Source organism: Aulonocara sp. 'chitande type north' Nkhata Bay, linkage group LG9 (assembly GCF_057382095.1).
Source record: "Aulonocara sp. 'chitande type north' Nkhata Bay isolate Kocher_YH1m ecotype deep benthic linkage group LG9, A_spYH_male_GT1.1, whole genome shotgun sequence".
Lineage (NCBI taxonomy): Eukaryota > Metazoa > Chordata > Actinopteri > Cichliformes > Cichlidae > Aulonocara > Aulonocara sp. 'chitande type north' Nkhata Bay.
This window is the reverse complement of record NC_141352.1, coordinates 21825774-21896747: the sequence shown is the minus strand read 5'-3', so window position 1 is coordinate 21896747 and position 70974 is coordinate 21825774. Positions and strand designations below refer to the sequence as shown.

General features: G+C 41.2%; 5 protein-coding genes across 5 annotated transcripts in view; 1 reads left to right on the top strand and 4 right to left on the bottom strand.

Annotated features, from left to right (window-relative positions):
• Positions 1-2022, bottom strand: part of sox17 (SRY-box transcription factor 17) — a 2059-nt gene extending 37 nt beyond the window's left edge. The window contains exons 1-2 of the mRNA XM_086305166.1: positions 1517-2022; positions 1-1192 (exon numbers count right to left, since the gene is read on the bottom strand). The exon at positions 1-1192 is cut by the window's left edge and continues 37 nt beyond it. Of these exons, the coding sequence (XP_086161292.1) occupies positions 297-1192; positions 1517-1814 (1194 nt within the window). The 5' untranslated portion in view covers positions 1815-2022 and the 3' untranslated portion in view covers positions 1-296. The remainder of the gene's footprint in view (positions 1193-1516) is intronic.
• Positions 2023-27599: 25577 nt separating this feature from the next.
• sox32 (SRY-box transcription factor 32) lies at positions 27600-29032 on the bottom strand. Its single transcript, XM_086305165.1, has 2 exons — positions 28720-29032; positions 27600-28572 (listed from the first exon to the last, which is right to left on the bottom strand). The coding sequence occupies exons 1-2, from the start codon at positions 29018-29020 to the stop codon at positions 27935-27937; spliced, it is 939 nt and encodes a 312-aa protein (XP_086161291.1). The 5' UTR covers positions 29021-29032; the 3' UTR covers positions 27600-27934.
• A 5810-nt stretch (positions 29033-34842) lies between these two features.
• mrpl15 (mitochondrial ribosomal protein L15) lies at positions 34843-37665 on the bottom strand. The gene is made up of 5 exons (XM_086306518.1): positions 37488-37665; positions 37187-37344; positions 36177-36342; positions 35414-35537; positions 34843-35295 (listed from the first exon to the last, which is right to left on the bottom strand). Exons 1-5 carry the CDS (start codon positions 37590-37592, stop codon positions 34958-34960), a joined length of 891 nt encoding a protein of 296 aa, XP_086162644.1. The 5' UTR covers positions 37593-37665; the 3' UTR covers positions 34843-34957.
• Positions 37666-38831: 1166 nt separating this feature from the next.
• On the top strand, positions 38832-42968 carry LOC147322128 (acyl-protein thioesterase 1-like). Its single transcript, XM_086306519.1, has 9 exons — positions 38832-39189; positions 39308-39339; positions 39444-39509; positions 39688-39735; positions 39827-39897; positions 39976-40049; positions 41799-41900; positions 42258-42434; positions 42523-42968. The coding sequence occupies exons 1-9, from the start codon at positions 39121-39123 to the stop codon at positions 42580-42582; spliced, it is 699 nt and encodes a 232-aa protein (XP_086162645.1). The 5' UTR covers positions 38832-39120; the 3' UTR covers positions 42583-42968.
• A 922-nt stretch (positions 42969-43890) lies between these two features.
• Positions 43891-53688, bottom strand: LOC147322127 (regulator of G protein signaling 20-like). The gene is made up of 5 exons (XM_086306520.1): positions 53517-53688; positions 52364-52524; positions 47229-47312; positions 46910-47144; positions 43891-44806 (listed from the first exon to the last, which is right to left on the bottom strand). Exons 2-5 carry the CDS (start codon positions 52519-52521, stop codon positions 44612-44614), a joined length of 672 nt encoding a protein of 223 aa, XP_086162646.1. The 5' UTR covers positions 52522-52524; positions 53517-53688; the 3' UTR covers positions 43891-44611.
• Between the last annotated feature and the right edge of the window lie 17286 nt (positions 53689-70974).

Below are 70974 nucleotides of genomic sequence, written 5' to 3'. Positions count from 1 at the left end.
TATAAAAAAAACATTCAGTATATACATAAACTTTAAAATAGTGACTGTACAATATTTATCATCACAAAATGACTTCATATCCCTGCGAGAGAGGAAGAGAAAAGTTCAAGCCAGTGTTCCTACTAAAATCCTCAATGGCTTTATTAACTGTTCTTGTACAGTACAAAGCTGGGTTTAAATCTCCTAAACCTCCTGCTTCAGTAAAAAAAAAAAAACATTTTTTGTTCAGATTTAGCTACAGAGATTTGAGGTCAGAGCATGTGTCCTTGTTGCAGGGTAACAGGCCGGGCAGGAGGTTAGGAGTTGTTGTAGCTACAGTAATACACAGCTGTGCTGGCGTCTGACAGCACCGATGATATGAGGCTTTCAGGTCCTTGCATGCCTGCCTCGTGTGACCCGTACGGCAAGCCTGTCATGTCCGCACGCGCTGAAGAGGAACTCAAATACTGCTCGAACTCGCTGCGGTCTACCTCACCGATCAGGTCAGAGTGGTGCATCTGCTCCACGCTGTCTGCTGAGTGAGGGTGAGCGTCAGGAGGTGGGGAGAGCTGTCCTGCTCCACCGGGGTGCCGTTTGGTGTGACTGGGATTGCAGTGGTGAGGGTAATACATGGCTAAAGGGTTGGGGCACCCCATGTACGAAGGGGGGAGCTGAGGGGGCTGCTCTTGAGCCGAGGCTGGGTGTCGGTGCACGATGGCGTTGCTGTGGTGGTTGGAGAGGGGGTCCTGGGGCTGAAATTCTGCAGCTTGTGACTGGTAAGAGTATGCAGGCATCATGTGACAATCCTCTTGTGATTGGGGGGGAAAGAACATGGACTCTGACTCCACAGCGTCCAGGGGAGAGGTGTCAGGTGTGGGCAGGCTGTAGGTTTCATAAGAGGGGCCTCCAAGAGCCTGAGCATCACGGTAGTGACTGAGCGGCTGTGGAGGAACCTGGAAGCCGTGCTCATGGTAGCCAATGCCAAGGCTATCCACACCCACCCTGTTCTCCCCGGGCATCAATGAGGCCGTGTGATCTGACACACCATGGACCAGAAAGCCAGAGTCCAGCCTCTTAATCCTCTTCACCTGCTTCCGCCGCCGGGGCCGGTACTTGTAGTTGGGGTGGTCCTGCATGTGCTGGACCCGCAGCCGCTCTGCCTCTTCCACAAAAGGCTGCTTTTCTGTTATAGGAAGCGATTTCCATGATTTTCCTGCAGGTCAAGAAGAGAGTACACATCAGTGATATGTCAGCAGATATCGTGTGCAGTCTGGTGATGCACACAAAAATAGCCTGTTGCCATTTTAGGGGACTGGGACAGGTTTTTGAGGTTACACCTACAGCCAACTCGGACAAGAGTAACTTTTAAAAACGTCACGTCATCTGCTGGGAAAGGACTATTTACATTTATCTGAGAATAAAATTGACATAACAGTAAAAATGCAATCACGTAAAGACTGAAAATCAGTGGAAAATAAAAGCGTGACTGCACAGATGTGACAAATACAGTTGTTTAGAAAAGTATGAACGCCCTTACCCAGCATTTTGCTCAGCTCTGCGTTGTGCAGGTCCGGGTTTTGCTGCGCCAGTCTCTTGCGCTCATCCTTTGCCCAGACCATAAACGCATTCATGGGCCGTCGGATCCGAGGTTCGCTTTTCCCGCGATTCTGGCTGCCGGAGCTGGACGCGCACGGCTCGTTTTTCACTTTTGTGTCCCCAAGAGGACTGAGAGGGTCGGCCCACTGGCAGTGTCCCATTCCAGGCATCATGACTGACAGCGTACACCTTCCCTGGGTCTGATCGTCGCTGGCGTAACCCGCATCGGGACTACTCATCTCTGTCCAGCTGGGAGGATTGGAGAGAGCCACCGGACAGCTCGCAGAGGCGACAACACACGACAAGTAATAAATTCTTAATAATAAATTTTTGTTTTTTTTAACAAATCAAAGAAAAATCAAATGCGCCTTGCTTTCAGAGTGGAATGAAAAATAATTAGTCACATCCATTAGCGTCTCTTAGAAGCCGCATGGACCGAAAGATACCGACTACTCAGCAGTGAGCGTGAATGTCGGTGCGCTATAAACGCAGAAGCAGCCAATCGCCGTGTGGAGGGAGTGCCCACTACTACAAAGGTGTAAAAAAGTTCAGAGCACGCCCACGACCCTTGTTTGGTGTGGTGACATCCTTCAAAGGGGGAGGAGGGGGGAAGCAGCGGTATTTCAAATAGGTGCAGAAAGTCATGTGCAGCTAGATGTTGAATTCTGCAATGAATTTAAACACGTATCCTGCCATTAGTGCAACATTGTCAGACTTTGCATTTGGATTTATGCGTTTGGATTAAAAAGACTTGAAACTAAACAAAAAAACTTTTAAATCCACAATAAACGGAGAGGCAGAGCCACGCGCGCCGGTCGCGTTGTTATTCTCACCTCGCTCTTGCGTCAGACACCAATACCTCATCACCAATCTGTGTATTGGCTCCCAAACTGCGTTAGAGGCTCTTGCAATCTAATGGACTTAATGGCTCCGTCATTAGCAACTTTTACGCGCGGCTGTCTCGATGCAAACTTTCTTTGAGAGCAGCATAATAAGACGCGCTGGACAAAAGACGCCCATTGAAGATTCGAGTCTTCTGAGAGTGAAATGAACAGGGGGGGTGAAATAAACATTAAAACCACAAAGTGTTGTGATACTGGAGCGCTGCAGCTTCTCTCTCAGCACCCCGATGTTCAAAAAGTCAAGTTTCTCCTGCTGTAGACACACCGAGGGTCTGGGCTTCGATGTCAGCAAACAGCTGATTGATTAAACTGAGGTCTCAAAACTCTCTTAATCACATCCCTTCGATCCATCCACTTGAGAACGTGCTTGCTTGGCAGCCTTATTAAAGGGCTTTTTAATTTCATTCCCAGCGATTATACTGCACCCTTTTCAACATCGCAAGGAACTTTTAATCTGCAATATCTCAAATATCACGTCTAATAATTACTTTCATCTCATTAGGTGCTCATTCCTGTCATTTTGCTCTCTATTATACTTTGTATGAGTTTTAAAATTAAAGATAAACCTGATTTTACTATGCAAAGAATATTTTTGCTTTCTATATTTGCCCTTTCCTTGTGACTTGAAGTCTCATACTGAGCTGGAGGTTAAACCTTTGGCAAGCTTCTCTTCGGATATGGAGATGACATCAGCCAGTAGTCAAATATAAACTTTATAAACTCGCATGACACACACACACACACACACACACACACACACACACACACACACACACACACACACACACACACACACACACACACACACAGACAGACAAACGCTATTGAATTGTGCAAAAATGTTTTTTTGTTGTTTTTTGGTGCAACCGACTCAGACCTGGGTAATGGTGCAGAGGCAAAGGTTAAAGCAACCTGTTGCACCTGAAATATCCAGACATGGTGTGTTTATCTCTCAGAGAATGAAGCCCATGTTTGTGGTCAGAAATCCAAACATCACCCCCAGGCCACGGGATTTCTTATCAGAGCCAGCAGACCCCAAACTGTCAGCTCCGTCTTTTCTCAGACCATTCCCATCTTGTTGTGGTCTACGGCCTCTCTGACATGTCAAAAGGGGCTGACAGAAATATGACAGATGCTTATGCAACCTTTTCATGCCCCGAGCAGACACCAGTAGTACTCCAGAGCATGCTGGGTGACCCTCTAGGGGTTAGTAGGAGGGTGTTTTGGATGGAGGTCCAGCTGGGAGCTGCATGGGACAGGATCTGGACTATAATACTGTCATCGTCTATTTTACCGCTGATGACCTGATAGGGTTTTCCCCCTCCGTTCCTAAGAGAAAAGAGAAAGAGGGACGCTGTGTGTGTGGTGGTTGCCTGTGTGTCTCTGTGAATGCGTGTGTTGATATGGGCGTGGGGTATGAGTGTGCCCTGATGGCCTCTCTCTCTGTGTGGGAGTGAAAAACCCTGGCTTTTGATGGGAGAAGTCATAAAGTCTGGAGTCGTAGCCACATTTCCTCTACAAGGTGAGGTTCAGAGTCAACCCAGAGGAGGGGAGGTGGTGTTGTCGGTGTTGGGATGGTGGGGGGGGAATGTGGAGGTGACACGCCTCATACCCCCCCTCCTCCTTCCATTCCTCCCCCAGTCCCTCCACCAAGTCCCCCACCCCGTGCCTGGGGAGTCTGGGGCTGGGTGGGGGCCAGGGCTCTCGACGCCAGCCTCTGGACTCTGCGCTCAGGGAGAGGTCACTTGGCTTGCTTACACAATGGCATTATCTCAGTTCCAGCCTCGGCTACTGCAGCGGTGAGCACTTCCTGTCCCTCTGCAAGCACTTCCTGTCCTTGGCGTAGCAGCACAAACTGTCCGCCTTCCAAGTGAGTTCTGAAACGCAGTTGAGCTGCTGGTCGCCAGTCTTGCTGTATAAATGTCTGTGGGTGGCTTTCTTGGGAATTGCACAATGTGTTTGCTGGCTCCTTTGTGCTGAGTGGCGAGGCAGGAGTGTTAGTTTAAATCACAGGAACGGAAGGTATATATATGTTAGCACTCCACGCTGATCCCCTGAGCCGCTGGAGCTGCACAGGCCACAAAGTTTAAACAATGCTCTGGTAATTAGCAGCAAGTGTTCTAGATATTCTGCCCTATCCTTATAAAGAATATGGCCATAAATGGGTGAGTGGACTGGAAAACTACATCAACTGATTGACAATGGTTTTGAAACCTGCTTAACACACATATTGCACAAAATGTGCCAAACATTGACTACTTTAAGCTCTTCAAATGTGAAAAATGTCTGCCTACAAGAAAGTTTATAAAGAAAGAAAAAACAGCTTTGTCCGGGTTCTGCCTATTCCACTAGTGGGATGAATACAATTAAATCATTCATTTATGATGCCTAAGAACATAGACATATATATATGGCTTGTCATCCATTGTTGCATATGTAAACTTAAACTTGCATTAACTTAAAAAAAAACAAAAAAACATTTTTAGCAAATAAAGGCAAAAAGCTGTAAAAAAAAAAGAAGGACATATTGCCTCCGTATAAAACCACATTACCACTTAATTAACTTAACTTAACTTAACTAATTATATAGATAGATAGTTACATAGAGGGCAGTTTTACCAGGCAATTCAGATCATTATGCAAACTCTTTTGAATCAGATGTTTTACTTTAAGACATATGCTAGTCTCACACGTCACACATCTCCAGAGTGTACCATATATTAAGTCTGACCTCAAAATACAGATGATCTTCTCCGCCTTACCTGTATACCCCTGTGTGGAGCTGCTTCTTAGGGTCTGTTTCAGAGTCACCACAGCTGTATGTTTAGCATATGTATTAGCAGCATGCTATGATACTTAAATTAACAGGGAGAAGCAAGCAAAGAGGAGACGGGATTATTGGTTACCTATTTTGTACTTAGAAAGAGTGGGAAACTCGAGCTGGTTTGTAAAGCTGGGATGCTGTCTTGTTGCTCGGGGACTGGAGATATTCGCAACTCATAGCTTACGCCTAAAAGTTTATAAGAATATAATATAACTAAAAAAAATCCCTGAAATGGGAGTTTTAAATCCATTCATCCATGCGCAGAGTGTTGGATGAATGTATGAAGGAGGAATCATTACCTTTTTTAAAGTTACCTGGCCACCTGTCCAGGGTGTACACTGCCTCTTGCCCTGTGGTACCTGGGATAGGGTCCAGCCCACTGCAACACTTATGAGTGGAAGACAACAGATGGATGAATGGAAGTTATCATAATGAATGTGCTTTCTTAAAACAACAACAACGAAACAAACAACTGACATGCTGCTTGTGAAGTTTGTATTTTATCACAGACTGTATAGAAAAGATGGCAGTAGCTTCTGGGACTGATTCCCTGTTCACACGTACACAGCTATTTTGGTAGTCATAGCGTTTTATATACATTTTGGCCTAACTGCATAAAACAGTGTAGACTTTTTTTTTTATGTTGTTAGGTATGTATCACCACCTGTTGCGTTAGCATGCTCTGGGCAGTTAACATGATGTTTTGTGTTTTCATTTAGACAAAGATATTTTATAAATATCATAAGGTATTTTATAAAATACCCTTATGCATGTGGACTTGGATTGAGCTTAATGGCTAAGTTGGGTGAGACAAAAGAAAGAAAAAAATTGGGCACCAGTAAACACTGTCCTGATGTGCTAATGGTTTCAACCACTAGTTTCAAGTCTTATTAATCACCACATGATGTTGAGGTTGTAAATTATGGTTAGGGTTAGAATCCCATCTAAAATAGATGATAATGGAGGGTGTGTTTAATGTGAGTACTACCATACAGTGTCACAAACGAGAAAGATGGTCATGGCCAAAATATTCAAGAAATCACAGAAATTATTTCACTAACCAGCTGGTAGTGTAGGTGGATATGGCCATCTTTTATATACAGTCTATGCCTCTAATCTGTTTATATTCTTTATTTTAATTTTTTAGATTTTCTTTGGTTTCAGGAATTATGCATTACTTTATTGGGATGTAATAAAGTGTGAGTTTAGGGGAAAAGCAGTCTTTTACACTCAGGAGTTTAGTCTCCACCAGCAAAACAACAAATTATTTTCATTATTGTGGACCGGCTTTAAAAATGTTGTTCTAATTTAAATTTCTGTCCAGTGATTAAACAATGTAATAGATCATGTAACAGGAAATAAATAATACTGAAATTAGAGTTGGTTTCGATCGTGTATCACACTAAATGTTTAGTGTCTGGTTATTGAAGCTTTGTTAAAGATAGAAAATAAATTGGAAGCCATTCAGCGTTGGACCTCTTCACTAGTGTACAGACACCTGTTGTTATCAGCTGCGTGATAGCGACTGTTTAGATTGTCTGATTAGGCTATGACTTCCTCCAACACCTGCTCGGGGGTGCAGGAGGTGTTTCAGGATGGGGGGGGGAGAGCTCTTTAGCTAAAGAGGGAGTGTGGGGGTTAAGGAAGCAAGCACGTAACAGGTGTGTGAGGGAGAAAGGTGGAGACAAAAGTCAGAGATTGAATCTGTAAATAGAAATCACACTTTTTCCTGAAGCTGGAACATTTCAACTTTAGTCCTTCCTCTTGTCACCTGTCAAACTACAGAAGCCTGCTGAGGACCAGACACGGGACTGTGTCAATAAAAAGCGCAGTTCCACTTATTCAAAGCTCGTGCTGTGCTGCTGGTTGCTCTGTAGTAGCCTGAAAATCACCCCGCATGTGAGATAGTAGATATGAGAGATCATCCACAGGCTATGGTGGTTAAATTATGCGCACATGAAGGATGTGAGAGTCTGTGTTGGTTCATGTTTTTTCCAGAATCCGCTAAGCAAGACTGTTGGTTACAGAAATTGGGGACTTGAAATTATGGCAAATGACGCAAAAAAAGAGAGAGAGAGAGAGAAAACGATCACGTTGTCTTAAATGTTGCGTCTCTGTCACATGCACACACAGATGTTTTGTGTGTTATTGGTGGTATAGTCTTCCCCCTCCCTCTGGGGATTGCTGGGAAAGTTTCCTTGCCCGTGAGCACACACTCTAACCACACTGAAAGGGTAGCGCAGGGATGTTGTCTGCCCCAGACAAGAGGGGGGACACAGAGGAAGCCGTCTACGCTCTCGTCTCATTGTTCTGGAGGCGTTAATCTGTCAGGGATCTGCTGGGAATCAGGTGGGAATCTACTCAGCCCCTTTTTGTGTTTATTGGCCAGTTCATTCCACGTTTAGAAAAGGGGACATTTTGATATCTTCGCCACCCTGCCTCCACCCACCTCCTGCCTCATGAAGATGCTCTAATGATAAAACTATTTCTTGTTTGTCTCTGCTGCTCAGTTTGGAGATGAGCACATCCGCCTTATCTTCTCGTCTCGCCCTCTTTCTCTGTATGTTTTACAAAACTGAAGTCTGCGTCCAAGACAAATCTTAAATATGCTTTTAGTCATGCTAACACGAGGATGTTTGGAAACTGTTCGCCACAAGTTGAGGTGACCTCTGGGTTTGCGCACTGCCAGGGGTCAGCCAACAATAAAGCGGAAGCAACAAGTAAAATAATCAAAGTCTCTTTCCTGAGAACATCCATAGAGCTGAAGTTTCACTCAGGCCACTTAGAGGATGCAGCAATGCAACGCTGTAATATCAAGGATATTTTATGAGTCTTTGGAGGAGGGGCTGCAAACGTGGGAAGACTAGTAAATGAATGCATCATCCTGGCAAAAGTGGTAAAATTCACCTTTCTACATGGTACCTTTACACGCAAAGAAAAGGGAAAAATACTGTAACTCTTACCACACGCAGACCCGTGCATCACTTTAACTCACTGGATATCCTTTAGCATCAAGGTTGATGAACTTTATATCAATGGGTTTCATGTTGGCTGTCATCAAATTTGACAAGCAAGGGACTGAGGGACACTGCACAGTCATAATGGAGTGACTTGTCAATCACGTAGTGGACGGTTTATCTTCTAAATCTTCAGTTTAACTGTAATTTGACAAAATAAACATCATGCGTTGTTTCAAAAGACTTGAGACCATAAATGCACCAGGAAAATGTTTACCAAAGACACAAGTAAAAGAAGCCAAAGACTCAGTTTCCTGTTGGCTTCTAAAAAATATTTCTGTAACCAGAGGAGTTATCCTTTGCTTCTGAACTAGCTTCTCTGTTCAAACATAGAAGCTAAGCTAAACTACAGTCCATTTTCTTACAATTTATCAACAACATTTCCTTAATTATTGCTCTTTTAACCAAGACACACCCTTACATATATTGTTAATTGTATTGTTAGTTTCATATTTGGTCTCCTTACCTGATCTTCTCCCCAGGAATAAAAACATCTTGTTGAACTGCATCTAGAAATACTTGCAGTTCATTTATAGTGTTTTAATCGTGGTTCATCCATCCATCGCTTGAAACAAATACATGTTGGAAAGAGAACTCCTTAAACATAGCACAAACCGTTGACATTGTGAGAGAAAACCCTCTTGTTTTCTGTGAGTTTCTGAAAATGTGGACGAAAGGCCAAAAAACACAGAGTTTTCAGAAATACCTGCGCCATGTACTTGTGGACAGAGCCTTAACTGCAGACAAGAACGTGTCAGTGATGACCTCATCCACACTACTAACACCAAAAAGTCAGGATGCTAAGATGAATCTCCATGCCGACATCTTAGGAAGCCACAGCGATTCATTGCTGTAATGCACAGCATGACGATCTAACTGGTTTCCAACATGTGAACAGTACAAATATAAAAGCTGTAACTGATGTTACAGCTCTTGAAGAAACACTTTTATCTGAAGATCGACACATCATTAACCCGGCGAGCTGATTATTATAAAGTTCTCCTGTATTTTCTATTAAAACCAGACACTTAAGCATGCCCTAGCGAGCAGTTTATTGTACTTACATACATTTAACTTCAAGGCACCCTTTGCTCTCCGGGTGACGTTTCCTTATTTTTAAAGTACTGCATTCCCACTTTGTTATCCCAGAAAAATCTATTAATAAAATGTCATGATTGATGGATGAATTACAATTAGCAAGAGGGGAAAGGGAAAACCCAGGTTTCCTCACTGAGACGAAAAAGCTGGGTCAGCCACACGGGAGAGCGGACGCTTTCATCTCTTCACTTTTACTGGCCCAGCCCAAATCCTCCCCACCAGCGGTGCAGCTCATTGTCCCGACCGAGTCTAATTGAAACCAGTGTTTATCATTTTTATGACTTTATCCAAGAAGACAGGGGGTACGGCGGGCTTCCTGTTCTCCAGGTTTTCATGACAGACCAGTCGCATTATTAGGGTCAAGCTCAGCTCCCATCTTGCCACTGCATTGTTTCCACTGGTGCTATGACCATTCCCAAACTGATAAGATTCGTCTATTTTGGGTCCGTCTTTTCTTTTTGTCCTTGGCACATGACCGTGTACCTGAAATAACCTTTATTTTTCATCTACTTATTACAAACTTGAACCACACGATAAAAAGAAGTTTAGCTGTATAATAAAGAATTTTTCCGGATTAATTGAATCTAGAAATGCTCCGAAACAATAACTAGTCCACTCCTGTGCCAACAATACCCAAACACCCAAAGAGCTGTTTGTCATTTTCAACACTTACATAAACCCCACACTGACTGTAGTCTTTGTGTGGCAAAATAAGGAACTGCTTTGTAACTATTGGTGAAAAAACAAATGATAGATTATGTTCAGGCCACATTATTGTTTTCCTGACAGCCACCGGCCACATAAATACTACTCCCTGCAACTTGACCTGCATTTGACCCCACCGCCAGTAGAAGTCCCTCAATTCATCTAATCTGTTTTGCAGAGACGTGACGATGCAGTTTGAAGACGCTGCTCTTTCATTCTCCGATAAATCTAAATCAGAATATCATCGAAACTCTGAAATCAGCGTCTTTATAATGAAAGCTGATTAGTTAATTACTGATCGGACTCTCTAGACTCTCCAGATTTTGGAAATGAGGGAAGAAAGGAGACAGTGAGGCCTTTGTACATGACAATCAGAGCGTGAATTGATTCCTCAGTCGCTCAAACACTCCCGATCCTTTCATGTGTGGCCTTTGCCTTGTTGAGGCGCTAAAGCGTCACCGCGGAACAACAATGCTGATACCCCCGAGGTGCTAACAGGACGCCATGTTGGTCCAGCGTGGCCAAAGTCAATCAATAATAGCATGTGTGATCAGTGGCATCGCAGCCAGTAGGAATCTGGATCAATAGAGGTACGCAGGGAACTTCAGAAACAGAAGATAAGAGAAAATCCTGAGCTGTGGTGGAAACAAAATCATAAGACTTTTTTTTTAATGGGGGACTTTTCATAGTGTGTCTCTTGCTGTGAAATAATAATGACATTTCTGGAGATTACAGAACAAATACTCCAAAAGTCATGCCTGGAACTTCCTCACAGACTTTGCAACTTCTCCTTTAATGGACCGCGGTTGAGAGCTCCTTGAAACTGCTTTCCCACATCAGCTTTGATCTTTAAATGTCCGTTACTGATGTAAGCATGCTGTCGCTGAACGGTCAATGATGCAGATTTTATGCACAGAAATGAGCTCCCAATCAGCTTTACTTCAGACATACCAGAAGCTACAATAATGTGCAGACCTTGTTGTGTTTTATTGTGCAAAAGCGACAGAAATGGCAGAGGAATGCGCCTCGTGTTGTTTTTGCACAGCTGTGGTTTTATGGAGGAAATGCACTGTGTGTGTGAGTGCTTCCTCCCTGCGTTGTTCCCTTTACACTAACGCTGTATAGAAACAAGTGTCACTGAGAGGAAGAGTCTGCCCACCTTTTAATCGGATTCACACATATTTTCTGTGAAATTGTTTCTTCGGGTTGAAAGCGTACCCACCCACCCTCTCTTCTCAAGCTCAATCCTCCTGTCAAATTAATGCCCTGTCTTCCTAATTAACAATCACGAGGCAGATGAATGGGTGTCAGTGGAATAAAAATCAGCCTCAGGTGTGAAAACTTTGCCTTCACCTTTTTAAAAATGTTCCTTATCGAGAGGGCTGATATTAACATGTTCCAGGAACGCATCTTCACAGTGAAACCTGTCTGTTTTACCCACGCACATCACTGTGAAAACTACGTCATGAGATCACTTTACCAGCTCATTATCTCACATATCTGGCCTATCTTAAACTTCAAGGAGCTCCGGTGTTTGACTAAACCTCTCAGAGTCTGAAATCACCTGATCAAGATTATCTCCTCTGTTCATTTACACACAATGGTCTGGATCATCAATATCTGCTCACTGAGGTTAAAAGGCACCAAAGAGGAGCTGCAGCCCCAGTTTGCCCTCTGACCCATTTGAGGTTAAGTTAAGCTTTAGCCACACACTAAATAAACACTGTTTTCAGAAATTACAAGATCTTATCTTTTAAATAAAAGATAACACCCTTTCTTAACTTTTTAATTTGGTTATGCCTAATTATGTAAAAGGGTGAAAGTTAACCTGAACCTAAAGTTATGTTTTAATGGCTAAACCTGACAACCTGGAGTTTAAAATGACTATCAAAATCTGACTTTAACCTCACCCCAAGTGAACTGTTCTACTCTCGACCAATGATTTCAAAGGACTAGCCGTCTTTGTGCCAAACACTTAACTCGAATGTCATCTTTAAGCAAAATTCACTCAAAATTAGACCCAAATATGAGCCACTGGATTATCCTAACTCTAACCACTTGATTTAAATGCTTAAACCCAAATCAAACTGGATTTACAGCCAAACCAGAGGATTAGGAGTTATTCTCAAGTAAAAAAAAAACCAACCCAAAAAACAGTTGATGCTAAAACTGTTTTCTACATTTTAATCTTAGACTTTGAACCTATGAGTCAGACGTTCTTAATCTCTTATTTAAACATTTGAGGGAAACACAGGAGTGGACATTGGCCTTGACTATCCAGTTCACTCATCCAGTTGGGCGAGCCTTTGAAAACTTCACTTTCTATCCTAAATTGGTGAATGTTAAAAGGTTAGACTTGTGCAGAGAGTATGAAACCACTGGCAGCATCTGGTGGCAGAAAACAGCTACCCTAGCTTGGTCCAAAGGTAACACAACCCACCTGTTAGGACCTCTAAAGATCAGTAACTTAACATGATAGTGTGCACAATGCGAGGTTTTGCGGTGGGTTACGTAGCCTACTGAAGAGCAACCTGTGAACACTTCACATTGATTTGTAACATGCACAGCCAGCAGCCAGTCAACTTAAAACCACAGCTTGCTGTGGTTTGGTGTGGGCGAAGGAAACATCATATAAACACACTATGCATTTTATTACCTTTATACAGCATCGGGCTAGCTGGTTCCACTTGTTTATAGTTGCATAGCTAAGCTAACCGGTTGCATGCACCAGCGTCATATTTACCGCCCCGATGTGCGTCATCTGTAAGCCAAGACTCGCCATAAGGTTAACAGTGATGCTATGTGGTAGATGCTGTTACATAAAAACAAAGCTAAAGCACATTTTAGCATTGCATGTCAGCCGATTAGCCTCCCTGTGAATACTTCGATTAGATAACCTGGGAAAAAGTTGCATCAGGAAACTCGGGGAAAGTCCCTCCTGATATCATCACTGACTGCATTCGAACAAAAGCCTGCTACCTGCGCTGACATGCTGCAGCGCGTGGAACAATGGAGACCCAAGAGGACTCTATTTGCAGTTGAAAAATTGCATCCACATATTCTGATCAGTACTCATGAAGTGGACTTTGAACTTTGCAGTTATTGTTGCATTCTGTGCAGCAGCAGGTTCAGCTCTTTTGGCCTGATACCATCCAAAACATGTGTTATCGTCGCAGGCTGTGCAGCATGAAGGCTTATCAGATGGCCTTGTGGCCTTACAAAAACAAGGACTCTATCATGCCTTAGCAGGCCCCTATCTGGCAGCACTGTCACAGAATAATAACAAATGCAGCAATTCACATAAGATTACTCAAGATGCTCCTATAAACTGGGATAGGCTGCTTGAATCTGAGATTTAATGCAGGAAATATACCAAACCTAGTCTGATACATAGGTTAGTTAGTGCAATCTTTTACTTTGATGAATGCTACGAATTAATGTTGTTTTTCAAACAAATTTAAATATGCGTCATCTCAAATATGTTTTTTCGTATTTTTCCCTCCAAAAGTGGACTCCATGGCCTTGGAAGATCTTCTGTCCCTGACTTCCACGTCCCAGATTTTGTCTCAAAGTAAATCAAAGCGGAGAATTTCCTCAGCTCAGAGGAAAACCCCTTGGAGGAGAATGAGTTGATAATGTCCCTGCGTGCCCACGGCTTCCTCTCAGATAAATAAATACATAAATAAAAACACGCCTGGCCACTTCAGATTTATTGTTCCTCTGTAGGCTGTGAAGTAGGGACTATATTGTTTATAGTAATTAAGTCCATTAACAGATTTGGCCCAGGTGGGTGAAAGGGGCCTCTATGACATCCTATCACCCCCTTGTAAGCAGCTAGTCCCCACCAGGGCTGGATCACTTCCATTTAAGGCAGTGATGGCCAAGGAAAAAGGGGGATTACAGAGGTTAGCGTTGGTTTGACTGGGCTGAGACTGTGTCACGTTTTCTGGAGTGATAAGAGCCGGAGCAGGAAGCTGTGAGAGGGCAGGAAGGAAGAGAGCTTAGGTCTGGAAGGAGAGAGGGGAGCTGTGGAGATGGAGGATGAGGGCAATGAGAGATGTAGGAAAAGGGAGCAGAGCAGTGGGGAAAAAGTAAAGAAAGAAAAAGAAACAGTGCTATGTGGTGTATTTTCTCTGCACTGTTTCTCTGAGCTGTGCTCTGCTAGGAAATGCAAAGGGAACCTGGGGTCCAGGGGGAAGTGAGTGGATGACTAAATTTGGTCTGAAAGGCCACGTTAACATACACCTGCTTCCCGCAATCAAACAGGCCACACAATGATGACGATATCAAGCATCAGGCTTTTGTCTGTTAGCACCAGACCCAGCAATATGAAAACATACAATGTTATCCTGCAGCTTTTCCTAAAATCAGAGCTCTCAAGTGTTTCTGAAACTGAAATGTGCTTGAGCAGGCATGCAGTTTGTATTATATGCATGATCATGCTTCAAAATATGTGCAGCATGAACATGTCCTTTTACTGTAATCACTCTTTTTTTTCATTTCATTTTAACACAACTTAGCAAAGAAAAATTTCTTTAGTTGACTCTATGAAAAATGCCAAAGATAACCCAGTTTGAGAGGCATAAAACTGTATTTTTGTACAAACAAATGATTCTCAAAGAGCTGAGAGTCGAACACTTCACATATCTCAGAATGGTGTCAAGTCTGGTGTTAAGAAAATTGTGGAAACTGGACAAGAAGAGGACCAAGGAAGGAAAAAGTGGTAGGCATAAAAACTATTTACAGCATATGAACAGTATCTGAATGTCATGCTCTGGAGAAATATGAAAGAAATTCAGAAAAGAGCGGGCCACGTGAGACGCATCTGGCACTTTGGTGGATTTCTCTACACCCTTCAGTGGAAGGGTGGCTGTCAAGAAGCCCATTCTTAAGAAAGGAAACAGGAAGAAAAGGCTGAGGTATGCCAAATTACACAAGAACTGGACTGAAAATCAGCTGCAGCAGGTTATGGCGTGATGAATCCAAATTTGAATTTTTGTTAGTTTTAAACCACCATTAAAATGCAAGAAGGAGGTCAGGAGAGAGGCACAACATGAGTCTGTACAGCCGTCTGCAGAACACGGAGGAGGCTCTGTCATGGTTTACGTCTGTATTTAAGCCAGCAGTGTTGCAGATTTTGTGAAAATAGTTAGATTTTGATCTGCTATGCAATATCAGTGTCATTTTTCAGCATGACAATGATCCCAAACAAACTGACCCTGCAGTAAAAGCATACCTGGATTAAAAAAAGACTCCAGACCTCAACATTATTGAAGCAGTAGTCTGGAATCATCTTGACAGAGAACAGAACAAAAAGGAGCCAACATCCAAAGAAGAGCTTTGAATGTCCTTTAAAAAGCCTGGAGAACTATTCCTGAAGACTACCTAAATAAATAACAAGAAAGCTGACTAAGAGAGTTCAGACTGTGTTGAAGAATAAAGCTGGTCATACCACATATTAACTTTCCAGCTAATTAGAATTGTACAAACACAGCTTTTGCCTGTTATATTGTATTTCCATGAATGTTTGCACATATTTCTATAAATTGCAATTATTTCCCATTTTCTTTGCAAAATATAAAGACATAAGAGGTAGTTCAAGACTTCAAGACAGCACTGTAGCACCAGAAAAAGTGAAATTTCAAAGGCCATATCATTAAAACAGGATTTCACAAAGCAATGCGTGACTTCATCTTTCACTTCTATTTTTTTAAATATGGTTTTCACTGTTCGAGAGCTTTAGAGGTGCTCGTAGGTGCATTTTGCTACCTTTGGACAGAGACAAGAATTTTCTGCTTGTTTCTGGCCTTGGTGCTAAGCTACTGGTGAATGTAGCTTTGTGTTCATTTTACTCTTAGAAAGAAAGCTCACCGGTGTATTTCTCAAAAGGTTAAACGGTTATTTTGAGTAAAAGTTGTGATACCACAGAACTCTGCACATAATTCATTATCAGCTCTGAGTGAGAGATAAATAAGGCTAACCTAAAGATAAAGAGAAAACCTTTCATTTGCCTTCAGGTCAAACAGGATTTCACCTGCAAGTAAAAACGACGCGTCTTGAAATGTTTGGGTTTTAAATCAGCAAACTTGCTAAGCTTTAATTTGAGAACTCCCAGGTGAGAATATCGGCCGTACAGGTCAACCACGCGCTCATCTTTTCTCATTTTTAATCAACCTGTTCATCTAAAAAGGATTTCTCTATTTTGAGATTTTAATCCAGTGACTGAGTTAATCTCTGAAGCTAAGGGATTGGAGGAGGGGAGCGGACGTGGCATCAAAGCCACTCAGCATCAGCTCTGCTCTCACAATTACACCCACAAGGCAACCAATAAATCACACTCTCATAATGCCTCTCACAAAATTAATTTTTTTTTAGGCTCGGGTCGCGGTCATGTAGGTCAGATAGTGGAAGCCGGTTTGGTCGATTTACAGGCATTTTTCAGTCAGATTAAAACACGGGAAGAGACAAATGTAAGCGAGGGTCAAGCATCTGTCAGGCTGTGTTTGAAAACAGCAGCTCGGCTGAATGTGATCTTTGATTTTTCACCTTCGGTCCAAAGATGATGGATTGGATTCACATCAGCACAATTATGCAGAGTTTTCATGGAAAACACATTTAAGTAAAATGTCTTTTTGTTCTCTGAGATCAGCAGCTCTGCTTCTCTGTTTTACATTTGGTTTGTTGAGTCCTATTGGGAAGGTCAGCACAACAGAGGGGAGCCCTCTCCTGGAACTCACATGCATTACACTTCAGGTTAGATTGAGCTTAAACCCTTTTAATCTTTCTTCTTTTTTTCAAATGCACATAACTAAATACATAAAAGACATCTATCTATACCTCTCTCTATCTATTGCAGTAAAATGCACATGCAGAGGCCTTTTGTCCGTTTAAGTGCATAAATAAGAAACTTCCTCAAACGATAAACTGGTTAATCAAGTTAAGACTATATTACCATATTTTCAGCAGTAAAAAGCGCACAAAGGCGGTGGAGGCGGCAGCATCATCATCTTTCCAAAAATACAAAGACCAACACATGCTTTTTTTGAGTCACAATTTAGTCAATGAGAAGATAATTCAATGAGAAATATGCCTCAGTTTTCTTCACAACTCTGTATTTTATAACTCTGAAGTCTTCCACATTCAGGGCAGAGCCAGAGAGTCTAGCCTCTACTTGCCCTCTGATGTATTTATTAGTGGTCTATTACTGTAAAGTTGCTATCAGCAACTTGTGGGGGTTGGGAGGAGTCTCCCAGGCTGCCACTAAGCAGTAAATAAATATGAGGCTATTGTATTCCTGTAGGCTCACTGTCCTTGCTCTCCCATGCTGAGTAAACGCTCATGTACAATGGGAGGCCGGACTGCCTTGTCATTCCTGATCCCCCCTGCATTGCTCTTCTGGGTCCGCTGCCTGGGAAAGCGGCAGCGGAGGAAAGAGGAAGCAATGAAAAGGGGATCAGACATTAGAATATGTGTCTCATGCCAGAAATAAGGCTGATCTAAAGGTGCTTTTCCTTTTTTTTACCCTGCAACATCAAAGGAAACACCACCTGATCTCATGTGAAAAGTAATACGAACTAAAAGCATTATCCTATTGTTGTTTTTCATGACTAAAGCAATGCTCCTAAGTACAGTTTTGAGGTAGGTGTTGACGTCTGATACTTTTTTAAGCGAGTGTTACATGTTTTATTGTATTTTATCAGCTATCAAGCAATCCTCTCTTTCATTAACATGGTTTTAGAGGTTAGGTTAGGGGGGTTAGGTTTTAGGGTTAACCCTAAAAAATATCACATAAATTTCACTTGGTTTAATCAAGTGTTAACCTTCATTATAGTGTCCAGTCGAGGCCATCTCCAAAGGGGGTCAAACTCCATAGACTCCAATGTTAACATTCTCAATGTGATAGTAAGAATTAGTTTGTCTGACAGCTTTCCAGATGGAAATAACTCTGGGTGCAAAAAGACTTGTGGTGCTGTAGAAATCTATATGAAACTTTCTCCTCTGACCTCTGTAAACACTTTGCTGTTGAGTTTTGGGTCATTTAGACTAAATAATGTATTTTATACATTTTGGTTGTGCTGTCTCAAGACAAAGAATTAGCAGACATATTTTCCACTTGCTGACTAATGACTTGTTGGCAGTTTCACTGTCAGGCAATGAACGACACGGGTTTTTATGTTCACTTCACTTTTGTCTGCAGCTGACTCATTAATCCATACACCAGTTGTGTCAAATGCTTTGGACACTGCCCCAATCTGATAGCAAACACTCTTGTATGTTTGGGCAGTGCGTGCTAGAAGGATAAAATAAGCAAAGAAGACCTTTTAGAAACTGGTAGAAATTAATTATTTTAACAGTGCATTTTTAAAAAATATTTTGAGCTCTATTAGCTCTTCATTATATGAAGGCTATTTTTTCTTTAACAGTCATCCCTTTGACATTAAACAGAGGAATGGTAACTTTGACTGATGTGAGTCACTAAAAGGAACCTCTTAATGCTGTATGCAAAGTTAGTGGCTTTTTGTACAGTTTGTTGTGCTAACAGTGCTAACGCTTTCCAGAAAATTCTGTGGTTTAGTTTATTTGAGTGAGTTAATGAGTACTATTGTAGACTTTTTTTACCACTGAAGTAGCACGTGTGGATTCACTTTGCTAACCACGGTAGCTAGCATTAGCACGCATGGTGATAGCTATGATGCATAACGGGGTAAAGCAACCAGTCTTTGCTTTTAGTTGCAGTCATCAGCTTTTATGAAATTTACTGTTGAAATTAAATTGTCATTTTTAAGTTTTGGTTGCTTGCATAGCTGCCATTTGCACCTAAATGATCTGCAACTTAGAAGTTAAATGCTCTGACAAAGTCAGGTTATAAATGCACGACTTGTGCTTGAGCAGAGTCTGTTACCTTGTGTAACTGCTTGCTTTAACTAAACGGAAAAAAGCAAGAAATTGAAAGTTGGAGAGGTTTCTTGCCACCTCAGGTGGCCTGGTGGAGCTTCCTTTCCAGTTTCTCCACAGGAAGAGCGCCAACAGGGCTGCATGGTCACATAGAGTTCCTTGCATGAAAGGACAAGTGAGGCCTTGAGCAAGGAAGGTTGCGCAGTATCGTCCCCATGGGACGGTATTATTCAGGCCTGACCCGGTCCCGAAGACCTGGGCATGAGGCTGCCAGTACCAGGCACAGGCGGATGCTGCCGTCCTGTAATCACCGATGACATACATGAAGTAGTTTTCCAGATCAGGTTTTCCTGTCCTTCCAGCTGAGAGTAGGGCAAACAGCACAGGAAGAATAACACAAGTCACAGCCCAGCACAGGGAATGTGGCCTTTACAAACACAGCACAAATTTTAAAAAAAAGTTAAAAGGCGTGCTGCTCTCCTCCTGAGCGCCTCTGAGCGAGGGAAGTGAGGCTACGTCCTGAGAGAAGGCTCGGCCTTCCTCAGCACCCCCGCAGACTCAACAATAACCTGCCAATCAAACCGAAAACTGTTTACTCGGAGTTACCTGCCAGAGCTGAAGCCCGAATCAAGACCACTTTTCTGACATGCTGGGCTTGTCTTGTACGTATTTTGTCTCAGACTTATCTTCATCTCACCAGCCTCTGGGTGTTGAATCAGCTTTTTCCTGCTAATATTTGCAAAGAAAACTTTCCACACTTTGCAGTTATTCTGACACCTACGTGGTCAGATTAGTCAAGCAAAGTTGTGATCAAAGCAGAAAATATTGCATTTACTAGCATTAACACTGATTTTGCAGCCCAGATTCATGCCTTTTGTTTCTGACCAGATTATAAAGCTAATCAACTCTACAGTCATGTTGAAAAGAGAGTACGCCCTCTGTCACGTCTAAGGTTTTACATACCTTGATGTAGTGAGCTAGCACTAGCAGTTTTTAAAATAAGGTAAATACAACTTCAGATGAACAACAACACATGACATTTTATACCCTGTTGTTATTTATTTTCAACAAAATAAAACCAAAATTCATAAGCAGCGTTTGAAAACTAATTACAGCCTTACTGGTTTAAGAGGGTGTGTAGCAGCCAGGTGCTGTTAATAAGATGCACTTGCAGGTCTCTGAGGCCATGTCCACACTAGCCCGGATAAATCCGTGTCCACACTAGCGTTTTCAGTTGTTTTCATAGAGTTGTGCGTCCACATTGAAACGTCCAAAAACGCTTATGTTCCAGTCCTGCAAATGTGTGAAACGCAAGACGATTCGACCTGCCTCATTTCTGTCTGCCGTTTATTTACTTTCCAGCTCAAAAGCGGCAAAATGTCGTGGAAAAGCACCGAGTTTTTTAAATGGACTAACAATGAGGTGGAGTTGTTGCTGCGAGTAACACAAAAGTACAAAGTTGCAAAAGCAAGTGAGAATGAAAGAATTTGAAGAAAAGCTATCTGATCATGTACAGACTGATATTAATCTTTAAGGGAGTCAAAATTGAGAGCAAACAAACAACTGCTGTATAATGCCCTCCGCTAGCTTAGTTTAATTGGTCACATGACTGCATCACATGACTAAAATGTGTCATGGTTTTCGAAAAGTTCCAGGTTTGCTGTCCACACCACGACACGAAAACGCCGTTTTCAAATGTATCTGCTTTTCCGAGAGCGTTTTCAAAACGCTGCGTTTTCCTTGACGGCCAAAACGGAGAGAAAAAGTATTAGTGTGGTCATTGCCTGAGCATTCAGGTGTGTGTTAACACAATGACAAGGAGGAAAGATACCAGCAAAGATCTTAGAAAACTAATTGTTGCTACCCATCAATCTGCGAAGGGTTATAAATGGTGATTTATAGAAGTCCTTTGGACAAGCAAGAGCAAAGTTGAAATCTTTGATCATAAGCCACAGCACCACGTTTTGAGAAAACCAAACACAGCATATCAGCACAAACACCTCATAGCAACTATCAAACTGAGTGGTGGAGGGGTGATGATTAGAGCTTGTTTTGCCACCGCAAGACCTGGGAACCTTGCTGTCATCGAATCCACCATGAACTCCTCTGAATACCAAAGATTTCTAGAGTCAAGTGGCTGAAACTGGATCACAGAGCAGCCCAATGATGACTACTTTAACTTCAATGAACTGAAGCAATGTTGCAATGAAAAGTGGGTTAAAATTCCTCCAAGTAGATGTGAGACACCAATGAAGAAAACCATTACTTTGTGTTATTGCTGCTAAATTTTTTTTTTTTTTTATTGCTGCTAAAGTTGGTTCGACAAGCTATTAAATAATGAGCTGTTCTTAGCTTTTCACACACTTCTTCAGCGTTTTGGGTTAGTTTTTTTTATGTGGCAGTAAAGACTTTTTATTATGTCCTGATATGTAAAACTGTAGAACTGAGACTGCACTTTCTTTTTACAATGACTGTTTATGTTTTGCTTTCCTGCAAATCGTGACCTCTCAGATATGCCTTGTGACCCTTTGTGGGGGTTCTGGCCATGAAGACAATGAGGCTTTCCCTCCACTGTAACTGCGATATCAGTGCATTATAACCAAAGCAGTTTTACAGCAGCAGCTTAGCACACAATGCTTGCCACCAACTTGCCTCGTGCACACAGTCCGCGACCTGCTGAGGGGCCTGGTGAGCTCTTAGGATTTAGACCCTGCTAAGTCAATCAGCGGAGGTGTTAAAGACGCCACCACAACACAAACTTACAGGTTCCCTTTGACAAGCTGGAGAGAGGTGGAGGAAGTGCACAGAGGTGGTGGATTTAAAGTGGGTTCAATACAGCGTTATCAGTGTGTGGAAATACTACGCAGGTGCAAAAAAGCTTGCAAACAAAACACATGTAAATGTGAAACAACAACCCTCTGCAGCTTTTTTGTGCATAAAACATAACCATAAGCATTTGCCATCTTACTTTACTACAACATGATCAATGCTACACTAGTATCTATTATGCTAATCGTGTTATATTAGTGCTATAAGTGAACAAACCAGGATTTTTCTAATATGTCACATTTAAAACAACTAAAACACGACATGCCCATATCAGCGAAATAAAATAAACAAACAACAATGAAAGTGGAAATAATGGAAAAGTCTGTTTATCTGCCCCAACCTAGCATGTTCAGCTAACCGGCTTCTAACTAACAGTGCACAAGTAAACAGTCTTTACTTCCAAGGCTAAAACCTCTGCAGGATAATGCTAATAAAAGTCTTCTCATGAAAAAAAATGCTTTTTTACTTCTTTTATGCTTAAACAAACAATAACGCAAATTATAAATCCAACCAGTTAACGTTCTGATATTACATTTGTCTAGCTAGCAAAGTTTGCACTGTAATTATAGCTCAAGAACAATGATGTTATTTTCCAATGGCTCATTTCCAGGAGGGGATGCAGACATGTGCAGCTTTACATTTCAGCCTTGATAATGCACATTTTTGTCATCATGTTCATGTTTAAAACAAAAACTGTAATGTTTCAGCAATAAGCCTGTTACAGTCATACTCCTAAACTACATATATGGTCTGTGGAAGTTTGACTGGTGTAGTAGCACTAAGGTTTATGGATGTGCAAAATGTAAATGACCTTAAAAAAAGGGGAAATATAAGTAGAGTAATTCTTCCTCACAGCTCTGTTATTATTCCAGAGAAAAAAAAAGTATTAAATAATAGGAAATGCAAAAAATGAAATGTGCATAGGAAAAGAAAAATTAAAAGCATGACATTAGGCAGCTCTGCGTCATTTAATTGGTGTCTCGCTCTCATCGCACACAAACATGCACGTGTATTTGGCAACCAAGCCTCTGGACATACTTGCACAGTGAGTCATGGAGCATCAGGAGACACTGAGGAAGAAGGTGTGACGCTATTTTCTCATGAAAAAATAAATGGTATAAATGACGTACATGGCATTCTGATGACATTATCTGATGTGTTTTTAAGTTGGAAGGAACAGTAGATGCACATCTGAGGTGTTAAACCTTAACAGAAAAATAAAAATCAGTCCAGACACAAATAAACACACGTGCTTCTGGTCAGTTTGAGGATTGTGCTAATCATCCTCTGAGTGTTGTTGACAGGCATTAGTTTCTTTGCTAAGTGTATTGTATCTGCACAGCAGGTTACAGTGCCACACCCAGCAGCTCCCTTCTCAGTCTGCTTGAGCCTTTCCAGTCAGCTGTCTGAATCTTGGCTGGAAACAGGGCGGAGGTCATCATAACCAAATATGGGCCCGTTTTCCACAGAAAGGTATCTTCGGACTTACTTCTTGCATCAGCCCCTTCATTAAGCACACCTGTTCAACCACGTGTTAATGCAAATATCGGATCAGTCAAGGGATTTAAAGGCAGATAAGGGAGAAGCTTTGTAAATTCAGTCATATAGACACGGTCAAGGTGACCCGCTGAAGGTGAAACAAGCCATAAGAATGGGAAAAAAAAATGATTGAAGACACTTTGAATGTGGCATGTTGGTATTGCAGAAACTGCTGATCTACTGGGGTTTTTGAGACACAACCATTTCGAAGGTTTAAAGAGAAAGATCCAAAAAAGAGAAAATATCCAGTGAGCAGAAGATCTGTGGGTGAAAATGTCTTGTTGCAGCTGCTTTTTGATGCCAGATGTCAGAAGAAAGTGGCCAGACTACTTTGAATTGATATGAAGGTAACAGTAACTCAAATATTTACTTGTTAAAATTAAGGTATGGGTTTATAACACATTTCAACTTGCTGCAGAAGACCACACTGAGTGCCACTCCTGTCAGCCCAAGAACAGAAAACTCATGGGCTCTCCAAAACTGGACAGCAGTGAACTGGACAAATGTGTACCCATCTTCTGATGGCTGCCTCCTGCAGGATAAAACACCATGTCACAAAGCTTAAAGGATCTCATTCTTGAACATGAAAATGAGTTCAGCGTACTCAAATAGCCTCCAAAGTCACCAGATCTCAATGCATAATGCAGTAGAACAGCAGATTATTGTCATGACTGTGGAGTGGACAAATCTGCAGCATCTGTGCGACGCTATCATCATCATTAACAGTGTTTCCAGCACCTTGCTGAATCTGTGCCATTAGTTCTGTAGGAAAAAGGACTTCCAACTAAGCTGGGAGGTGAGTATATATCCTCTCATGAGGATCGTTTTGGTTTTATGTAGACATATTTTAAACATGTTCTCTCTGTTGTTTGTCGTTTGTCAGTATAATACAATAGGGGCATAGTTAGAGGTGTAGCGTTATTGTTTTATTTTTGCATTCAGCTTCCGGCCTGCAGTAAATCCCGCTCGTGTGCTGGTCTACTTGAAGGTGACCAGGGTCTTGATCCTGCCTGTGAGCACAACTACTGAGGATGCAAACCTGTTAGACATGCTGGTGAAAAGCCCTTCTATCAGGACTGCTCTGGTGAGGTTATCTGATGGGCCCAGTTAGGCTTCATTAGACTGGATCATAATGAGGTGAACAGACAAACACATTAAATTCACCTGGAAACTCTTCTGTACTGCCTGAAATGTCATGTTATTGGACTACATGTTGTTGCAGTTGCAGAGGGGGGAAATGACGAAGCCTTTATTATTTCTTTAGGATTTAAAAAAAACTGTTGAGTGTCTCACTTCACGGCTCTTCCTGTTTGAGTTTCCTCACTCTGCTCCGCACAGAGCAGACGTCCCTGCAGGATAATACTCGGATGAGCATTATCTGCAGAAAGCAGCCTCAACTTAATCCAAACTGCACCGAGGGCAGGAAACTATTGACGACCCCCGTGTAGAAGGTGAGACGAGAAAAAAAGCTAATCATAGCTCACAAAATCTCAAGAATTCCACGCGTTCGTGAACACAGATCTCTTTTTAGGTTTAATATAAACCCCAGCTATTTCTGTGTCAATATTGAACATGCAGAGATTACATATTTAATCTCTGACGCGGATACTATTTTATGGTCGAGGAATGCTTTTGCTGAATTACAGCATGTTTGACATTTCGAGATTCCTCACATTTTTCACCGGTGATAAACTCCCAGTACGCTTCTGTAAGCCTACCGGCGCAATCCAGATGCAAAAATACCCGGGGAAGAAGATGACATAAAATATTTTGCAGATGGTCCAGAAATTCAGACCTGAGACTTTTGTAATCTGTGAATACTTCACATATTCGTTGCGGTCTTTGTCACATGTGAGAATTAAAGCTCGATGTAGGTGATGATCTCACTTTAATTCAGGTTTAAAGATGATTAAAAAAAAATACTTTCACTCTAATAAATCAGAAACCTGATAAAACAGAGGCCTGTAAATATTTAAGTTTCATAAAACTAACAAAGATATCTGAATTGCCCATCTGACATTTCCACCGCTGTTTATTGTTGATGATATTTTCACCTGAAACACTGATATCATCCAGTTGTTTTTCCTTCAGGAAGTTCCTGCAACTGCTCATTAATTGTTGCTGAGGGGCCAAAGTTTGAGAAAAACAAGCTGCACCACCAGCTCCAAGTTCAAGTTAACTTAAGAGGGAAAATAGGGGCTGAGGGTAGATTTTATTGTTGCATTAATGGACCGTTCTTGCACCGAATGTTTGTGCGCTACCGTGTTTTTCTGCATTTCGCCTTGCCGTGTTGTTTTGTAATATTGTCATGGGAGTTGAACTGACGTCAGATTTCTTCCTCTCATTCAGGTGGCGGGTGGACTCTAGCACTAGATCTTCATTTTCCCAATCAGCTCTTCTGCTCTCTCCTCCAGAACGGGTCGTCCTTCCCTCGACCTCTGTGCTCATCCATTTCCTTCCAACTCTTTTAAGATTTCTTGTCCTTTTCACTGACTCATGATGTTTCCTTATGCAGATCCCTTTTAGCCAGGCACATTTAAGTAAGGAAGTATTGGTTGTACTTAGCTTGTTAGGGCCACCTTTAGTACTATGTTGAAGCTTTTTGCTGCAAAAACATCCTCAAATACACTATAGGTTTCAGAGCCAGGACATTTTCAAGGAGCAGGTAAGAATATATTTGCTTTGGAGTTCAGTTTCAGTGGAGTCGAGGAGCATTTTATAAATAAACTGGGAGTCCATCCAGCGTGTTTCACGTGTCTCACTCCTGTCACAGCTGGAAGAGGCTCCAATCCGTTCTGCAACAATGACCTTTATAGGCAGCAGAAAATAAATAGATACCTTTATATTATTTTTGCAATAATATTTTGCAAAAGTTGACTATTTTCACGTGTAAATAAATGTTTTCAATGTCTTCAAAGTGAGTAGTTACCTGTCAAATCAAGATGATTAACACTTGAGAATCTGTCAAAGTCTTATAATAAGTTTTGCCAGTGATCCAATAGTCTAACAACTACAGCGACCAGGTAGCAAGCTTAATGAGGAACCACGGCTGCAACCACACAACATTTTCATCCCTCTTCCCTCCAAACCAGGCTCACGTGATGCCTCGTGACCTATTACATGTTTATTATGTGAAAGCGGTGCAGCACAAGAGTTTACACATAATTTTTGGTTGGATAATTGTTTTGAAACACTGAAAAGAAGTGCTAAGTAGTAACATGCGTACAGATGAAGCTTATGCATAAGTCTAATCTAACTTTACATCACTTCCACTTTCTCATGCTGTCAAGCTGATTGTGACATCACTGGTATCATCTTTCTTCTTCAAAGCAATCAGCCTTCACTTCCCGTACATTAAATCTCACTGCACATCTGTCATTCTCTCTTGCAGACGCCTTCATGCAACCCACCTCCTCCCCATCTCTGCCTCTCCCTCATCAGTCAGTCTCCATTTAAGCCTCCATCTTCATCTCCACCACCATTGTCTAGACTCTGGGGGGTCTAGACATTCCTTATCGGCCCATTCCTTTTAAAGAGCTCTCCTTATTGAAGTACTTTTAGTTTCTGGAGATTTCAGGTTTCAATCGTGTGGTCTCGGACATGTTTTTGTTTGTTTGTTGGAGACTTCAGGCCTCTGTCCCCTCACATTCATCCAGCACAGAGTTCAACCTCGAGGCTCTGACACACAAAATATGGGACGGGAAGTAAACATTTTCCTAAATGGGTAAACATTTGGCAGCCAAAGTCATATGAGTTTGGAGATATGTCGATTTTTGGGGCATATTTTTAGAGCCTTTGTGAAATGTTTTAAAATGAAACAGGAAGTTGGGAAGTTTATGGCCCCGCCGCCCACCCTACTTCCTTCGCTCAGCCATGAAAGACATGTGGAGAGAGATAAAACAGTGTGTCAACAGACTGCCAGAGGCTGGCCAGTATAGCTCTGACACAGTTTAATGTTACAGATATTTAAAATAGTTTGTTATCTGCTTGTACACCAGTATCCATGATCGTTTATGTTAATGAGAGTGTGGGGAGTGAGTTGGAGGGCGGGGTGGGCTGCTTTTAACCATGTAAAGCACTTTGTGCTACATTTTTGTATGAAAAGTGCTTTATAAATAAAGATTGATTGATTGAACCATTTGATCTTCATTATAAAAGGCTCAGTGGAGAATATGTACAAGCCAAAAATGTTTGTGTTTATTTAATAAAATAAAGACATTAAAAAATGCCAAAAAGCACAAAGTTTATTTACCAGCATGGATTTTAACAAAATCTGCAGGATTCATTCCTCAAGTTACTGACATTGATTATTTTAGTTTAAATTAATTAAAAATAATCATAGTTTTCTATCACCGTTTTCAATTTAAGATCTCAACAACAACATGATCATTAAAATGAATTTGTTAATTATTATTTCCATTATATTTTTAATGACATGACATGGAAGGACAACACACTCAAGATCTACGATATATAATATAATTTAAATAAATATGCCATTCTGAACTGTTTCATGAGAGCAAGCGTCTGGGTATGTGGCTGCTTTGCTCTTAGTAACTGCCGGGATCCACTGACTCGGGCCTCTGGGGGCTTGGACCCAGGTACTGTTCAAACTCGCTGCGCTCCAGATCATACAGCATATCAGCCTTAACCCTTTCTAAGTAGAACTCCAGGGATGGCCCAGGAAGGCACTGGGGGCCTCCATAGACCCTGAACTCCCTCTGATTCCCAATGGGAGCTGCAGGACTGGAGAAACCTTCCTGGATGTGGCCCTGCTGAGGGTCAAAATACCCTTTAGCCTGTGCAGCGTACACAGGAGGGTTTGAGTATATGATAGGATTATTTGCGGCTGTGGCTTCTTTTCCTTGGTCTGGGAAGTCAGGGGTGTTTGCATAGCTGCTGTGACAAGAGGTGTAGTTAGCTGAGGAGTTTGGGAAGGTGTGTGCATTTTGGAAAGGCTGCTGGTGATTCTGGAGCAGGTAGGTGAGGTTGTAGGGAGGTCTGAAGCCTGAGCTGCATAATGAAGGTGTCGATGCTTCTGGAGTCTTTGGGCTTTTCTTAAACTGCTTCCTCCTGCGTGGCTTGTACTTGTAGTTAGGATAGTCAATGGTGTGCTGCACTCTTAGACGCTCAGCTTCCTTCATGTAGGGACGTTTTTCAGCCAAGGACATGGCTTTCCAGGCTTTCCCTGCAGAATAACACAGCAGTAGAGCTCTATACATTGACTAGCTTGATAAAACTGACCTTTGACTAATAAAATAAAATCCTGGTTTGAGGCCATATCTGAAACATGTTGTGTTATTTAAGAAACAAAAGACACAGATTATTATTTTACCTAGTATTTTGCTCAGGTCGGTGTTTTCCAGGTCTGGGTTGAGCTGTGCCAGTCGCCGGCGCTCCTCTTTGGTCCAGATAATGAAGGCGTTCAGGGGCCTCCTGACCCTCTGCTGTGCCGCAGCAGATTTGGGTTCGGGGCTGGTGCAGCTGGAGTCCGAGTTCGCCGAAAGCGGGCTGGAAGGCCCTGAACTCGGGGAACACACCTGGGCCATCTGGTCTCCGTCTGCGATTGGCAACTCTTCGCTGCACGAAACGGAGCTGCAGAACTGGAAATCTGCGGGGTCCTGACCGAAGTACATGTTTGCAGATGGCTCTGTTGCTGGCTGTCATCCTCCTGATGATGAAGAGTTATATATGTGGGCGCTCCTCCAATGGGAGGCGAGGAGGAGTGGATTTAAGGTGTGAATTCCAGGTGTGTTCTCAGGTCTGTGACCCGGCGACCCAATCAACGATTTTACGAAACTTCAGATTGGGGTCCGTGTAGAGTCTGTCTATACCCCACAGTTTTTTTAATCTAATTAGAAAAATAAAGTTTCACCCGTTTTATTGTCAAACGGAATAAACTCAAAGTCAACGTAATTTGTGTCTTTATCCACGTGTAGATGACACAATGGAGGTTCTGCACTGGGACAGGATTTATGTTTGTGAGGTGAAAACGTGACACTTTTATATCTTCTACATAATCAAAAAAGGTTTAAGACTTGTTAACATACTCAGATACAAACACGTGAGCTTTGCGCTCTTTAAATGGACAAAACAGACACACAAACACACACACACACACACACACACACCTTGTTGTTTTTACCTCTGACCCACCTATTAAACCCCCATTAGTAAAACCAAATCACGCCTTTTGATCAATAGTGCCTGAGGGCCAGGGTAGGAATTGATGAGCCCACATCAAAAGTTTTCAGGAGGCAAGGCTGGTTACTAATTACACTGTGTCTTTCAGCTCTTATCGGCCATCCACTGTCTTTATCAAAGTTCATTTTACACAACTGAATCAAACGTGATCAAGGCGCGTTTATAACGCGATTACTGCTCGCAAATGTTTGCGAACACGCACACAGAGAAAAGCGTTGATAGGCCCACACAAAGACCCATGATGAGCCATTATGCGGGACAGCAAGAAGGAGAAATTGCCCGACCTTATCGGTCTCAGCAAAAAGATGAAATAAACAGTGGGACAGGCTGACTGGCTCCCCGAAAAAAAGTGGATTGAAATCCTCAGACATTCAGACGCACAGAAACTGCAGTTGGCGCATCGCTCTCCAATTCCAGCTCAAACTGTCTGTGCCACCTTCTTTACAAAGTTTTATCCTAATTTAATTCCAACACACACACGAACAGATTTTATTTAATTTGCTGCGAATATTAAAGCTTTCCTTCACACTTTATACAGTTTGTAAACGAAGAAAACTGTCAGGACCGCAGTTTCTTTACAATAACACACAAAAAAGGAAATAGCCACCAATTAAGTCCACGCAATGACATTATAGTGATAGCAGCAGTCATTTACAAACACAATGGGATAAAAGTGACTTTAAATGAATAGAAATGACCAGCCCAGAAACCCGGGAGGCTCGCGCTCCCTCTGTAATGCAATTGGATGCCATTACAGGTGCTAGCTTCCCCTTTACGGTTTCCATGAATGTCTGTCTTTGCAACTGACGGCATGCATTAGACAGACAATGGGTGCATTATGCAGACATTTGCAACTTTGAGTCTGCAATATATGTCTGTCTGCGGTCCTGACTCTCCACCATTTGAACTGAAGAAGCTTCTCGGATGAGAGGTGAAACGTCTTCAAGTAACTTAAAGAAGTCCAGACGCTTTTCTTTGCAAGCTCCTTTGACCAGTCTGCAATATACTGTGCATCCGTGAGACCTGCACCTGCTCTGCATTATCTACTTAGCAGAGTCACTTACGCGCAACTTTAAAGTGTAAATGTTCTACGGTAAAGTACAGAGGGTTAATACACAAGGGTTTGCACTGATCTTAAGGCGAGTTCTGCTAGAATACACATATTGAAAACACAAGTCCCCACTTTAAAGGGCCTCGAAATGAGCCCGTAATAGGAGGTTTTTTTATTTGCTTTTGCTTTGGACTTTGTTTTAACGTCGCAGTCAATCAGGTGAAATGGAGATCTTTAAGAAAATCAATAATGTGTCACGCAGGCAAACTCAATAATAGACGTAATTAAGGTGAGTTGTTTCAACCGTGTTCCCACTATTGGCGACCAAATATAAAACTAAGAGTCGAAACTGATAAGCTGGTATGTAGCTTTGGTAAAGAAACCAATAAAAAAAAACTTAAAAAAACAAAAACAAAAACCCCATGACAAATGTGGAGGTTATATGTCAGATTTAAAGTCGAATTACTCGTCAGAATAACTGGTGATTTGGTGGTGGGGGAGGTGGGGGTGTCCTTGTTTCACAGCTTGTCAGAATTATAGGTTGAATCCACATCCGCGGGGTAGAGCGGGACGCATGCTCCAACGTGCTGTGAAATGCGCTAATGGATTTAATCAATTACCTTGAATGGCGCAGCGTGAATACAATAATGTTAGTTTCGGCTGACTATCAGCGCGAACTGAGAGGGCTAAATATTAGACAACCTCTCTCTGTGTGTGTGTCCTTTTATTGTATAACCCACTCCAAACTCCACCACCAGCAGGGCTTTCCTTTGCTGAAAAATGTTTGAAAACGTGTTAAAAGTCCTTTATGTTTGGCTTTATTAATGAATCCTAATCTATGAGGTGACAGTAGGGTATCAGTGCATTGTATCATAGCCAAACAAGCAGCGAGCTGCCACTGAATGGGCACTATGCTTTCTGAATAGGGCTTGTTCTCTGTGGCTTTCTGATCACAATGTGCCATTGTATTGGACAGAACTCATATATGGGACACTCCTCTCCTTCTCCACTTTGGATCAGTGATGATCAGGCTGGCACAGGTAGAGCTGTGCAGTCAGGACCTGTAGGAACCTTATGAAGGGACAGGCCAGCAGGCTCTTGGAAACGCTGGACAATGCCTTGGTTGGATATTTACTAGATGTGGAGCATGCACTCATTTGGTTTTGTGGTTTTCCGCTTGTGGGCTCTAGTTTTCCGTCTCTGAAGGTGCTCCAACACCCATGCTCTTCTTGTACTATGGATATAAAGTGATTTAAGTTTGCTGACATGGAGACGCTTTCTTCGGGCTTCTGTCCAAAGGAGAAATCTGATCAAAGCCACAGAGGTGCAATGCAGGAGGCCCGTGTCTTGACCTCTGACACTGCAGCACTGTATTCTGCCTCGGCTTCACTGTCATCCCATTGACTTTCCTTACAGTGCCTCATTCATAAAGAGCTGCATTGTTTTATAGCTGGAAGGTGTGAAGAGGATATGATAGTGTTGTCTCAGGTGACCGTGATCTTCGCGGCGAGAAGCTATATTGCATTGTTGAAGTATTGTATGGGCACAGCAGGCCAGCTTGAGATATACTCTGTCAAGTCTCAGACACCATTCTATGCAGTGGTCTGGTTCCCCCGCCTCCAGCTTCACTTCTCAATCGCATGTTTGAGCAAATTCAACAGCAGATGAGGCCTGCAGGGTCCCGAGCGTCAGCCTCCACACTCCCCGTGTAAACAGCGCCCTGCCCGGCTGGCCCAACGTCAAGCCAGCTGAGAGGATTACATGCCCCCTGGTGTAGACAGGCTTAATGTGGCCTCATTAACAGAGCACAATGATGCCCCCACCTCTGAGCAGAGATAATAAGCAGAGCTCATCCAGACTTCAAACACAGCTCAGACAAACTCGGGAGCCCGGGTGGTTCAGAGTGTCCAGGCGAGGCCACGGAAGTTGAAGAATTTCTGCACTACTTTAAGTAGCAACTGCAGACTTTGTCGCCCAAGTGTGCCGAAAAAGGAGAAAAAGTGCTATTTCAGCATCTAGAAATGTGAAGATTTTAATGAAAGAGGACATGCACTTCACCGTGTAACTGAGAGTACGGCAAAAGCACAAACAGCATGAATAAAAATCCAGTAATATAATTTTTTATGGGACAAACTGTCTTGTAAAAAGTGCAAAGGAGGAAATTATTTAATGTTTTAGAGGAAGCCTTTTTAAAGGCCTTCTGCTTGTCAGTTGACTTGTGTGTATGTGTGTGTGTGTGGCATTTTCGAATCTTATTTTATTTTCTGCACTAAGTGACTAATTAATGTAAGAAAAAATCACTAATGAGTAAATTAAACAGTGCTCTTGTGTTCACAGTATTAAATCACAGCCTCCAATTCCTCTGTCTATCTCCTTCCTCCTTAAACTGCTTTCTAACTTCATTTCATTTTTCTGTCATTCAGAGCTGCTCAGACTGAGACTGGCTAATGAGGCGAAGCTATGATCTCGTCACAGAAGCAGCTCCATTCTTTGTAAATTAGGAATTGTATCCTACACTGATAAGAGCCTTAATTGCACAACTGAGTTGACATCTTTTACTTTCCAGAGAGCTGAGCTTTGGACATTGGATGTCCTCGGTCCCACAGTTTGAAACTCACACCTGTGCCCGGCACACAGCGGAGAAGGAGTCGTGCATTTAACTGTAATTAGCCCTGATTATTATCTGACACTGGCCTGAGACTTGCGAGACACAGCCATGCACAGCGTCTGTCTTAAACGGCTCATTCAAGGCAGCAGATAATCAAATCGATCTGCCGTGCTCAGCACCGACAACAATGTCTGAATGTTTAATTAAACAGTGTGAAATGGTTAGACTCAGACATTAGATTATTTGGAGCAGAAACCAGACACAAAACGCCAGTCTGAAACAAATCTTTTTAGCCAGCTGATTGAGGAAAATACTTGATTCCACTTTGTCATTCTTCTGTGCAAACCTTCAGGCAGCCACACACTCACAGGGCTGATGTTTGTGCCTCTTTGCACATAACAAAAAAAAATTGTTTAGCTCGCTCCTTTTCTCTCTGTTGCTCGTCTGAGACCTGATACAAATTCAAAAGGATCTGCTGCTTTGAAGATAAGAGCTGTAGTTCTGCCATAAACAATGATTGTGCTGTTTCTTTCCTGTGGCGTGATTTATTTAAAGTATTATGCTTTAAGGATTTGGGCAGGTTTTCCTGGCAGGGCCGGCTGTGTATGTATCCACCGGCCGTATTGGATACTTGAGGATTCAGGAAAACACTCAGGGAACCACAAGGAAAGTCATCAAAGTGAAACCTTTGGCTCGTGGGGTGAAAATTGACTATTTCACTGAAACTCACCTGAAAAATTATCTTTTTTTTTTTTAAACGCTTAACGAAAACTTTGCATCAGTCCTTTTTCTATTCTTGCATAATTAAGATCTGCCTGCATTTACTAAGGTGGCAGTGGGGGTGGGGGGTGGGTTTAAGACAAACACAAAGCTCGTGGTGGTGCACACACGCACAGGCATATGCTTCCTTTGATAAAGTGTTTTTATAACAGCACAAATTCTATGGCAGCCTCCCTCAAGACAATATCTGTGCAAAATACCAAGTTATTTATAGGGAGTGTGCCATTTCGACTCCAAAAAAATAAACATGAGCGTAATCGTGAGCTCAGGAGAGATGCGATGAAGCTGTAACCAGTGAGGTTACACTCCGGCACAGGCTTAATTTATAGTGCGAACAGGGGGCAAAATAGAAATCTCATCAGGATGCATTTGAGTTTTATTAGATATGAATGATGTCTTGATTCGGCTTTCATGTCTCCAAAGCATACAGAGGCAAGGTTGTATGTATGTTTTTTGCCTGTGATTGTGTTCCAAAACAGGGGGAGGGGGAGGGATCTTTTGAACGTCCACACCAGGATACAGCTGCCTGTGACTAATTTCAAACTCCCCTTCTAGGGCCTAGGCAACCCATTTCACAAGTAACACACATCACCAGGCATCTGTTTCCTGTTTTCATTCTTTGAGTTATCTTATTTTCCTTATTTCCCCCTCACCTGTTACAGTTCACGTTCCTTCCATCATGCAGCACGGGCCACGGTCGTGCTTGGACACGAGGCCGTCAGATGTTGGCCACCGAGTAGTACTCCTCATACGGTTTGTGGCATAAAATCGACTACATTTAACTGTATTAATAAAAGATAATACAGTGAAAAATATATTTTTCAACATAAAGTTTAATGGCAACACACAGACTACAGTTTTCCATACAAAATGAAAACGCTTTCAACACCCCCAGCTCCCTGTAAATAAACAGTATTTTTCTCCTAACACCTACGAACTGTAATATTTCATCAGTTTTTCATCAGTTGGTTTCAGGATCTTCTTCTCAGGCATGTTAACAACCCAGCCTGGAGAAAGGCCAAAGAAGATCTGTCGTATATCCTTCCTCATGGCCAGCATGTGATACAGTTCATCCTTTGAAATATCTGGCAGAATGTAACCATACTTCTGTGCCAGGACTAGCCGGGCCTGCTGGATTTTGTCCGGGTCTGCCAAATAACCCCGGTTGTCAGCACTTGTGTAATAAGGGAGCATATTCTCCCCGGGCAACATTCGCTTTGGGATCGGCTGCCCACGGACAAAAAATGGGACAGGCTTGATGAGGATATCTGCAAAAAGTGAGAGCACATTTTCAGGCCTTTTACTTTAAATTTTTTTTTAAAAATAAATAATAAATAAAATACATCGACTTGGGCAAGTGGATAAGATCAGTCATTAATGAGTTACCGAGACTTATGGGATCGTAGAAACTGGTTGTGATGACCCCTCCGTTCCTTTCAATAGCAGCTATGGCTCCTTCAGTCGCTCTCTGAACCTCAATGTTGATTTTTGCAGCAAAAATCTCAGCGCCCTGGAACAGGACAAACACGTGAGCTTTAGTCAGAACTGGCTAAAATAATAACCTAAATAAAAATACTGAGGAGTCAAGACCAGCATCTTAATCTGTTACTGTCACAGTGACAACACTGTCATGTGGTGCCACCTACTGGTATGTCTACTAAAATTCTTCAGTTCTAACCAATTGGATAACCTCACAGTGATTTTGAAGCCATTCTTAAAGAATAAAACCTTTGCTGGTCAAACTATAAGCTGTTTAAATTGTTTTATTTGTCTTGCAGCAGCTATGCATAAAGTCTTCAGCTCACAGGCTCTACTGATGACAGAGAAAATACATTTCATCAATATTTAAGATGTTCTGCTCATAAAACAGATAAAGGAAATGAACAGGTTATCCATTAAGAAACCTTATACTTTCAATTTCCATGGAAAGGAGATCCTCTGGTGTTTGTAGCATAGCATTTATAATTTATTTAACATCAATAATCACGTCTCTCAAGTCTTGTTTCTGTGTTGACACTAAATACGCCAGGAAGTAGCTGTTTGTCCTCAGATGATTGTTAAATGATTTTAAAATCAGCTGTGATGACAAATCAAGCTTCCTAATTTTGCCTAATTTGATCTCTATGAAACAGATGAACAGATCAAAAACCTCGTCAACAAGCTGGACTCCATAGTCGCGCTTCAGGGGCTGGATTGTGACTCCTCTGGCGTTGACGAGCTGGGTCAGGTCTATAGGCTGAGTCGGGTCGACTCGGCCCAGATCGATCAGGTACTGCAGCCGTTTTAGCGTCAGAGGGTGGTACTGCGGACGGCGACTGAGGAGGAAGAAGTACAAATCGATATGCACTGCTCAGAAAAATAAAGGGAACACTCGATCATAGCAGCGTAACACAAACTGAGTTAAACTTCAGGGATATCAATCTGTCTAGTTAGGAAGTGGAAACCACTGTGAATTCATTCGAGGTGCACCTGCATCTTTGCTCTCTCCTTATCCCTCATGACTAACTTTTGTTTAATGCTACTGGCAGCATGAGATGGTAACTGCAGTCCATTCAGGCTGCACAGGTAGTCCAGCTCTTCCAAGATGACAGATATGCAAGTGACATCGCGAGAAGGTTTCCTCTGCTACTCGCCACAGTCTCCTTATATCTCCTCCCTTCAAAACTGTGGAGGACATACAAGGGGATGGGACATTACATGGGGCAGAATTTGATCTTTTGTGCAAGAAGGAGAGGAGCAGCATTGCCCATGCTCTACAAAATGACCTCCTGCAGGGTGCTCAGGCACATTTCTGGCTGTCAGACTCCATGAATGTGGCATGAGGGCCTGATGTTCTTCAGTGGAGTCTGTGCTCTCATCTATGAACAGAACAAGGTGCCAGTGGCAGACCAGTCACTCCAGGTGTGCACTCACAAATGGCAGTCCACCTACCACAGCATGACTCTAATGCTGGTATTAAGAGATCAGTGTGGGTAGTGCTGTGTAGATAAGGTGTACTGACTGACAGATAAAACAGGTTATAAATAAAGCTTTGTGTTTTCTGATCCGAGCTTGATGGCAACCAAGTGCATCTGTCATTTATGCAAATTCGGCGTGCCTCTTACTCAAGCAAGCACTCATCGATTAGCTTCACAGATAAAAGGCATTTGACGCCTTTACCTGTGCCCTTCATTGAATCCGTATTTTGGTATGGCCAGGTAAAAGGGGGTCTGCCCCCCCTCGAAGCCCAGCCGAGGTCGGTTCCCTCTCTGCCGCTCTCCTTTGTGTCCTCTGCCGCTCCTGTTGCCACCATACTGCCCTCTGCCCCGGCGTTTCTCCTGCGACACAGGAACATTTAGGACCATCTCCTCTTGCTTGCACATAACCTCATGAGAACAACTATCTCCGCTGGATTACTTTAGCTGACATTAGCTGCGTTAGCCACAGATAGCTACAAAATTTACGAGAGATTAAAACTTACCGTTTGCCGGGCTCCTGGTTCAGGCCGTAGGTTCGCTAAGGTTATCCGCGGGAGGTTCTGCAAAACATCCAGTGCTTTACCGCCTGGTTTCTTAGGGAAAGACATGTTTCGGTCGCTCACATGTCAAAGGTAGCAAACCAAGGGCATAGAGGTCACGTGACAAAGACGGCAGCGGAAGTATTTCTCGTTGACGCTGTTACGTTTCAAAATAAAAGATTTGGGAGGTTTGGCGCTCCTGTTTTCCAAAATAATCCGTGTTAATATGCAATTTTTATTATTTAGAAAACAGCCAAAATGGTCTGGCTCACGATAACATTAATAAACATATTTTGAAAATGTCCCAAGCAAAAGCCAAACGTTGCCAGAATTCTTACTAATATTCAACATTCACCATTATTTTTTTTTTTTACAACTTTTCCCGTAGTATTGTCTCTGCACACCACCACTGTGGATTTTAAATCAAACAATCAATATGTGCAACGACTAAAAAGTGAAAAATGACTTGGGGAGGAGGAAAAAATTACCTTGGGGTTGCATCAGGAATAGCATCCAGTGTGAAAAAAAAGTCTTCCAAGTCAAAACATGTAGAGCCACTTTCAGTTGCTACTTGTTTGTGGATGTTTCTGCATCCAGTTGTTCCATTTCATAGCCAAAAAGCATGCTCTGTTGGGTTGAGATCAGTTGACTGACTTGACTATCGAAGAGTATTCTTTGCTTAAAACTCAAACCTAAACAAAACTCTTGAGTTGCCTTTGTAGCTTGCTTTGGGTTATCAGTAATCACTTTTGCGGCATTTGGCTGAATCTGCGAAGAGAGTATTTGTACACTTCATAATTCATCCTGCTGCTTCTATCAGCAGTTACATCATCAATAAACGCTAGTGATCCATTTCCACTGGCAGCCATACATATCCACACATAACACTGCCCCCACCATTCTTGGCAGATAATGTGGTACACTTTGTGTTGTGATCATCCTGGTACAAATTCACCTCGGTTTCATCGCTCAAAAACATTTTTTGTCCAGATCTGTATTGGCTCTTTTGGATGTTTTCTGGAACAATCCAATCTAGTTACCACAGCTCTGCAGATCATCATTGTTTTTGGAAGTAGCTTATGTTTAAATATGTAAAGGTTCTTCTTTTTTTATTAGCATTATTTATAAAATTTTGAATTGTATTTCTTCAGCTGTGCAGTCACATTATCTGTAATTTTCAAATACAGAAGTGGGCTGTGGAGGATTTAACAGCCCTCAAAGAGTCGCTCATCGACATTTCGCTCACCCAATGGCTGATGTGCATTTGTAATCGGGCCGCTAACGACATCCAATCAAAACGCGGAGGGGGCGGGACTACGAAGCGTGCCTGTCTTTAGCGAGTAGAACCCTAACCGTCGGTGTGGTTGTTTTTAACATCACATTTCAACTTCTAAGAAGAAATTGACGACTGCCAGCAGGGACAGGGGGCAGCAATACTTTGACCTCCATGGTCGGTCGGTATTTTGTCCTTCAGCTGTTTTATATTTGAACGGCAGAGTTGGACAAATCTCGACACGGATTGACAACAAAGGGGAGGGCACCGTTATTAGCTAAGAACAGCTAACTTCTCCCGACATAACAGCTGCCTCAGCGCTGCATGTGCGGCAATAACATGTCAGCGCCCTTACCTGCCATTGTGCCTGCTGCCCGTAAAGCCACTGCAGCGGTGAGTTAACAAGGCGACACAGGTCATTCACATGTTAGTGAAAAAAGCAGCTGTTATTAGACAATAAAGAGCCTAGTTTGTACCAGCATGTGCGAATAGGTGTTGTTTGTTTTGGCAGGTTATATTTCTGCATGGCCTTGGCGACACTGGGTATGTAGAGAGATTTGTTTACGTCTTGTGTGTAATATTGGTGTTCATTAGGACCCAAGACACTTTTGCTTTCACCTTAACTATAACTGTGTCCAAAATGACAGACATGGCTGGGCAGAAGCTTTCGCAGGCATCAGGATACCACATGTGAAATACATTTGTCCACATGCGTAAGTATTTAGAGCAGTTATAACAGGAAAAGCAGGTTTTGGGAAAGTTTCAGAAAGTCCGTAAGCGCTTTAAGTAGACTTGAATGCTGTATTAAAGGCTGTGAAAATGTATAAACCTGTTGACACATGTAGGGCAGTTAGGGCAAGCCATAATGTTACTCTTTTCCACTGATTACAGTCCCATCATGCCTGTTACTTTGAACATGAGGATGAACATGCCTTCTTGGTAAGCCTCGCAGTTAAGGAGCATTTTTCAATTGAGAGTGTGGCTGTTGCATGTCGGATGAGCCTCACATGTATCTGCTCCCTTTCTACAGGTTTGATATCTATGGGCTGAGCCCGAATGCAAATGAAGACGAGGCTGGAATTAAGAGAGCGTCAGAGAACAGTATGTTGAAAGAAGGATTTTGATCCTTTTCAGGCCTTTTCTTTAGTCATATTCAAACATAAGGGGTTTCCATTTCAGTTAAAGCTTTGATAGACCAAGAAGTGAAGAATGGGATACCTTCACACAGGATTATCCTGGGCGGATTTTCGCAGGTAAGTGTGGGATGTGCAGGAATGATATGTTATATAACCTTGTTTTTTTTTGTGTGATTTACAGGCAGTGTTATGATGGCGCATTACTGCCACTGAAAGTAAAAAAAAAAAAAAAAAAAAAAAAAAAAAAAAAAAATCACTGGGTGAGGGCTGGTAACATCTTGCGGAAAATTATTTTTCTTTTAAGTTTACTTACATAAGAGAAAATTGAGAGAAAAACTGGTGATTTCATAGGAAGAAAACAGCAGATTTACCAGAGAAATGTGTCAAATTGATGAGAAAAAACGTGGAAAAGTTGTGCATTTAATTTTTTTTGTTTCAAGTACAAGATATTTACAGATTTTTAAAGTTAAGTTGGAAAGAAATTCACAGCCATGAGAAACACTAAAAGAATATGAACAGCACTTCCTTTTCAGTCATATTTATCCAGGCAGACAAAAAGCTACACTCAGTTCTAATAAAATATGTACTCCTTCGACCTGGAGTAACAGCACCAGTCGCTGCGTACAACTTTAATCTTGAAAAAACGCTTGATGCTAGGTGATGTTTTCTTTCAACTGCAAATGTGCAGTGAGGAAGGTGAGTATAATCATACGAACCACGTCTTTGGGTCCGTTAATAGTAAGCACTTATCAAGGAAATATTAAAGCTACTTTTGGTTGCTCCCTCATGCACAAGGTCGCCACATTGGGTCACTCCTTATGTTTGATTTGGCTGATATTTTACACCGGATGCCCTTCCTGATGCAACCCCAAAGGGATTTGTGTCTCCTTTTAGTTGAATGTGTACATAACTAAGCCATGGAGCCATAGTAGGAGGCAGTTATTATATAGTGTATTATTATGCTGTAAGCAGTTAATACAACAGCAGCCATCTAACATAGACTGAAAATAGGTTAAACACATGTACCGTATCTAAAGCTTAATAACTGTTTGTGTAATCTATACAAAAACGAACTAAAAATTGAACAATTTGTTCTTATGCTTATGCGCAGGACTAGTTTTTTGCTAATCTGTTTCTTTCATTTGATATCAAACAGCACGATAACTGAAAAGATTAACTTGATTTAAATTATGGATGTATTTTGTGTCCAGGCACATCTTAAATTTAGGCAAGAAAAGCAGAAAAAACAACTAGGCACTGTTTTCATGTACTTTAGGCACTTAAAATACAAATAATTTATTTCCAAATAAATTATTTTAAAAGAACAAAAGAGGACTAGAGCCTTTAATCATGCAAACATACTCATGTTTTGACACTGCTAAATGAGCCTTGTATGTAAATGTGAATTCCCTTTATTTGACTGACAAATGTGTATTAATGAAGAAGTGTATTTGTCATGTTTCCTCTACAACCGCATTCTTTGTATTTGTATCCTCTAACAGTGAGAAAGGCCTGTAGTGTCACAAACGTTCTGACTTAGATGAGTTACTTGTGTTTTCTTGGAGCTGTCATACTTGCACTGGGAGTTGTTTATTATTTATTTAGTTGGGTATGTGGCCGTTAGCTCCCACCTGTGGATTATCCCATAGATTTAAAAGTCTGTTCAGTCGTTTATCCAATGAAAACTGACACACACTTAGTCCAGTTTTTATAGCAAAACCTGTTTAAATCAATCAAGTGTGGATTAATCAAGTGCTGTCCTCAAGCTGAGGTTGTGTTGATGTGTAGTTGTAATCTGTTGGTGTTAGGCTTAGTATCTTTGTGAGAATGATGTTTTTTTTTGTGTGTGGTTTTTTTTCCCCCCAGGGTGGAGCGTTGTCTCTTTACACGGCTCTGACGACTCAACAGAAACTTGCCGGTGTGGTCGCTCTCAGCTGCTGGCTTCCTCTCCACAAATCCTTCCCTCAGGTAGAAACATTTCTGAGGGTGCAACCTACGCTTTTAGACAGATCCACCTGAAATTTGTAGTTCTTAAAATTTTTGATAATTGACACTTCATAAAGTTGTGAATGCAAGTATTTTCTTTTGGACCGGTTAATAATAAGCACATATATGAGTGGGGTTTTACTTTACTTTGGGTTGATGTCTAATACATTTAGTAAGCACTGTATATATACATGTAATGCTTCAAATTTTTAATTTATTTATTTATTTTTTTAGCAAACTACTCCTTCAATTGGATTACACTACCGGGATATCCCACAGCCAGCTCACATTCACTCATAATCAGATAATAAAAATAATCCTAATCTGTTCTATTCTCAGGCGGCTGCCAACAGTGCTAACAAGGACATGCATGTCCTGCAGTGCCACGGGGATGCCGATCCCCTGGTTCCCTACGCATTCGGCATCCAGACAGCAGAGAAGATGAAAGGTCTCATCAATCCTGCCAACATTACCTTCAAATCATACCGTGGTCTACCTCACAGCGCGTGTCCAGAGGTGAGGGTGGGAATAAGAAAAAAAAAAGGCACATTTGACCGTGGAGTTCTGTCTGAAATGCTTTTTGCATCTTTTTGTGTATTTACAGGAAATGGTGGATGTCAAGCGATTCATAGAAAAGCGGCTTCCTCCTATCAGCGACGAATGAACACGAGTGTGTCCGCTCACCTGATCAACATCAACAGAGTCCTTTGAGCTTGACTCCCGTGAGACTACACGGACTCGAGGACCACTGACTTAGTTAATTAAAAAATAAAAGAAAGGAAAAAAAAAAAAGAAACCTGCTGCTACTCATAGATAAGAACGGGGCTGTCAGCCTGCAAGAGGCATGACTGTACTGATGCTGCATACTGACCTGGAGCCACACACAACCCTCAGTGTTACAGTAGAGTAACTAACAGTAGTTGCTTGATTGTGAAGCTACTTTTCATTGAGACGAGCCATTTCTTGCAGGAATTGTATGTATTATAACAACTAGGGCTACATTTCATGGTTTAATACCTACTCTCTCACAATAAATGGCCTGTTGTTAAATGTTTTTCTTTTTCATTAATGTAGCTCTGGTCTGGTGATGAATTATTAATTAAGGCACATCGCCAAGCTAAAAGGTCAAATATTTATTGCTGCCAGCTTCTCAGATTTCTTTTTTCCTCCCTTTAGTGGTCACCACATTGAATCATCTGCCTCCATCTCCCCCTATCCCAGCGTCCTCTGTCACACCAACCCCCTGCATGTCCTCTTTCCCCTCATCCATGAATCTTCTCTGAGGTCTTTTCCTCCTGTCTAGCATATTCAGCATTCTTGGTCAAGCATATCCACTATCCTTCCTCTGCACATGACCGAACCATCTCAGCATTGCCTCCTAGACTTTGTCTCCAAACTCCCTCTGATATACTCATTTCTACTCCTGTCCACTCTGGCCACTCCCAGTGAAAATCTTTAGCTCGGCCTCTCGTCTTTTTATCAGAGCCACAATCTCCAAACCATCATAGCACTAGCATATTATAAACCTTCCCTTTGACTCTTATCTCTAGCCATCTTTTACAAATCACCCCTGACTCTGGTCTCCACCCGTTCCACCCAGACTTTACTCTCTTTCACTTCTCTCGTGCACTGTTTATTGCTTTGGATGGTTGATCCCAGGCATTTAAAATCACCCCCCTTCACTTTTCCACCTGCCCCCCTCGCATTTAAACACATGTAGTTTCTCTTCTGCTTTCTTTCATTCCTCTCCTCCTGCATTTGGGTTTACATAATTGTAGATACAATATTAGCACCTGGGATTTCATCAGCCTTCTTACCTGATTAAGTAGGACAGCCAATATGTTGTTGGCTGTCCTAAAGTGTAAGTCGTTTCTGAAAACTGTTCTTAACACACTGCAAAAACTACAGTACTACATGTGCGATACATAATGAGGTGAAAGCATAGACTCTACTGTGAATGTTCATGACACATGACAGGAAACGCAACGTATGATTGTGCTTTATTTATGTGAGAATTCATATAGTTATTTCACACAAATTTTTAAATACACAAATATATCAGTGGTCATGGTCATGTATTCAGTTTGTTTTTCCCTGTTTTGCTTAAATTAAATATAGACTAGTATCACAGTATTGAAACACAAAGACAAGATCTATTTCTGGGTATCAGCTCATCAAGTTGTAAAAACTTTGATCTTTGAGAAGAGCTAAAAGCACCAACGTGTGAAGTCATTGTCGCACCATTCGTTTTAGACCAAAGGTGCTAGTGTAGAAGATCTTATTCCAAGGCACTTTCCTTCTTCTTAATTTTACCGTTAAATAAAAACTACTACTTTCTACAAGAACTGGATATGCATTAAGGCTCACAATATACCTAAATACAAATGCAGTGCTCACAGATACATGCGTTCCCTCATTAAACAAGGTAGAAAAGTGCAATGTCAAGCGTTAGGGAGTATATAAAAATATAGATATGTTTTAGACAAGTAACTGATGCTGAACCGAGCATTTGTTCTTGTTTGCTCCAAAGGTTTTGGTAAGCTAATCGTGGGTAAATAAACAGCAGTTACAGCTGGATAAGTAGTGTTCATTTTCACGTCTGTCTTTCTTTAAATAGCAGGACTCCAACATGAACACGAAACTCCTTCGGGTGGGACGCATGCGCTAGAAAGCATTGTGTGGCAGTGGAGAGTCTATGGCTCAGAGGGAGACTGAGACTCCTCCAGGCTCTTCAGCAGATCTGCGTACGCAGATGAGTTTATAAAGCGGGGGTACGAGTCTCTCTGCATCAGCGTGTAGATCTGCTGCTGAGCATCGTCGAACGTGTGCGAGGTCGGCTCAAGCATATTGCGGTTTATCACTTCTCGGACGCGTGAATCCAGACTGACCTGGAGAGGACGAGGAGACAGAAGAATGTTCAATAGCACGGATGATGGATTTAAAAAAATGCACATATAAAAGGACAAAACAACTTCCACACGAGGATTTTATACTCTGCGTGACACTTTCAGATGCTTGTTTAACTGCTCGTTACTGCAAATGCCTTATTAGCCAATCACACGGCACCAACTCAATACATTTAGGCATGTCGACATGGTCGAGATGACCTGCTGAAGTTCAAACTGAGCATCAGAACACAATGTGATTTAAGTGAATGTTCCAGTTGGACTGGTCTAAATATTTTAACTGCAGATCTAAAAATGGTAAATGGCCTGTATTTATATAGCGCTTTACTAGTCCCTAAGGACCCCAAAGCGCTTTACATATCCAGTCATCCACCCATTCACACACTGGTGATGGCAAGCTACATTGTAGCCACAGCCACCCTGGGGCACACTGACAGAGGCGAGGCTGCCGAACACTGGCGCCACCGGGCCCTCTGACCACCACCAGTAGGCAACGGGTGAAGTGTCTTGCCCAAGGACACAACGACCGAGACTGTCCGAGCCGGGGCTCGAACCGGCAACCTTCCGATTACAAGGCGAACTCCCAACTCTTGAGCCACGATCGCCCCAATCTACTGAGATTTTTCCACGCAACCATCTCTAGAGTTTAAGCAGAGTGGAAAAGAGAAAAAGAGGAAATATCCTGTGAGCCTCAGTTCTCTGGGTGAAAAAGCCTTGTTGATGCCAGAGCTCAGAGAACGGTCAGCCTGCTTTAAGCTGGCAAGAAGGCGACAGAAGCTCAAATAACTGCTTGTTATAAGAAAGATATACAGAAGAGTGAATAAACAACATGCTGAATCTTGAAGCAGATGGCCTACACCAGCTGAAGACCACTCCGAGTGATCTGATGTCCGTTAAGAACAGGAAACTGATACTACAGTTCACACAGGCTCACCAAGACTGGACAAAAGAAGATTTAGATTTCTGTTGCCTTCTATCAGCAGTTCAGGCTTCTGGTTTAATAATGTGTGGGATATTTTCATGGCACACTTTCAGTCTCTTAATACCAACTGAGTGTCGTGTAAACACCACAGCCTACCTGGGTATTGATGCTGACCACGCCCATCTCTTCATGACCACAGTGTTCAAATTAGAAACTGGTCTTTTGAACATGGCAATAGATTCCAAGGTGACCAGATCTCAATACAATACAGCAACTGTTTGATGCTGTTGTGTCATTATGTAAAAAATCTCAGAGGAATGATTCCAGCACCTTGTTGAGTCTGTGCTATGATGAATGAAGGCAGTTCTGAAGGCATAAGGGGTCCAGCCTGGTACTAGCAACATGTAACTAATGGAGTAGCCAGTGAGTATATATCAACGAGGCTTCCTGCTACCAGCTTGAAAATGTAAAATTACTGCTTTAACCACTTTTGACTCAAAAATATCTACTTACATGCCTTCTTTTGACATAATCCATAAATTAGTAAGGCGACTTCAACCTGTCAGTTCACATGCCTTTTATATGTTGTTTAGTGGTCTCTAGCTAGTCTTTTTTCCTTTTTTATGACTGTTGGCTGGTTTATGTTACTGGTAGCTACACTTGCTGTTGGTGGGTTATTAACAATACTGTTCTTGCAGCCTGTCATTAACATGATATTTATAATACTCCACTTGTTGTCAGTGCTGTTATACTTTGACACCCTGACTCTATATACACTCTACACCCTAAAACAGCCACTGTGAGACTTTTGGTGAAGTCGATCTTAGAGCTAAAAAAAAGGAACATAAAAGCTGCCTGCAATGCAGCAAAAGCAATCTGCAATATTACACCTCAGGAGTGAGAATGTGTTGATTGTCAGCATTTGAACTGTAGTAAACATATGTGATAATATGGTTGCTACTTGGGACAAAGAAACTGAGCTGATTATTCTTTCATCCAAAATTTATTTACAATAAGCTAATCTGCAGATTATGAAAAATGTTTTGATATTTTAAAAATGATAACTTATCATAACATATCTGAGAAGATCAAGGCTAGAGAACACATTTATGATGTTCTGTTGATAAACTTAGATATGATCATTCTAAGTATTATTTACTCACCTCTTTAGGGGAAAGGATGGAGATGAAGTCCTCATAGATCTGGCGGACTTTCTCCTCCACCACAGTCTTGTTCGTCTCCTTTTTGAGCTCCTCGCAGGCGAGCCAGAACATCATGTTCTCCTCGCTGAACTCTGTTCTCAGGAACTGCCTGAAGCAGCTTCGCCCGGCTGCACTTTTCATCACCCTTTCAAATGACATCGCCCAGGAGCGAGTGTCTTCCAGAGTAGGCTTTGGGCTGGAAAATAAAAGAATAATGGATGCGTTGGCATGTCACCGAATTTCCACAGCAATGTCACAGATTCTGTATCGCTGAACTCACCTTTCTTCGCAATTAGTGGTTTTGTCCGTCCTGCTCTCAAACGTGGACCTTTGTATTGTTTCGTCTTCGTTTCTAACAGTCAAACTGAAAGACAAATAACACGGAGAGCTTTGACGTTTTGATCATGAATGTTTTTAAAGCAGTTTGTCACCCGGTTTTCAGTTTTTCACCCTGCAGCTTGAGCTAGACATTCAAAATTGGAAAATCTTCTAATGTGACCATTTGTTATCAGACAGAATAAATACATGTTATAATTCAATGCATGGCAAAATACATGTGGAGGCCCTTAAGGAGACATGAAAACACCTGCTGTTGTTTGAGTTTGTGTCACACTGGGCCTACGATCAGAACTAATGGGATCCGTAGCTACATTAGCCATGCAGTGTGCTGACATTACCATCAGGATTAAAAGTAATGCATTTGTTCCTCAGTCGCTGTGACGTGCATCACGACTGTATTTGTCCTTACAGCCAATAAGAGAACATTTTTAACATTTTGCTTGTGGCTAAACAATTTAGAAATAAGGGCCGACTGCTCATAATTTGTTTGCAGGTGTACCAGCTAGCCTCAAAGCAGACATTGTGTAAATATGTTACATGATGATGCAAGTAGCAACCTCTGGAGCCGAAAACTGCATTTCCTCTAGTGGCCACTTGAGGCTGGCTCCATAATAGAGTCAACACCCACAGACTTCCGTGTTAAAATGCCCAAATTTAGAGCACGTTTATAATATGGTATTTTTTAATATGTAAAACTCATTGTTCAGGATACTGGCATTAGCAGCCTAGCTGTGCAGATTCACAGCTGTCCAAAAGTCAATGCACTGCACCGCGGTTGTACTTTTGTGGAAAATAGATTATCTGACTAATGTCATGATGACTAATGTCACTAATGTCATGTCTGTGAGGTGTAGCCATCCAAGATGTTTGTGCTTCAGCTTTGCTGAGTTAAACTGTAGTATTTTTTTCCTTTTACTTTGGGCTTCAAATCAAATCAAAATGTATTTATATAGCACATTTAAAAACAACAGTTTTGATCAAAATGCTTCACAAATTAGGAAATAAAAATAAGACAAATACAACGCAAGACGAGACAAACATAGAAACCAACCAAATGATAATCAAACTATCTTACATCAAAGCCAGAGTAAAAAGATGGGTCTTTAAATGAGATTTAAAAGACTGAACAGTCTCAGAAGAGCGAATGGCAATAGGGAGTCTTACAACGTGGGAGAGGTAGCTAGCAAGTGGGTCAAAGGGTAACAGTTAGTTGGTTCAATGGAATATGGCTGTCAAAGACAATAACTTCAGTTTTACTGTCATTCAAGGTTAAAGAGTTTTGAGATAGCCAGGTTCTCACATCATGAAGACAGTTAAACAATGTATGCAATGGATCTGTGACATTCAAACCGCTTATTAGTAGATCCAAACTTTTCACACAACTCTATGCACTATGCAGTCATTGGTTTGACCGCAATCTCCCCTGCATACCAAAAGTATTCTAGAGTCAAATGTGAGGCCATCTGTTGAGCAGCTAAAGCTTGGCCCACGTTTGGTTCATCCAACAGGACAACGATCACAAGCACAGGAGCAACAGGACTCTATGTAGTCCTGTGAAAATCTTCTTTTTCACATATAGCTAGAGCCTTGTAACCAGGCTTGCTAGAACTAGCTGATCACTTAACACTCCACCCTCTTGTCCAGATACAGTTACTTCTGGCTCCCAAAAAGCCACCATGGTGGTGACCAATACACTAACCTTAAGGCCTCAAAATGCACAGGCCAAAAGCAATGTGATGGTTGTGATGGCCACGTTTTTATGGTGTGCGCTCAAGAGCAGTGTTTTTCTTTGTATAACTCCTTTCGATATTACATTATAACTCTGCTAACTCTTTACATTCATAGGGAAAGTGACATACCCCAAATGCATTATATGGACTTTAAAATTTCTCCAGCAGCAAACAATCAAAAACCTCAGGAACCATTGGTTTAATATTATACAGTCTAGCCTCATGACTTCCCTTAAATAAAACTAAGAAGCCAATCCCAAATGGTACACATTAAAAATGGGCTGGTGTCTACATACCCTATATGTAGACACTAGACTGAGATAATATCAAAACCCAGAAATACTTTAAATTTCATGCAATCCTCAGTCAAAAAGTCTATTGCAAACACTGATTTCCTACAGTGTAGTGTAGCAGGAGCACTATGCATTCTATAGTTTCTTCTTCATTTGAAATGAGAGAACATTTACAGCACGTTCAGGCTGATCCACTGGGAACGTTTCTGTAAAAAGTATAGTGTGTCAACTGTCCAGCTCATCCTGTGAGTCTCACCTGTGTGGAATTAAAACCTTCTCTCTGCCTGAAGTAGCAGCTGGCTGTCGGCTAATTGGTTCAGGTGAGAGTCCATTGTGAGCCATCCCACCTGGGAATGTGGTGTTTGAAGCTGTGCAACAATTAAATTAAAGTCATACAGATGTAGAATAAAAAACGTATTACTCATCCCCAGCGGAGTGAATTATCGCGACCACGTTCTGCATACAACAGGTCGGCTGTCCTCAGAGGAAGCAAAAGCAAATAGCTGATAATTCCAAAACAGGTTTAACCCCCCCTGAGGCCTCCATCCGACGAGAGCCGGCGCCGGTCACGGGGCCACTGAGTTTATGTTTTTCTGGGTTGCTGTGTGGATGGTGCTGGTAAATGAATGAGAGGTTGGAGTCAAAAGGGAGGTGCATCTGTTGTTGAGCTGTTACTACAACATACGTCTCATTTTATTCCAGACGGAAACTATTAGATTTTTATTTGATTTAACGTTTTCTGGTTTATGTCTCTGCAAATTAAAAATCATTGTTTGGACAAACCAAGACAGTTGGCGGTGTAAACTTTTGCTCTGGGAACTTGTAATGACCACTTTCTTCATGATTTGCTGTTTGTGGAAGCTTTTTTGGGAGCAGGGACCACTTACAGAGGACAAAATAGTCCTAATAACAAACTGAATATACACCTTCACTACCATTTGTACTCTTATGCTCAGCACTATTTCCATTCTAAAACTTTTCAAGCAAAATACTCCAGACATGTGATGTGATGGCTCAAAATCATATGGGAGTTTCCATAGCTTCAGAGTTAAAAACATTAAGCTCATGCTACTGCACAAAAAGTCCTCTTTTAGAACATCAGGTGTTGGCATCGAGGCTGATGGAAATATGAACACCAAACATTACCATCAGATTTGATCCACCATCTGAATCACATTTGAATGGCAATGGCTTGATTTTTCAGTATTAAAATGATCACAAACACACTCCTAATGCAGTAAAAGCATACCTGGACAAAACAAAAAACACAAAGTGGTTGTCTGTGAGTCATGGATTGGCCTCCCAGTAGCCTGGACCATAACATTACTGAAGCAGGGTGGGGTTTGAATGGCCTTCAAGAAGCCTGGAGAACTATTCTGAAGACTACTTAAAGAAATTACAAGGAAGCTTGTCTAAATAGTTCAGGCTGTGTTGAAGAATAAAGGTGTTCATACCAAATAATAACTGTCAAGCTCATCAAAATTGTACAAACTCAGTTTTTGTCTTATATACTGTGTTTCCATGTATGTTTGCACATATTTCAGTAACACATGCACCCAATTCCCATTTTCCGAGGAAGCTATACAGCCATGAGGGCTGGCTCAAGACTTTGCACAGTACTGTCCCTATCTGTAGATATACCCATTTTAGTAATACAACAATCTTATTGGTTGCAGAGCTCTAGGGATCCTGAATCGCATTTCGAGAATCCTGCAGCTCTGTTGGGAAATGAGTTGTGAAAACACTGGATAATTGTAATGACTGGTTGTTTTCATGGGCCACTTACTCAGCAATCAATAAACTCAGTGTTACATCGGTAGATTTTTCTGTTTAATCGATCATAAATGACAAAAATGCTATTATAGTCTGTGAAATCTATGTGATAGCATTGCCAAAAACCGTAAACATTGGCATTGTGAAGTCACAAAACCAGAACACTTTAAGGTTTGGGTGTTTTTTTTCCCCATCAGGTGCTTATCAGCTGAACCTCTCCCTTCTCTCATGCCTCTTGACAGGCTATATGTAACACATTTTGTCATACTCGCCATCTTATTATAGAGCATGAGTGCTTTATTTTGTTTGTCATATTCTTGTTTTTAACTTGAACAGGAAATTCAAGGAAACTGCTGCATATTTTTATTTCTTTTTAAGACCGGTTTCATTTCCTGTGCATATTTCATTGCTTTTAAAAGAACTGTCCTTTTAGTCTTATTGCTATCTATTATGCATTGCTATAGTTGTGTAGTTGTGCTTGCATTCTGTTTTAGTTTTCTAATTGTATTTTTTCTTCTTTAGTTTTACTTAGGTGTAGATAAAATACAACACTGTACATTCTGGCTACGCTTTAGTGCAGTTCACTGGGCAGGGTTGTTCAGCGTTTTTCGAGCGTGGCGCACTCCTTTCTGTGGCAACTAAAGTGATTTAGTTTAAGGCCACTTTGGTGCCTTAAACACGTGTTTTGGAAGTAAAAATAACAATTGGTGATCAGTGGGAGACATGAAAGCAAAACAGAGATACTAAAATTGCTCAAAAACAAGATCCACTTGAGTGGGGCTGTGGCAGAGACATAGAATAATGCGTGGAGACAATGGCACTCAAAGCAGCAGCTCACTCAGGAGCAACAACAGCACCTTGCATTCCTATGCCCAGCCCTACACTAGCTGAAGAAGGCAACTACCCTCCCCTTCACTATCTTCTTTCACTGCATGCAGCCCCCAACCAGCTGCAAACGACACCCTCCCTCCCGAATTGTACGTAGCCACACCATTTGACATCTTGCTCCTTGTACACACGCATGCCATATGCCCGCTGCTTGCTTAAGTCCCACAGTCTTATTAGCTGTGAAATTAGCTACAGCTGACACCAATCAGTCCTGCTGGACCAAATTTGAGTGAGTTCAGGATTAATCTCGGCCACACAACAACAGCTAGCAACTCATGCAAAACTCATGAACCCGTGAAATTTAAGGAAATGTAATTAATGAGAGGACTTAAGTCATCAGTGTATAAATCTGTGTGTGGATGTGTGGGATTCAGTGGAGTGTTTCTCCTTACCAGGAACAGCTACAGCAGCAGCACCAGCAGAAGCAGCAGGCATTTGAGGCGTTGGTGGGGGTGTTTCCCATTCTGGTGCGCGCTTGGAGGACACTGGCAGCTGCTTCTTGATGAACCTGCACCTGTGTCTTACGCATCTCCTCCCGCTCTGAGCCCATGGGCTGAAAGCAGAAGACTACAGTGAGAGAGCTGCGCGGAAAGCAGGGTGGTGGTGATGGTGGTAGGAGAGGTTTCACTGGAAGATCATTACCGCATTAAGCGGAAGCATCACACGCAAAACATCACAGTCCAAGAAATCGCAAGAGATTAGAGATCTGACAGCCGGCGCGCAGTTCTAAGGAGGACTGAGAGGAGGAAAAAAAGCGACTCAAGCCTAAATGATACGGAAATCTCGTGCTGAAATCCGTGCTTGCTAAATTGAAACTACCTGAGGTGAATAAACGTGTCTTGCGGAATGCGCGAACACTTCACGATCAACTTTTGCACAATGCAACAGCGATCGACATGAAATATATAAATATATGAATGCAAACAGCTCGAGAAGCCAGTGGATTTTTTTAATCAAGGGTTTGCTGGATTATGCTGAATGTAACAAAACCCAATGTGATGAGCAACAACCCCCGCCCCCCCCCCCCCCCCCCCCCCCCTCATCTCCCCTCTCCGTCTGTGAGGGATGAGCAGTAATGATAGCGACAAGGCGTTACTCCTGGACCGCAGCAATCGCATCCTCGGGAGGATACACGATACAAGGAAAACAGTCTCCCTACAGCAAGCAGCCATTTATAGGAACATAATGCAATCATTATGATCAGAAATACTGATAATTTCGCGTCCACTCACATTATTCTCTCTCCCTTTAGAGGCAAAAAGAAGCAGCAGATCTGCTAATATCTAGGTTCGTTTAATGATCGATGATTTTATTTTAGCACGGATGACAGTGTGCACAAATTGTCTAGAAATTAATTCTAATATTCCTGGTTGCTGGAGGAACATCCAGATAAGAATGCTTCAGCCTCACTGGACCCTGTAACTACCCGCCTTATTTTCCAAAAAAGAAAAGAAGAAGAAGAAGAAGAAAAACTGCACAACCAGTCGTGCTTTCAGTCGTTTTTAAGACGCCCTCTCTGTTATAAAAATATAAATGTGTACTCACTGTGTCACCATGAATGCCAGAATACAGGTGATTTTTGGCTCGATCACGTCCGTCTGCCTCGGCTTGACACAAACCAGTTGGTTTCCTCTATGCGCATGCGTTTCCTGCAAGTGTGAAAAGATTTTTCTGCGTCCATGCATTAACTGCCAGAACACAATGTGCGCTGTCTGTTACAGCAATGGCTTCTTCTTGACAGATGGGGCAGGAAGTCTATTGCGTGGCACAGATAATAAACAGAGATTCTTGTAAATTATTATTCATGGGGGGTTTTGTTTTTGGAGGCAATGAAATGCTGCTGGTATATAATCAATAAAGTTTCTGCGATTGGGTCAATTTCTGTTGAATTGAATTATGAAGAAACGTAATATATTCTTAAATCGTTGCCTGTATCACTCATAATCTGGTTGGTAATGCATTTATTTTACTGGGTGCATTTTTGGATTCTGGAGTCAGTGGTGGCAGATATTAAGACGCTGTAGACGTCACAACCCTGACTAATTTAATCAAACATCTGGAAGATCCAAATCAACATCTGCACCTAGTGTGCTCCCAGTGTGGTCAGCACCACTTGAATCCACCAGAGGGCAGCGGCGCTCTATTTAAAAACGCCGGGGCCTAGCAGCAGACCCCCAGGGGATGCTGAGCCCAATGGAGGGCAAATCAGGAGAAGTAAAATTCGATTAAGTGACTGTTAACTAAACTGAATCTAAATGATAAAAAGCAATCACTGCACTTCTTCAGCCATGACAAGATTCTGCTTTATGTAGAGAGCAGGCTGCATAAACCCATCTGTCCTCATGCTGGGCTGAAGCCAGGATTTTAGATCAGTTTTTATCTCTAAAAATCTCTGGCTTTTATTAACCATTTATTCTACACAGTTCATTTAACCACTCAGTTATTTGTCTTTTCAGAATATGCAATAGGCTTTTGTGCATAAAACTAAAACAGAGTCACATATAATGCTGCAGTTAAGAAAATGCGCTGGAGCTTTTTAGATGAATGCTACTTTTTATTGTGCGTCAATCCATGTAAACCTATGTAATTTAAAATAATTTAAAATCAAACCTATTTTTTTTGAAACTCTGGTGTCAGTCTCCATACTTTTGTTGCAGCTTCTGAGTCGGGTGGTAACACCATGTACTGCAGTGATAGGTGTACATGGTGTCACAGTAACAGATGGGTAAACATAGGTGTATTTCTAAATGACATCACCTCACTAATGCTTAATAGTGTGACTGGATTATAAATTGCTATAGAATATAGAACATCTCAAATCATTTTTTACAGCCCTGTAAAAAGTATTTGACTTTTTTTGCATATTTCTCACATTTAAATATTTCACGTTATCAAACAAATTAGAAAATTAGACAAAAATAACCAGAGTAAATCCAAAATGCAGCTTTTAAAGGATGATTTCATGTATTAAGGATTTTTTTAGTTATCCAAAACCTACATGGCGCCGTGTGAAAAAGTAATTGTCCCCCAAATCTAATAACTGATTGTGCAACGCTCAGCAGCAAATACTGCAATTAAGCCTTTTTGGTAGCTGGCAGCGAGTCTTTCACTTCACTGTGGAGGAATTTTGTCCCAGTCTTCTTTGCAGAATTGTTTGAATTCAGCCACATTGGAGGGTTTTTGAGCATGAACGACCTGTTCTAGGTCACGCCAAAGCATCTCAATCTGGTTTAAGTCTGGACTTTGACTTAATTACACTCTAAAACCTTCCTTTTTACTTTTCGAGCCTTTCAGAGGTGGACTTGGTGGTGTATATTGGATCATTACTTTTCTGCATAACCCAAGTGTGCTTGAGCTTTGGGGCCAAACTGTCATGTTATGCTGTGCTAGTAATAAACAAAGCAAGCCTGGGAATCCAAGGTTTCCAGAAATCATTAAACATATAAATATGGGACTAGGAAACCCCCAGCTTAGAGGGATGACTTGACAAAGGACACATGGAGACTCAGACAAAATACACAGAAGGTAATGAAGGAAGAGAAAACAGGCGCACAGCTGTAGAAAACTAACCAAACACAAGACTGAAAGAACAGAACAGGAACACTAAAGGGAACTAATACATCTGAGTCATCTATAACTAACACAAGAAAATACAAAATAACACCATTAATAAAGAAGTATAAAATAACACAGAACATGAACATAAATTATTTCTCAAAACTCAAAAGGAATAATGAACTAACAGAAAACGCAAAACCAAGGGCATGAGACCCAGGGACCGTGACACACAATGATGGCTGGACTTTTGCCTTCAGGTAGAGCTTCTATTAGAGAGCAAAATTCATGGTTCCATTAATTACAACAAATCACCCATGTCCTGAAGCAGCCCCAGACCACCACACCACCACCACCATGTCTGACGTCTTGGTACGGTTTTATGTGTACATAGAAAATATGCAGGAAGAAATCAGGACTGTAAATGTATGTTATTTATCAGTAGTTTTAGCAAATAGAGACATTCATTCTAGTCTTTCTTAACACAACTGTCACATTTATCCAGGGTCTGGACCAACTCTAGTAGTACGCTGGCTCATGACCATTTCAGGTTGGGGTTGTGTCTTCTTTTGCTTTTGAACCAGGGATCTATTGCATGTAGAGCAAACATGCAATTAACTATTTTGGAGCTAAAGCTTCACAGGTAAATACAAACTTCAGAAATAGCATTTCCTGCCACATTTATCATCTCATGGTGACCATTTGTATGAATATTGCCCTCAAGTTGTGAACCATTGGGTGAAATGACCAAACTGCATACAGTTAAAATCAGCTCCAACTCCTACAGCAATAAAATGCTGTGTTTATACCTGTGAAGGATCTTAGTGGCTCTTTCAACACTGTAATTCAAAGTTTAAAGGCAGAGTTCAAAAATAATTTCAAAGTAAGCCTTAAATAAAATTTTGTGTTATTTGCAGAGTGCAAAACACCCTGGGTCACAAAAAAGAACACAAAACAGACTGAAAAAGGTAATATAGAAAACACAGTTTTGTTGTCTGCAGTTGTAGTCTTTGAACTTGTGGACACCAATTTAAAAGATAAAATCTATTCCGGAGACAGCAGCTTTTCATGCTGTATTATTCTGAAGTGTTGCGTAATCTAACCAAAAGAGAATGTTTTCCTGCAGTACAGTCCTATCCTGCAGTGACGTCGCAAGGCTGCAAAAATGAAGCCAAACCACAAGTGCAAAAAAAATGCTGTCCCTGAATGGCCACTTGAAGCTGGCAGTCAATTTCCATAGACTGCCATGTTAAAATACCTGACTGTAAATGAGAGTCAACCATGTTTATGCCCTGGTACATGCAAAGGGGAGGAAAACTAATCACACTGAATATGCTTATTTTTTCACTGTGCAGCACATTTTGTGAAATGAGATTATGCACTTCAGCTGAACTGGCATATGCAGCTGTGGAAATATGCTAGCTGCTTGGCTGGCAGCAGAGGGGGAATGCCCATGCCTTTCCACTTTGTATGTGTGACGCAGCTATAAAACATATTCAACACACACAGAGTCTCTCGCCCTAAGGTTCGCAATAAATCAAACATCTCGTCGCTCTAGTAATCTTTAAGAGGAATTGCCTCTTTAATGCCACCTGCTCTCCGGTGAGATAACTGTTACTGTGATCTACTGCTGGAACATGCAGTTATAAGCACATGTGTGAATCTTTTAATCTTATCACATGGATGCAAGCGCCTGTAACCTGACAGCCAATAGGGCTCTCCGATATGGGTATCATTTTCAATTCAGTATGGTATCAGTCTCAAAGCTTGCAGCCCTGTACAAAATGATCCAGCCTTCCAAAAGACATTCAGTAAATCACCCACCCAGCTGTCTGTCGAGGCAGTTTCCAGCAGAGTGGAACGCACGAAATGTGCAGCTACACTCGCTCCCGTTATTATGTCTCTCATTTCACCATCTTCATTAAAAGTCATTACCTCAGTGATTTAAAATAGAGTTACACACTGCGAACTCCTCGCCAGAGTTTATCTCAGAGTTGCAGAAGTTTCCACTATAATGACTTCACTTCCTTTTTTTTTATTATCAGCTCTGCAGCTTGACCGGCCATGTTGGGCTGTTGCATATCTGAGTGAGTGGGAGCCAGAAATATCCCGAAGGCCCCTGCAGGGCACTGCTGCACAGTATGTTTTTTTGAAGAATATACCTGAATGTGTCCTCGGGTGAATCACATCCACACAGCTGACGGATGTGGCTTAATCCTGGGACTCTAAGTGAAAGTAGACATGCAGAAGCAGAGTACTTAGTAGCACATGAAAGCCTTGCTCATATATTACTGGATGGGAATTACTTGTGGATTTTCTCATATATAACTTTAATGTTGCAGCTGCTAAAGGTTGAGCAAATTTGATTAACTTTATCGCACATTAATGTTCCCCCTGGGATCAGGAATGTCCCGCCTTAATCTATAATAAACGTGTATTTAATCTTTTCGGCAGCATAGGGAAAGGCTGGTTAGCGCCGTTTCCTCACAGCAAGGAGGTTCCTGGGTTTCAATCCACCAGCCAGCAGGGGCCTTTGTGTGTAATTTGCATGTTCTTCAGGCCCCATGTGGGCTTCCTTCGGGTGTTCCAGCTTCCTTCCACAGTCCAAAGATGCACATGTTAAGTTAGCTGGTGATTTTAAATTGGCCATAGGTGTGAATTTCTGCATCTGCATGAGTTCTAGGACAGGTTGCTATTGGTTACTCCACCACTCACTCTATGACAGCTGGGACGTGCTCTAGCATCCCTGTCACCCTGACATGGATAAGTAGAAGAAAAAGAACGGATCGATTGTTAATATTGTATTATTAAACTATAAGTAACCAAGGACTAACGAGATCTTTTGTGGCTGTCTTGCTATCTTTGGTTTCCACCACATTGCCAGAGTCACCCACAGATTGCGTGGAAGATACTGACTGACATTTGTTAACTATCCAACAAACTGTAGTGAAACTTGAAAGAGTGCAAACTGCAAATGGAGAACATCAGACTTTGAAGTAAAAGTTGCACCTTTTTACAGTTGAAACCATCATGTTTAAACATCTTGAGGTCTCTAGGTTTGTGTAATAGGGGCTCAAGCAATCAATTTTTACAGGAACTGCCAGCAACCTCTAACAACCGCTCACAGCTGGTCAGAATTATAAATTTGTCCACAGTGACTGGTGGGTACCAGTTGGTCTTTAGGCCTGTGTGCCTTGGGCCTTACACTGACATCAATAAATATTGTCAGTGCCATGATATGGTGATGTTTTAGAAGATTTTATGTCTTTTACAGCCAAGGTCACTACTCATATTACATAATATCACTCAAACACTTTCATTTAGGGGTGTGACCGCTTGTGAGCTCCTTGACTTCTCAGTACTTCACATGTTACAGTAACCTGTGAATTGTGCTGAACTGTGGGCCGGATAAGATACGATGACACTGATGTTTTGGCCACTTGGGGACATTAAAAACTCACCATTCGCATCAAAGAGACAACGTCTTTTAGGCTAACATCACATCTTCTGCATTATAAATCTGGTCTTTAGTGTAAAAAATAGTCCACTTACAGATGAGTGAAAGTTTTTCCTCTCTTCTTTGAACTTCAGTGCATTTATAGAAACACATTTCCCTCTGTCAGAGAACTGCAGCTGGTTTCCGGCAAACTGTTCTTACTGGAGGAAATTGGTTTGCCACAATGTTAACCAGCCACAGGCAACTACAGGGATCAGAAGAACAGAAGGAGCAGAAGACCTCCGACTGCATACAGCTTAAAGGAGGGGCGTCATCAGTCGGCAGACACTTTCATTTCGATGAAATGAAAACTTCAGAAGTGTCTTAATTTGTTTTCCCTCTGAGCCCTTCATAGATATTTAAAGTTTTGGTTGCCGCCGTCATTTTCTTTGTTGTTGCGGAAAGCAATACCCTGTGACAGATGCTCACAATGAACATCCGCTATATGACTCTTTGCAGCAGGGAGGTGGAATCATAATGATGAATATTACCTTTGGAGGGCTTCCAGTAGAGCGTAACACTTTTATTTTTTATTCAGGACCTGAATTAAAAATGTATGTTTACTGACAGTGCAGGCATGCTGATTAATGCTTCATCCACCTTCCAGATCCCCGTGTGGAAGACTGTGCTATATTCCTCCTGTATCTGTGTGATATTATGACTTGCTTGACTTGTTTTGACACATCTGATGACACCTATAGCACTGTGGTGACAAGTATATGTGAATACTAAAACTAAACACAAATGAGAGTTGTAAAAATCTCACATTAAAGCCACGGGCATAGATCTGCTCCTCTAAAAGCTTCCACTCTTCTGTGAAGGCTTTGCAGAAGATTTTGGAGCCTCGGCTGCAGGGATTTGCTCTGTTAGCCGGCATTAGTGATGCTGGACACTGATGTTCAGAGATAAGGACTGGCTTACTATCAGAGTTAAGACTTAAAGAAAAAAAGTTTTCTTTTCTGGAGTTAGTGAACCAGGGTGTCACCTCATTACCACCAAGCCGTAGCAGATCCATCGTTCCGACATGATAAGAGACTTTTTTTTTTTACAGCAAACAGTGAAAACCAAGCAAGGTGGTAGTTTGTATCGTTTGACTGCAAGTTTCTGGTATATATCCTTTAGTTTGGTTTAGTTGAGTCAGGTGAACTGATATTACAGATACCTAAAATGTCTTGTTCTTTCCTTTTAAGTAACTTCTGTCAAAGCCTTGTACTGTACGGTGGCCCTGAGAGGTCAAACACACGCTGCGAAAGCATGCAAAACACAACAGAAAGTGGAATAAAGCACAGTGGAAATAGAAATATGAAAATCTCACAAAACACAATGTTTTTTGGGGAAACAATAAGGTGACAGAAAAGCAGTGACAGAAACCAAAACGAATGATTGCACTGAGACACGTATTAACTCGTGTTGTGAATAAGAAGAAGATGCAGGCAATGTGAGTTTTAATTTCATGACTGATATAATACTTGTTATGAGCCATTTACAGTTACTTTGTCACTTCTGTCGCTGTTTTGTCATTTTCTTGCGTCCAGTAACGTGACAATAATTTTTTCATTTTACTTTTGCATTGTTTTTTTATTTTATTTCTGTGGTGTTTTATTTGGCTTCCATTAATTTTGCAGCGGTTTTCTATTTGGTGGTGATTTCTTAAGGTGCAGTGCATTTGACCTCTCAGAGCCACCGTAGACTCTCCATGAAACAAGATTTCAGCTATTAAACCAGAATAGAACCAGTTCTGGGCTGGTGGAAATGTCCATTGGTTAAAATACGATGCTCACATATAAATCAGGGAAACTGCCTTGTTATTAACAAAAAAGGTGCAGAATGAAAAGAGATATTCTTCTTGTTTTAATTAGAAAAAGTTCTAATTTCAACAGGACACTTTTCTTGTTATACCCTGTTGTTCAACTTGTGCAGCACAAGGCTACTCTGACTTTACTTTTTAAAACATACAGTGACAAAGTGCTTCACAGTTTGAATAAAACCACACATTAAAGACAAGTATAAATGTCCCAGTATACTAATTCTTGAAGACTTTGGAGTAGCTCAGTCAAACTCCTGACTTGAAACTGATCGAGATGCTGTGGCATGACCTTAAAAAGGTGAAAACCCTCCAATGCAGCTGAATTACAACAATTCTGCAAAGATGACTGGTTCAAAATTTCTCCACAACACTGTGAAAGACTCACAGCCAGTCACTGCAAACGCTTGATTGCATTTGTTGCTGTTAAGGGTGGCCCAACCAGTTATTAGGTTTAGGGGGCAAACATTTTTTCACACCATTGCATTTGCATTTTTGCCACTGCTTCTTGCAAGTCTAGTTACAGTTACAAACAGAATTTGACATTTTTCAGCACTTACACCAACAAATACACTTTCCTTAGTCCTCTAATGACACAATACAGCCACAGTGTTAAATATACATTATATAATATAGTTGTAAAAGCTCTGTTTTGTGCTTCTTTTCTCCTTTAAAAGTGCTTGTTGCTTATATATACACTCATAGGCAAAGAACAACAGGAACACCTAGCATAACACAAAGCTTTTGAATACACTCGCCCTGCAGTGAGAATGCATTCCCAGGGGAAGGAGTTGTAATGAGAAGCACAGAGAGCAGGTAATGGAGTGACAAGTACCAAGGTACTTCATATTCACGCCTCATTCGCTGCCAAAGAGGAACAGTTTCCAGCAGAAGGTGGAGGAAGGCAAACACATGAAAAGGCAACAGCAGACAACCCCCCTCCCAAAAAGAACCCCCAAAACTGCAGCTCTTTTGCGTTTGGCGCTGATTCCTTGGTGTATTTTTGTGTATTTTTTCTCTGCAAACTAAAATGATTCACTGCATCATTCTTTGATTTCTAATCTGGCTTCCATTATAAACTGAGTGTATACCTCCTCCTTCCTCTCCACCCCCCATCCTTCTCCTCCTGCTCTCTGTCTCCTATGCTCACACATCTTGTGCAGAGGACTGTAGTGACACCATACATTTTGGTGTTTTCTTCAAAGTCGGGCAGTCATGTGGACTCGGGCTGTTTTTAACATCTTTCTGGAAGCCTGTTAAGGTTTAATGTTCTGCCACAGCTATTACTCTATTACAAGGCTCACCTCATCTGCTGCGGACAGCGACTTGAAAAATATGGCAACTAATTAGGGATCCCTCTCAGTTAAAATGAAGGTCGGGAGAAATGGAATATGTTCCTCCAAAATAATTGGACTGAGAAAGTGATGGCTTGCTGCACTGACATAGAAAAAAATAAAGTCAGCAACTCGGCTTCCACCTTTTTGGTTGGTAGGATTTGTCGAGGATCCATCGTATTTGTTCTCATGGAAAAAAAAAATATACACAGTACTATATAGATGTATTATATATAGTACTGTACATTTAAAACAGGCTCCAGAAATGACTCTTATTTCTGCTGCAGCAGTATGATTGGCTCTACCCCCTGAAAATCATTGCAAATGAAAGCAGTGACGAAATATTAAAGTGAAGTTTTTCAGGCGAGACTTTAAACTATCTAATGTAAAATTTGACTATGTTCATTTTTTGTGCATTTCGGGTCACAGAAATGATTCCCTGAAAGCTTTTTGCCTGGAATTGCAAGGCACTTCTACACAATCTGCATAAAATGCAAGAGGAAATCAGTAGGTACCAAAAAAACCAAAAAACAAAACTGGCAGCAGTTGTTAACTTAAAGGGGGGGCTCATTATGCTCAATTCTACCCTTTATTTATATTCCAAGACTCCACAAGAGCTTTGTAATTTTATTCATGGCAAAAAAGCCCCTCGGTTCATTATCCGTCTGGAAAAAGCCTTTTTAGTTCGTGCCTCTTTAAGCCTCGTCTTCTTGACTAAAAGCCAGCTGTTCTCTCTCCCAGGTTGTCAAATATGCTGTTTTGTCACAGTCACTTGCATCTCGGAGTTGCTTTGGTGCTGCCATACACATGCTGTGGACTGGACACCAAGTTCAAATGTTGGGAAGGTGTGGTGGTGCAAATGATTGTCTGCCTCAGGGGTCTTGAACCTGTGGCTCTTTTGCCCGTGTCCACTGTGGGCCCCTGTGGCTTTGACAAAGAAACGAGATGAATGTGAATATGGAAATGAACTGAATTTTTAAAAAATATTTATTTTTATATATATTTATTTACTTCAATACAATCCTGTGGAAAAGTCTTGAGCCACCACTTATTTCTTTATTTTGGGATGGCTGTAGCTCAGGAGGCAGAGCAGGTCATCTACCAGCCAGAAGATTGGACACTGGAGCAGCCAGGGATCCAACCACCAGTCTGCATGTCTACGTGTTTTTAGGCAAGATACTACACTTCAAGTCGCTCTCCATTGCATTCATCAGTGTATGAATTTGTGAGAGTGTTAGATAGATAGGTGCAGAAAACACTGCTTGAATGAATGGGTGTGAACAGGTGAGTGTGGCATTTACATAAAGAGCTTTGAATGCTCAAGTAGATCAAAAAAGACAATTTTTTAAGTCACTTAACATTCATCTATGAGTCATTCAGTCACCTGATTTAAGGAATGAACCAACACTGTTTCTACATGTATCAGACAAATTAAGTTTATGTGTAAGTTCAATAAGGACGATCTATAATCACTCGTTTGCCTGCTTTCCTGGGTGTTAGGATGTTTCTTGTTCCTTACATCACCCACAATCTTAATACTGTCCAGTCATCTTGTTGCTTGCCTTCTTTGGGCCGATCAGCCTCTGCTATCTCCTCCACCTGTTGCAAAAACACATAATTTATCACACTTCCTTTTGTTGAATCAAAATTTCTTTACTCGAAAACCCTCTCAGCCATGGATTGCGCTCCCTAGATCTCAGACCTCAACATTACTGAAGGAGTGTGCGATTAGAAAAGAACAAAAACCAGCCGGCATCGAGGAAAAACTTTGAAAGGCCTTCAAGAAACCTGGAGAACTAGATTTGTTCAAATTCAGTTGTTTCCCTTATATATGCTGTATTTCCATGTATGTTTCTGCATGTTTCAATAAATTGCTCCACATATTTTTCCTCTTCCTAGCAAAATTTAAAGAAATGAGGCATCTGCATCATAGCCGCTGTCACCCTATGCCTCTTAATCTTGCTCAGTCCAAGTAGTGGTAGCAGTGATTAGCACAAACAGTGATAAAAGCACACATATATTTCTATTTCCCTAAACTATGGAGTCTAAATGGCAAAAAAAACACTAACTGTGGCTGACAATAAAGAATTTAACAGGACATGGATTTGTTACTCTTTGCTAAATATTAATGGAAACTGTTTCATTTGTACAAACACATTAAGTTCACAAAATTGCTTTAATAGCTCCAGAGTTACTGTTTCAAAGTCAACCTAAATATGCTAATAGATTTTCGTCCTTCACTTCAATTACTCCTGTTGAACAATTCCAGTTATTGTGTTTCTATAATGCTGTAACAACAAAGCATTATTGTGATAAAATGTGAAGTCATATTGATAAAAAGCTTTCTTCAGAGTGTTAAAACGTTTTAATTAAATCGTAAAGAGTCCCAGAAATGTTGTTTTCACTCAAGGTTTTGTCACATAATGTATGCATGTTGTTTAACCTTACATACATATATTAAAAAAAAAGCATAACTCATAAGTGTATCCACCACATTTAAACTGGTTACATTTAATAAACTGTCAAACAGAATACAATTGTGTAGTTGCAGCTCCAGTAACATGCCACTTGTGTAGGTGGAGGGGTGTAAATAAAATGACACGTTCTTATACAAAAAAGCCCTTGTTGTTGTGTCCATGGACTCAAATGTGGTGCAGATGTTCTTGGTTTGTTTATGTAACAAAGACAATCGTGAATACTCGACACATTATTGTGGAGCAGTGTTACATGCTGTAGTGTTAATAATGCATCATCAGTGGTCTGCGCTGCACTGAGCAGTGCACCGAGTCCACTCTGTAGCAAACAATGGATGAGGGTGTGAGTGAGTGAGCAAGGGCGTTTTCTCTGCTTTGATTAAATTTATCAGAAGCCTCATTCATATTTATAGAATAACAAGCCGAATATCCAGCCTGTTAAACAAAATTACCTTTTATATTTACAGACAACAGCTTGCAGGGAAAAACACACCACCTAACTTTGAAAGGACCTTAGGGCTAGTGTTGCGAAATCAGTTTCACCCCGGTTCTTTTTATTCCTCGAAGCATCCAGAGACGGCACCGGAACTCAGTAGTCATTTCACAAAACCTTTATTCACCTTTATTCATCTTCATTTAAGCATGCATCTTCTAGAAGGGAAGACGTGCAAGGCCGGTGTCCCTCTGCAGATCTTCACTGCTTTGTCTGTGAAACACAGTTTTGTAGAAGTGACCCCATCATAAAACCCCATGGTGTGCTGCAAACTCTGTGTCTGTGTGTATGCACGACCATGTGAGTGCCTGTATTTGCGCGTACCCGTATGTCTATGTGAGTGCACGTGAGTGAGTGTGCGTGTAGGTGTGGGCGTGTCGTAACAGTCAAAGCACTGTGTGTGTATGTGTCTTTGTATACGTGACTTCCTGGGGGTCATAAAAGTAATCTCCTCACCCAAGCTACACCAAATTCCTTTAGACAACATACAAAACAGAGCTAACATATTACAAACACTGAGACCCCCACTCTGCATCCACTGGGCCATTGGCCTCTTGTTGTCTTACATTTACAGATATGGTGGAGAGTCTCCTACAAACCTACTTCTAAGTTTATAACAATTATGAGTTTTAATAAAAGTACAAGCATCAGCATCAGCAACCCCCAACTGTAGCTTCCTGTCTCCTTCTATGGCAGGCAGACCCCCAGTGTCCATAAATTCCTTTCTCTCAAAACAATTACACACACTCTCAGGGCTACAGCTAAGCCAACTTAAAACACAGACAAATCCTTCCTTATTCCTCTGATCTAAACAAATTTAACACATCATATTATAATAATTATTTTCTTGTACTCACACTAGGCATGCTTAGTTATTGTCATTTTGTTGTTTCATGTCTATTTTTCGTGAAGTTTTTCAAACTCTTGGTTTAGTGTTTCCCTACTAATTCTTTCCTCTCTGACTTTGTGTTTATTTTCCAGTTTTGCTTTGTCTCTGTCTTCATGTTCAGTGTGAGTCTTCTTGTCTCTGTGATTACTGCCTTTTGGATTCTTACATTATTTATATTGAAGGTTGATCTTCTTGTGCTTTACATTAATTTTGCTCCCTCCTCTTACTCCCTGATTGTTTTCATCTGTTGATGATTGTGTGCACCTATATCTCATTATTGTGTATATATATAGTACTGTGCGATTTATCGGAAAAATACACAGAGATACATGGAAATACAGCATATATAAGGGAAAAAATGGAATTTGTACAAATCTAATGAGCTTTAAAGTCAATATTTGGTTTGACCACCTTTATCCTTGAACATAGCCTGGTGTCTCTTAGGCAAGCTTTCTTGTAGTTTCTTTAACCTCCTAGGACTTGGCGTTCACATATGTGGACATCACATTTTGGGTTATTTAGACCAAAATACCAAATTTTCCTCTACATGTGCCTGATATCCACTTACGAGGACATCATACTGCTACTGTTCTATCAAAATTTTAAATGAATACCCTCATATGTGGCTCTTATTTTTCTTAAAAGCAAAAATAAGGTAAAAAAAAAAATCTGGTAATTTTTGTTTGTACATTCATCGGGCCCCAATATGCCCAAATATCAAAGAGAAATTAAAAATGCATGCTGTGGAAGAGTTCGGGTCTTAGGAGGTTAAGTAGTCTTCTGGAATAGATCTCCAGGCTTCTTGAAGGACATTCAAAGTCTTCTTTGGGTGTTTGCTGAAGTTTAGGTCCTGGGGAGGCCAATCCATTACCAGTCTATGTGTGTTTTTCTATCTAGGTATCGTTTAACTGTTTTGGGTGTTTAGGATCATTGTCATGCTGTAAAATGAAGTAGTGGCCAGTCAGACTCTTATATCTCACTTTTAAGCCAATATCTCTTTGGGAATTAATGTTGTTAGTGCAAAAACATTATTTCATGCTTGTCTGAGTGTTTCGTCTTCACTCACCTCGTTTCACTCTGTGCACTAACACACCACTCTCCATTTAACCATTAGGTATTGTTAATCTCTGGGTCTCTTCCACAGTGTGTCTTTTATCCTGTCTCCCTCCCATCCCTGAGCCCGAGTCTGCTGGAGGTTTCTTCCTGTTAAAAAGGAGTTTCATCTGATTGTTAGGGTCTTTACCCTACATTATAAAGCAACTTAGGGTAACTGTTGTTGTGATTTGGCATTATATAAATAAAACTGAATTTATATGAATTTGTTCATGGTCCTATTAAACCATTTTTTAAAATTTATTACTTACTGCTTTTTAATTTGTTTTAGTTAATATTTTGCATCATAGTACAGTATATAATCTCTTCTATATTGCTGGATGCAGATCTTTCCTTATTTTACTTTACTGCCTGGAAAAATGCCTTGTTGCATCATCATGAGCGCCCACAAAACAGTAGGTAATTCACAGTTAACACCATTGGCATTTTCCTGTTATTTTCAGCAGTCTGTTTATGACAAATGTAGCAGGAGGACTCTGGGTGGCAGATACATGCCCACTCACATGCATCAGTTCCTTTACTAGGCTGGCGGCCCATAATCCTTTATTATTCAAATTCAAATTCAAATTCAAATTTTTATTTGTCACGTACACAGTCATACACAGTACGATATGTAGTGAAATGCTTGGACAACTGCTCGTGACCTAAAGAAAACAAAAAAGGAAAAGGCTATGAATAAGATAGGAAATAAATATGAAAAATTAAAAAGGGTAAATTTAACTAGGAAGGAATAAAATATAAATTAAGGTTAAAAATGAAATAACTGTACAACACAAATTAGAATGAAGGGTAAATTTAACTGGGAGAATAAGATAAAATATATAAATTAAAGTTGAAAATAAAACAACTGTACAACAAAATACACAATACACAATATAGAACTATATAAGAATGTATGAAGAAATATAAATAAATATATACACAATAACAGCAGCATATACACAATAACAGCAGCGTGATTTAAGTAATGAAGTGAAATCACAACAGAGAAGCGTGCCTCAAATGACACAAACACAAATTTTCTATAATCTAAAAAGGGTGTCTGTGAAACAAAAAATAGCACATTTTAAAAATATTTACGAGCTTTTTGTTCAGGAACTGTAACTCTTAACTTTTTAGTTATTTTATTATTAATCAGAATGTCACATGCCAAGATGGCAATAAAGGAAAGTGGACTGAAGCAAAACCCAGGGCAGACTGAGAGAGAGGAGAGGTTAGTCCAGGTGAGGAGTTCCACAGAAATATTCCAGAGGATTATGTTTGACGTGGGTGAGGTGGCTCACTTGGTTTGTCTGGGAAGAATGCATAGAGGGGGGACCGCTAGTCTGATTTATGTCTGGAGGAGGGAGAGGTTTTCTTTGTGCCTAAGATGTTATAATGATATGGCAGTATATAAAAAAATAAAATTGAAAGGTTTTCAGATGAGGGATGTCAAAGGGACAGGACAAGCTTGATGGGAACAGGTAGCTTACGCTGAAGAGCTAGCTGCTCTTTGGCTACAGAGGTAACACTGGGAAACAGAGAAATAGAGATGTTAAACTTGAAAGTTTGCAAATCTATGGAAGAGCCCGATTCCCACTAATGAAGCAGAGCATGTGGTGGAAACTTGGTGTTGGAGCTGGTCCTAAGGACTGGCTGAAAATGAGACTGATGCGGAACAAGGGAGTCAGCCGAACAGCGGGAATCCAAGGCGGCCCCTCATCTGTCCAACCCTACCTGCACTTGAAGAGAGTTGGAAGACCAAAACATGCAAATGGCTGAAAGTTATGGCGTGTAAAAAGTTGCTGCAGTGTTTTATGGTAAGCCAGAGCTGTGGCTTCCTGAATAACTTCAAAACTGCTAATGGATGCAGGGTCTGTGTTTAGACTTTTGTGACATGCAGCAGCCCAGTGTCTTAATTATTTGTTATTGTTTTTATCCTTGAGTGACTCACAGTGATTCATGTTCAGTCCTTTTAATTTTTTTACTCTAACTGGTGAAACTGGCTGCTTATTTCTAAAGGCACAAGGTTTTTTTTTGGATGCAGACATTCAAGGACTTGTAGACTCAAATTTCCTCTCAAAATGCCCGTCCCCTCTGAGAAGAAAGATGGTTCACAAAGAGGTAATATACATCTTCACGTCAGGAAGATTACAATCTTTTTTTTAAATATAGTTGTGAACAGATGGCCACACAATGTCTCTGGTCTCCACATACACAAACTGTAGTGTGTTTTTTAAAACAATAAATATCTCTATTAAGCCATTACACATATTTTACATGATAAACTGAACGTTTTTGACTGAAACAGCCATCACTTCTCTGGCCCTGATGTCAGTGTCATAAGCCCGGGGATGGACCAGTTGAGCTTAAAGTCAATTAGAAATAGGCACGAAAGCCTGAGATGATATGTGTTACATTTCTTCACTTTGCTCGATTCAATAAAATGATAGTTGAAAATTATTCTTTAACACAAATTTAGTTTAATTCAATGAGGACATTCAGTGACGTGACTTCAAGGAGTTCCTCGGACTGATGCTGAGGTCTGCAAAGTGGGTCCACTCTTTCATTTTAACAGCCAAAAGTTACTTAATGCTGAACTAATCCCTGTGAGGTTTCTGTAGAGAAGATATGAAGTGTACAAATCTTAGCAAGCTTTCCTCGTGCCCAAGTGACAGAGCTCTCTAGTTACAGAATTTATTATGATGAAAGTGACTGAAAATGGAAAAACTCACAAAGGAAAATAATTGAGGTGGAACGATGGGTCAACAAAACATTCAACTTTAAATTGGTTGCCATCATTGCTTCAGCCTTTAACTGTATTTTATTATTGCAGCCTTGATTCATAAATAAAAGTACATCTTTAATTATTTTAAACAATGCACTTTTCCTTATGACCTCATGCTCATATCAGGTGTTAGGAGAAATGATCCATAGGTTTATTTAAGTTTCCTGTCCTCTGTTTGCCTGGCTTAGATGAATAACTTTGTGATTTTACTGTGAGTGAGAGCTTGGGCAGCGTGGTGTATGCTGAAGTCATTTAAGGAGAATCTGTGACATGGCGATGAGTCAGAGGTAGGAATAAATGCGCCTTAGAGCCAGAGGAAGTGGTTCAAGTAGATACTTCAAATAGTTTTTTGTTTGATAGAAAGTAAAGGGGGTCACTAATCTAATGTTGGCCTTTGGCTTTCAATGACCACTATTCAAAGCAGCTAGATGAATGTGACCCATTGTGAGCTATGTCTTTCATTAGTGCAATAATGCAGAATCCCTATAGGTCCATGTCTGTCTTACATGTTAAAATGAGAGGAGCTCTAGAGTTTTCTGTTAGATAAAACAGAGTTTCTTGTTGAAACGCAGAGCTGTGATGTGCGGGAAGAGAATAAGCATGCAGTTTATGTTTCGTTAACACACAGATAGATAAGAATGTTGGGTAATTTTCAAACAATGTTGCCAATATTTTTATGTCCAAGGTGTCACGATTTCTGCCTGTTTAAACTCTTTGTGTGTTTACAGCATGCACAGTGTGATAAAGCTGTGATAATTTGCACAAGAACAAGCGACACCCCTGTCAAGAAAAATGTGCCCGCTCTGACTAAACCAGTGAAAATGCAGTGACAGTGTCCCCCGCAATGCTAATTTCTCAAGCACCATGAGTGAAAATCTTTCAGCTGTTTTCTCTCATTTCATTAGGATGTGGCTCTATTTCATGCACAGCAAAAGAATATTGTCACAAAAACACATTTTGACTTTTGGTGTGATATAAACAATGAGAAATTGTTGGTAGATATTCATAAATAAGGTACTACTGTGTTTTTCCCTTCACTTTCCCCCTTGTTAGATCAAATCTTTTTCATGCAGCCCTA

Coding starts and splice junctions, on each gene's coding strand:
- sox32 (XM_086305165.1), bottom strand. CDS start 29,020: ATGTACTTCGGTCAGGACCCCGCAGATTTCCAGTTCTGCAGCTCCGTT. Junction 28,573..28,719: donor CGACCTGAGCAAAATACTAG/GTAAAATAATAA, acceptor GTTATTCTGCAG/GGAAAGCCTGGAAAGCCATG.
- mrpl15 (XM_086306518.1), bottom strand. CDS start 37,592: ATGTCTTTCCCTAAGAAACCAGGCGGTAAAGCACTGGATGTTTTGCAG. Junction 37,345..37,487: donor AACCAGGAGCCCGGCAAACG/GTAAGTTTTAAT, acceptor CCTGTGTCGCAG/GAGAAACGCCGGGGCAGAGG. Junction 36,343..37,186: donor GGATTCAATGAAGGGCACAG/GTAAAGGCGTCA, acceptor CTTCCTCCTCAG/TCGCCGTCCGCAGTACCACC.
- LOC147322128 (XM_086306519.1), top strand. CDS start 39,121: ATGTGCGGCAATAACATGTCAGCGCCCTTACCTGCCATTGTGCCTGCT. Junction 39,190..39,307: donor CCCGTAAAGCCACTGCAGCG/GTGAGTTAACAA, acceptor TTGTTTTGGCAG/GTTATATTTCTGCATGGCCT. Junction 42,435..42,522: donor CTCACAGCGCGTGTCCAGAG/GTGAGGGTGGGA, acceptor GTGTATTTACAG/GAAATGGTGGATGTCAAGCG.
- LOC147322127 (XM_086306520.1), bottom strand. CDS start 52,521: ATGGGCTCAGAGCGGGAGGAGATGCGTAAGACACAGGTGCAGGTTCAT. Junction 47,313..52,363: donor TGCTGCTGTAGCTGTTCCTG/GTAAGGAGAAAC, acceptor TTTGTCTTTCAG/TTTGACTGTTAGAAACGAAG. Junction 47,145..47,228: donor ACCACTAATTGCGAAGAAAG/GTGAGTTCAGCG, acceptor TTTATTTTCCAG/CCCAAAGCCTACTCTGGAAG.